At 41.1% G+C, this 72,089-nt stretch overlaps 1 protein-coding gene and 1 long non-coding RNA gene across 2 annotated transcripts; both read left to right on the top strand.

The window, feature by feature from the left end:
- The first annotated feature begins 51,612 nt into the window (after positions 1 to 51,612).
- On the top strand, positions 51,613 to 52,212 carry LOC135494032 (putative nuclease HARBI1). Its single transcript, XM_064781783.1, has one exon. It carries the CDS (start codon positions 51,613 to 51,615, stop codon positions 52,210 to 52,212), a length of 600 nt encoding a protein of 199 aa, XP_064637853.1.
- Positions 52,213 to 53,710: 1,498 nt separating this feature from the next.
- On the top strand, positions 53,711 to 55,556 carry LOC135493692 (uncharacterized). Its single transcript, XR_010448273.1, has 4 exons — positions 53,711 to 53,926; positions 54,278 to 54,353; positions 54,561 to 54,631; positions 54,852 to 55,556. It is a non-coding gene; the product is annotated as an uncharacterized LOC135493692 (long non-coding RNA).
- The last annotated feature ends 16,533 nt before the right edge of the window (positions 55,557 to 72,089 follow it).

Raw genomic sequence — 72,089 nt, 5'->3', positions numbered from 1 at the left:
CTCTGTGAAAGTGCGTTTAATTGTTGCGAGAATACTATTCGCTCGCTTTATGATGGTATTGATATGGGTATCAAAAGAAAGTTTGGGATCGAGGGTTACACAGAGGTCCTTTTCAGTGTACACCCGCTCAATCAGATGGAGCCCCCCTGCTTCATTTCTTAGCGTATAATGATGGTCAATTTTGAATCTGCCAAATCTCATGTGCTTGCACTTGGCAAGGTTGAAACCCATTTGCCATATTACCGACCAATCGTCTATGTTGGAGAGGCCTTGCTGGAGTTGTAGGCAGTCCTGGGTGGAGTTGATCGTTTCGAAGGTTTTTGCGTCATCCGCAAAGAGTTTGGTAGGCGATGTGGTTGAGTCAGTAAGGTCATCAACAAAAATTATAAAAAGTAGAGGTCCCAGGACACTACCCTGTGGGACACCGCTCTTTACGTGTCTAGTATGGGATAGGCTGTTATTTATTTGGACATTTTGTGTTCGGTCAGCCAAGAAGTTTTCTATCCAGCTTAGCCAAGGGTCGGTAATGCCATAACCCTTTAGTTTAGAAATTAGTCTTGCATGCGGGACGGAGTCAAAAGCTTTAGAGTAGTCGAGAAAGATGACGTCTATGCTGTCGCCGCAGTCTAATGCTTGTAGCCAAGCATCAACTGATTCAAGAAGAATTGTGACACAACTCTTTTTATCCATGAAGCCATGTTGGTCTTCGAACATGAGGTTGTTCATTTTGAGGTGGTCCCAAACTGAGTCTTTTACAATCTGTTCAAGAAGTTTGCAGCAGATGCTTGTCAGACTTATAGGTCTGTAGTTAGAAGGGAGATGTTTATCACCTTTTTTGTGGATTGGGATAACAGTAGCCATTTTCCAATCGTCGGGCACTGTTGACGAGGACAGGCATTTATTGAATAGAATAGTGAGGGGGGTGGTCAATTCTTCCTGGAGTTCATGCAGCATGTGAGGGTGTAGTCCATCAGGGCCTTGACTTTTGTTAGGTTTTAGCTGGCTTAGTTTCTTTTTAACCTTGCCAAATGCTTTGTTATTCATCCATAGGGGTTTCACCTTCTTTGAGTTACCAATGAAAACCCGGTTCGTAGGGACGTATTTGTTCCTGAGGGCCAGTAAAGTTGATTTGATTTTTTCCCATGCATCGTTTGCACCCATGTGCAAGATCTCCTCACTTAAAGTACCATTTCTTAGTTCGTCTTTAATGGCTTTATAGTCCGCTTTCTGGTATTGATACTTAATTTTGCCAATAGGCTCAAACTTGTGGTGCGGGCAGACGACAGTGAAAGTCAGTACATCGTGGTCGCTTTTTCCCAGGCCTGACCTATGGGAAACTGAGCCGTCGATAACTTGGTCTGAGGAGATGACTAGGTCATCAAGGGTGGACTTTTGACCATCACGGTGCCTGGTGGGAGCGGACGTGTGTTGAGAGGCCAGGGAGTCCTTGAACGTGTCTAGGAATATAGATGCCGCGTGCTCAGACGCTAAGGTAGGTAAAAACCACGCGGCATCTATATTCCTAGACACGTTCAAGGACTCCCTGGCCTCTCAACACACGTCCGCTCCCACCAGGCACCGTGATGGTCAAAAGTCCACCCTTGATGACCTAGTCATCTCCTCAGACCAAGTTATCGACGGCTCAGTTTCCCATAGGTCAGGCCTGGGAAAAAGCGACCACGATGTACTGACTTTCACTGTCGTCTGCCCGCACCACAAGTTTGAGCCTATTGGCAAAATTAAGTATCAATACCAGAAAGCGGACTATAAAGCCATTAAAGACGAACTAAGAAATGGTACTTTAAGTGAGGAGATCTTGCACATGGGTGCAAACGATGCATGGGAAAAAATCAAATCAACTTTACTGGCCCTCAGGAACAAATACGTCCCTACGAACCGGGTTTTCATTGGTAACTCAAAGAAGGTGAAACCCCTATGGATGAATAACAAAGCATTTGGCAAGGTCCGTGCTAAACATAAATCCTACAGACGATACCTTGAAACCCGTGAGGGCCACGACTACCAGGAATACATTGCGGCGAGAAACTTAGCCAAAAAAGAAGTACGAAGAGCAACAAGACAGTTCGAGCAAAAAATCGCAAAAGAGTCCAAATGCAATCCAAGGGCCTTCTGGGCATACTACAAAAGTAAAACTAAATCACCACAAGGTATCCCTGATCTACGAGATGAAACCGGTAAAACTTTCACCTCAGATATAGACCGCGCTAACTTATTGAACGACTATTTTGCTAGCGTCTTCACTGACGAATCCAAAACAAATATGCCAAACCCACCGGAAAAAAAGATAAATGTACCTATCGCCAAACCCAACATCTCAGAGGATACAGTTAAAAAGAAACTAAGCCAGCTAAAACCTAACAAAAGTCAAGGCCCTGATGGACTACACCCTCACATGCTGCATGAACTCCAGGAAGAATTGACCACCCCCCCTCACTATTCTATTCAATAAATGCCTGTCCTCGTCAACAGTGCCCGACGATTGGAAAATGGCTACTGTTATCCCAATCCACAAAAAAGGTGATAAACATCTCCCGTCTAACTACAGACCTATAAGTCTGACAAGCATCTGCTGCAAACTTCTTGAACAGATTGTAAAAGACTCAGTTTGGGACCACCTCAAAATGAACAACCTCATGTCCGAAGACCAACATGGCTTCATGGATAAAAAGAGTTGTGTCACAATTCTTCTTGAATCAGTTGATGCTTGGCTACAAGCATTAGACTGCGGCGATGAGGATGAGGTACTTATGTATAAAAGTCAGGGTATGATAGCTCTATCCGGTGATTTCAATAGTCGAATCGGTGGAGAACTCGACTTTATTCAGAAAGATTCCATCCACCATTTGCCAATTGGTGACCATTTGAATTATGTATGTGATGATGACAGTATCCCAATGAGGCTTCATCGTGATAATGTTCTCAACAGACATGGTAAATCCCTGATTGATATTGCTGTTGGAAACAAACTTAGATTTTTGAATGGTAGAGACATTGGTGATTATTTTGGTAACTTCACATATTTTAAAGTATGCCAGGATAAAGTGTTTAAAAGTGCAATAGACCACACACTTGTCTCTGAAGAGCTGTTTGCATCTGTAAACCATTTTTGTGTACATCCTTTTGATCTTGCTCTGTCCGATCATTGTCAGATCTCTTTTGACATCAATGTACCGATAGATTTATTAACAAAGGATAGGATTGATGAGTCACTGTGTGATTTGACTCCATTACCAAAAAAGTATTTATGGAATGATGATGGTAAACTGAAATTTGCTAAGGAATTGGAATCTAAGGCAATTAATGCACAGTTACGGTACTTTCAAAGCATACAATACAGTAACGAACAATCTGGTATAGACGCAGCCATTCGTGATGTGAACCGTATTTTTACTGAAGCTGCTGAGGTCAGTCTAAAAATATCCATAGGCTCTAAACCTCATCAGAGGACAAATCCCAAGAAGTCGCACAAACGTTGGTATAACGAAAACTGCAAATATCTGCGGTCTAATATCCGAAGTCTATCAAAGACTCTCGCCCGCGAGCCCAATAATACTTATCTCGTAAGTCGCCTTCGAGCTATGTGCAACTAATATATAACAAAGCGATCAAAAGAGCCAAAAGAGAAAATAAGGATTTTCTTGTTAACAAACTATGTGAGTCCGAGAAAAAAGACCCAAAGATGTTCTGGGAAACTATAAAACAATTAAATTAAAGTGCTCAGACGCCGGCCCAAAATAATGTCAATCCATCGGTTTTTTTAAAGCATTTTGAGGATCTTGCTCTTCCTTCAGACTTTAAAGGTAGTAGTAGTCCTACATGTGATTCTGTACAGGGATCCAATCCTCAGGCTCAATTACATAATTGTTCCATCTCTGATTCAGAAGTCGCAGAACTCAACAAACCATTCACTATTGGTGAAATTAAAAAATCCATTAAAAAGCTCAAAAATGGTAAGGCAGTTGGTTTTGATTCAATTTCTAATGAAATGATTAAAACTGGCTCAGATCACCTTTTGCCTCTCCTCACCAAAGTTTTCAATCTAATTTTAGGTAGTTCACTTTCTCCATCTCAATGGAGATATGGTTATATTGTCCCTCTTTTTAAAAAAAAGGTGACCCCATTGACCCTAATAATTATCGTGGAATTACTATTTCCAGCTGTTTATGTAAACTGTTCTCATCTGTACTAAATGCCAGGCTTGTATCATATATGGATCGGAATAATGTTATCAGTAATTGTCAGAATGGCTTTAAGAAAAGTGCCAGAACTAGTGACAACATTTTTTTCATCAAAACCATTGTTAACAAGTACTTCAGCAAAGGTAAAAAAATATATTGTTGTTTTGTCGACCTTAAAAAGGCATTCGACAGTGTTTGGCATAGTGGTTTATTCTCTGAAATGATGAACGTCAATATTTCTGGCAACTTCCTTAATTATATAAAAAACTTTTATGGTTCTATGTCAAGTTGTATCAAATTCCCTCAAGGGATGTCACGGTTTTTAGCTCACCTCTTAGCAGAGGTGAGCTTATCCCATACCGTGGCGTCCGTCGTCGTCGTCGTCGTCGTCGTCGTCGTCGTCGTCGTCGTCGTCGTCGTCGTCGTCGTCCGTCGTCCGTTAGCAGGGCACGTTTCGTAACTGTAAGAGTTATTGAGTTGAAACTTGGTACACATGTACCCTTATGTAATGACACCTTGGAGACCAAGTTTCAGTCCGATTCGTTTCATGGTTTGGCCACCAGGGGGCCAAATGTTAAAAGTGAAAATATGCAATATCTCCCTTAATAGTAGTCGGGAAATTTTGAAAAAAATATGGTAGGTACTTCTAGCAAAGGTGCATCATATATCCTCCGGGTTTTTGATTTAACCTCCTTTTCAAGGTCACAGAGGTCAAATGGTGTAAATTGGCCGTTAGGATGTAACGATGGCACGTTTCTAAACTGCAATGACTATTGATACCAAATTTGGTACACATTTACCCCTTAGTCAGGTGATCTCAGGGACCGAAGTTTGGTCCAATATGATTCACCACTTGACCACCAGGGGGCAAAATCCAAAAACCTTAAAAATGTGATTATTCCTTAACTTCTTGCCCGATTGCCACCAATTTGATATCATGGGTACATCTAACCACCATACAGTATATGTCACACAGGTTTTTAATTTGACCTTCTTGTCAAGGTCACAGAGGTCAAATGATGTAAATTCGCCGTCAGGACGTAACTATGGCACGTTTCTTAACTGCTATGACTATTGATCACAAATTAAGTACACATGTACCCCTTGGTCAAGTGATCTCAGGTACCGAAGTTTGGTGCGTTTTTTTTTTGGCATTGGCCTCCAGGGAGGGGGCCAAATCCTAAATTCATCAAAATGCCATTATTCCTAGTAATGACTTGCCCGATTGGCATCAATTTTATATCATAGGTACATCTAATTCTAACAACCATTCAATGTATCACCCGGGTCTTCTTTGATTTGACCTACTTTTCAAGGTCACAGAGGTCGAATGTACTGTAAATTGGCCATTTTGGGGAAATTGTAATTGCTTGGACCTACATCAAACCTAACACTACATGACACAATACCATGCTCTTTATCCATCTTTCCTCCACATGAGGTGAGCACAATGGCCCTGGCCATTTCATTTAAAGTCAAAGTTGGTACTCGCCAGGGGGATGTTCTTAGTCCCACACTATTTAATCTTTTTATCAATGATATTGTAAATGTACTGGATCAGACTAATCCATCGCCAGCATTATTAGATACAACCAAATTGTCGTCTTTACTGTATGCAGATGATTTGGTTCTCTTCTCCCTAACCTCAACAGGTCTTCAGACATGTCTCAACGGCTTGTCACAATATTGTAATACATGGAGACTTCAAATCAATTTGGACAAGTCAAAGATTTTGGTTTTCGAAAAGAAACTCTCAGATCAGGTACCTTTTACACTGGACAATGTTATACTTGATAGGGTGTATGACTTCACATATCTTGGAACATTCATTGACTACAAGGGCTCTTTTAAGTCTGGAGTTGAAGTGCTTACCAAAAAAGGCTCCAAAGCATTTTATGTTCTGATGAAAACAATTAACTCCAATCGAATAGAACCTCGTACTGCTATTCGTTTGTTTAATAGCTTTATCAGGCCAATTCTCATGTATAACTGTGAAATTTGGAGTTTCGCTTTTCTCAAGTCACTACTTATTAACGACAGCAATAAATTTGTCAAACAACTGGATCGTTTTCCATTTGAGCAATTATTGTCTAAATTTTGTAAATGGATCTTGGGTGTTAATAGATTTACATCTAACTGCGGAGTGAAGGCAGAACTAGGACAATATCCTTTCCTTGTATTTATGTTCAAACATACTTTTGATTACCTATCTCATGTTAAAAACTCCAGTAATACAATCCTTAATGAAGCTTATGAAGTTGACAAAAAGCTCACTTCGTCCTGTAGTATCAACAAATCTGTATCAGCAACTATTGATGTGTTAAACACTAAATTTCAGAAAAATCTCGATCTCTCGTCTAGTAGTACTAATGTATCAAATTCACTCGAATTATTGTATCATTCTCATTTCTTCTCTGTATTACAAAATGACAAAAGGTCAAATTCTAGTCAAAAAAACAAACTCAGAACCTACAGAACTTTTAAAACTGAGTACCAACTTGAGCCCTACCTTAATGTTCTAAAAAACAGGGGGTTGTTTTCAAAAATGGCTAAGTTTCGCCTTAGCAATCACAACCTACTCATCGAAAAAGGTAGACATTTTGGTACTCAGTTAGAAAAGCGTCTCTGTCCTTTTGGGCATAACGTTGTCGAGGACAGTTCCACTTTTTTGCACGATGTCCCTCTAACAATAAATTAAGAGACGAGTATCTCACAAATATAAATTTTTATAAATGTAGTCAATTATTTTCAAATCTGGATTTTATTTCTATTATGAGTAGTACTGACAACAAGATTATTTTAGATACCGCTATTTTTATCTCGAAAGCCTTTGAAGAAAGACAAACAGCTCTTCAGGGGCACTAATTAATAAGTCATTGTGGTCTTATTTTAATTACCATATACATGTAACTTTCTTTTAAAAATATTTTTGTATGTGTTGTATTTGTATATATATGTACTGCCATACTGTCTTATCCTTTGATAGTTGTGCAATAAATTGAATTGAATTGAATTGAATTGATTAAATTATGATTGAATGGATGGTGCACTTGCGTTGTCATAGAAACGACCTCAATGGCCTCAATGACAAAGGTTCAAGAATAACAAGAAAAGGCGGGAGATCACTAAGTGCAAAGTTGGTAAATACACATTAGAGAGGTTACGCAAATTTGTAAGATGTAGACCAGATAACTATTATACAACAATAGCTTCGAATTTTTGTGAAAATAAGTATCTGAACTTGGCTTTCAAATAGTCTAGAGAGTTACCTTTGTGGTGATACATATAGTATGTGATAAATATTTGTGGAATTTGTGAAATTCGGCTTTCAAACGTGCCGATGATGCAAGCGATCTCACGTGAATTTTGTAAGTCCTGATTTGTCGACCGGGTGTCAAGAATCACTCGCCTTAATTCAGTTCAAAGATCGAAAATAATATCTGAACTTAGTTTCAAATAGCCTACGCAATTATCATTTCGGTGATATATAATGCATGCATGTAATAAATGATTAATCTGCCTAAAACGCGCAATTAAAACGGCGAAAGATCGTGATAAACACTCTGGTGGTGGTCGCACTAAATAACGACCGGTAGGGCCCGAAGTCTGGCGGTGAAAAAAAGGTAGCGCCCGGAGGTTGAAACGGGATTTTTATGCACTTTTAACTGTATATTTATGTTGTTTAGATGTATTTCTAACAGTTCTGTAACTTTGATGACCAAGCTTGCACCCAAAGTTGGTAAAATGATGCTTGTTTATGGACTGCGCGAGCGACCGGAGAATTCGCCGTCGGCCATTTTGGCTACGGTCCCTGAGTTGTTGTGGTTGGCAATTTTGCAACAAATTTCGCCATTTACGTTTGTTTTCTCCCTGTCTGGTCATTGGCCGTGAAAAAAATTATTTTGAAAGTCACATTATGACATCGTAGTATGAATTCCACTGCAGTTTCGTTAGGCAGCAATGCTCATGTCCTGTACTGTCTGTACACTGCGCTGTGCATGGTTGTACTGTTGGCTGTAAAAAAAGACAAAAACGATAGCCTAACCCTATAGGATAGCAGGCTAAGAGGATAACTCAACAGGCCCTCATGATTCAATTGATGGACACCTTATTTGATAGTACCTCATCATTAAGTCCACTAGATCCTGTTCTGTCACATGTCGTAGACGATAGACAATTTTCAAAATGTAGTACACCACTCGCTCATCTTTAAGCCCAGCTCTCGGCTCACATCATGTGGGCACGGTTGGCTGTTGAGTGTTATGGTTCAGTCTGTGAGACTAATTTAAAGAGGTTACACTTTTATTTTGAATTGGAAAACAGCCCACAGGACTGACTTTTCACTGAGTAATAAGTGTGCCCTTCGAAGGTTAAGTCTCTTTCTGGATTTGCTTCCATGGATGCCTTGTTCAGGATATCATCTGACCGATGCCTGGTCAAGCACAGACTGTATTCGGTGGTGTACATTTCCCCGTCTATGTCACCCTTTTTTATTCAGTCAGTGTTAATTTCTCTCTTTTTTTAGCTCAGCTGACTTTGTCAGCTGAGCTAATTGGGCATTTTGTGATCATACAACCGAGGTACTTCAAATCTAGTCTTGCTTATAAACACCGCAGAAAATGTTGCTTACGGAAAAAAATTTGGGCAATTCGACTCAAATTCAGCTCCCCAGGGGGCAAAATGCGTAAATGAAAAAACTATTTTTTGACGCTCTATTCCAGCAGATAAAAAGCTTGAAATAAAGTTGAAAAAGGTCTTCATGATACAGAAGTTTTGATATAAAATAGATTAGTGTCGATTTGTATCACCAGTTGGCGGTAGTGAGCAAAACTGTTGTTTGACCCCAGATGATTCCGCTTTAAATTTCCCGCCGAGGTTACCTGGAGTACTATCATCAAGAAAATGGCGGTGACCTTTTTAGCTCACCTCTTAGCAGAGGTGAGCTTATCCCATACCGTGGCGTCCGTCGTCCGTCGTCGTCGTCGTCGTCGTCGTCGTCGTCGTCGTCGTCGTCGTCGTCGTCCGTCGTCGTCCGTCGTCCGTTAGCAGGGCACGTTTCGTAACTGTTAGAGCTATTGAGTTGAAACTTGGTACACATGTACCCTTATGTAATGACACCTTGGAGACTAAGTTTCGGTCCGATTCGTTTCATGGTTTGGCCACCAGGGGGCCAAACGTTAAAAGTGAAAATATGCAATATCTCCCTTAATAGTAGTCGGGAAATTTTGAAAAAAATATGGTAGGTACTTCTAGCAAAGGTGCATCATATATCCTCCGGGTTTTTGATTTGACCTCCTTTTCAAGGTCACAGAGGTCAAATGGTGTAAATTGGCCGTTAGGATGTAACGATGGCACGTTTCTAAACTACAATGACTATTGATACCAAATTTGGTACACATTTACCCCTTAGTCAGGTGATTTCAGGGACCGAAGTTTGGTCCAATATGATTCATTACTTGACCACCAGGGGGCAAAATCCAAAAACCTTAAAAATGCGATTATTCCTTAACTTCTTGCCCGATTGCCACCAATTTGATATCATGGGTACATCTAACCACCATACAGTATATGTCACACAGGTTTGTAATTTGACCTTCTTGTCAAGGTCACAGAGGTCAAATGGCGTAAATTCGCCGTCAGGCCGTAACTATGGCACGTTTCTTAACAGCAATGACTATTGATCACAAATTAAGTACACATGTACCCCTTGGTCAGGTGATCTTAGGTACCGAAGTTTGGTGCAATCTGATTTGCCGTTTGGCCTCCAGGGAGGGGGCCAAATCCTAAATTCTTCAAAATGCCATTATTCCTAGCAATGACTTGCCCGATTCGCACCAATTTTATATCATAGGTACATCTAATTCTAACAACCATTCAATGTGTCACCCGGGTCTTCTTTGATTTGACCTACTTTTCAAGGTCACAGAGGTCGAATGTACTGTAAATTGGCCATTTTGGGGAAATTGTAATTGCTTGGACCTACATCAAACCTAACACTACATGACACAATACCATGCTCTTTATCCATCTTTCCTCCACATGAGGTGAGCACAATGGCCCTGGCCATTTCATTATTTCTACCGGAGCGATGATTTTGTAAGTTACAAATTTTCTTTTTTAAGCCTTTACGGAAATGTATTTTGGTACGAAACTTCGCACGTTTATAGAAAAGATCAACGAGAATGTGTTCAAATGCCCTCATAACGATGAGTTCAACGGAATTTGGTCAAAACAACCTTCGAATGGAGTCAACTTTCTTTGCAAAATTGAAGCGACGACCTCATTATTTATCGTAATTTATGCAGATCTGAGTCCAGCTGATGGTTGATGTTCTGATTTGTGTTCAAACTATTGGAAACTTCGGAAATTAGTTCTATTAGTTCTACTATTCTGCAGGAGTATATTATAGCCATTGATGTTGACAGCTAAAAGCACGAAAACTTTGTTATGACTGGGAGCTGGAGTCAGTATTGTTTTCGCTCAGGTTTCTCGTCCAATCACGTGACCTCTCCAACACTCGATAATGCACTCTTTTCGTCCACGTTTTAGGCCAATCTTCGGCCTGAACATGAAATCTAATAAGCGCAGTACTTAAATCAGATGTTTCTCTCGCCTTGAAAACATTCCTGAGTAAAATCCATTGAGATTAGCCGAGTTAATCTACTTTTTCCATGCTTAAAATCTCTGCCGCTGAATTCTATAAATAGAAACTACTAACATCGCGGCAGTGTGGTTCCCATTGTGCGCCCTCCCACTACACACCATGTCAGGAAGTTTTACGGAGAGAGAGGGCGTGCGGTAAGAAGAATGGCCAAAATGACGTCACGTTTTCCTGGCAATGCCTCTTGCCAGACCAGTCAAGCATTGGGAAAGCATCTTTAATTCAGACAACGTTAGAACCAGTAAAACGAATATGTTAATTTGCAGAATTAAAAGCAGATTTCACCACTAACCAGTCAAATCGGAATACGACGGCGCAAAATGTTCTCGCTTTCCTCCTGCTAAAAAAACCTTGTTCCCGCACTCCTATTTTAATTTATGCCAAGGAATATGATATGATCTGTTTTCACTTGTTTGTAATTAAATGGTATTCATATAATGAGATCAATAGTAGTGTCCGTGTCAGATCCCATCGTTCAACTAGTCTTCTCTCTCCAGGTGCCTCACAGACACGGACCTTCACAGGTCCCCATACTCAAGACCAACTCTTACGATATCGCCCTCAAAACAATCCTGGAGTCATGAATTCACAGGTGCTCCTGTGTATGTGAAATCTCAGTTCTAGTTTATTTATCAAACTTTATCGAGTGTTCTCGAATCGAATGGATGTGTCGATCGTCGGGGCGGATTGATATGTGGTTAGGTTGTGCGTCCAAGGCGATTAGGTCATTCACTCAGTTAGTTTGAGAAAGATCATGATGATGAAGATGCGTGTTGTGTTATCATAACCGGAAAATAAGTTGAAGTTATTATTAGTACATGTACTACGATTCTTACATGAGTAAAAAGTAGACGTTTTAAGCAACACAATAATGTTACTCCCATAAAAAAACTGTCAATTCTCCTTACCACTCACAGAAGCCAAGCCATTGGCATTGCTGTTAAGTTATGCAGGGGCTTAATCAATTACCTGCACTCCCTGTGGGGTGAATAACATTACCTTTTGAACAGCTGGCTGTGGGGGGATGATTGGAACAGCCGGTATACCTGCTGACCTGCTGAACCCAGGTTAATGTTATTTTCAATCCACGATTGCAGGTCACCTGATTTTCGAGATTTCGCGGGAAATGAAATTGTAAACAAACGCATGTGTGCAGTTCAAATGTAAACAAAAATGTATTTTTGGTACTTTTGGTTGCTGGACTTGGGTTTTCCCCCAGTTAGGAGCTGGGGTCAAATTGGTGGTCTATTGTGCTGTTTTAGTCAGAGGTAGCCCTTGATTATGAAGGGATTTTCAACTTAAGGTGACCATGGTCTTTTTATGTGCTCAGCTCACCACAGCTTTCAATACTTGATGTATCTGAAGAGGCGCGCGGAACCTGACATGGCCTTACCAAGGAGCTGCTCACGGTGCTGAACTTCTAACAGCCTGTCGACTAAGTGCCTTTTTGGCCGAGACATTGCTGCATGTAGGAGGAGCACGCATTTTAAATTTATAGCAGTGATAGTACAGTTGGTTGGAGCCACTTGGAAGTCGACATGTGAAGGCCTATCTGGGTTCTCCTTCTTCTTCGTATAAAAAGGGGCATATTGCTGACTAAGGAACAAGGCATATTGACATTTCCTCATCATCTCTATGGGACCAATTGATACTTTTATATGCACGCATACATCATGCCATTTCAGGGTCCGAGTCTGTGGACAATGGGTTTGATTAATTTGTCTCTTCGATATTGCTCCTTTATTGCATAAGATTTTCATCGCAATTTAATCTATTCAAGATATAGCCAATTTGAACCTGTCTGCGCCAAGGATAGATTGGTTCCAGATCGACTCACTAGGGATACGCAGTAGAGCACAATGTCATGAAAAACGACCCTTTGTATTGTAAATTCCAATCACCTGCAGGACAGGTCAATTTCTCTCAATAAAATTAATTTTGTTGACTCCTGTAATCTCTACCGTATTAAAAAAAAAGACAGTGGTGTTAGTCCCAAAATGGTAATTTCTATTTATCTTGACCTCTGTTTGATCAGGATACCTCTCAATTACAAACAGCATTTTGTATCCTTGTGCTGTACAACCCAGCCAGGACATACCACAATTGTCCATGGAGAAGTCTCATCCTCTCTGACACTTCTTTTCTGTAAAGCTACCGATACAACATACTGAACTAGGGATATCTTCGGTTGCCTCCTGTAATATTTACATACCATGGCTGATTAGTTCAATCATATTTCATCCAGCTGGCAGCTCAGCATTGGAAATTTTAGTGGTATAACGTGTTCTCTTGACCTTCAAACAGTAGTATAAAGCCGATATTTACTACTTTATACCCTCAGTCCTATGTTATTAGGTCATCCAGCTGAGCGCCAGGCCCTCGGGCCTCTTGTTTTTTACAGATTTACTGTTGTTGGTTATTGCAAGAGGAGTCGTTGGCACATTTCAAGTCCAGGAAAGCACTTGCTGTTCCCACATTCAGAGTAAGGTGTGCTTACTCGTTTTACTGCTTTCCATTCCCGGAGAGCGTTATTAAATATCTGCCGCAAGGCAACAAATACTGATCTGCCGCAAGGCGCTTCAAATATCTGCCGAAAGGCATCAAATATCTGTCGCACCAATAAAGTTCATTTTGTTAACCAACTCTTTATTTTATTTTCTTCACATACAAAAAAGACCGTCCCAAACATTTGGCTGCATCCACTTCATCAATGTCCAGACAACAGTCGGTTCATTTGACCATTGTAAAGCACCAGGCCCCACCTCACAAAATACTGTGACAATATTAGGAATTGCTTACTACATTTGTATATCTGTAATTATTATTTCTGTGTTTCTCTCTAGCCCTGGTGAACCCAGACACCCAGGATCGTTAAACCGTTATGAGTTTCAACACCTGCTTTCTTAATTGCCCCTTTTCATTGTTTTATAATCTCTATCTTTTAAGCTGTTTGACCCCTTTTATGATCTTCCTGATTAGCAGCTGGTTACTAGGCTCCTGCCCTTGGCCCTGTCTGATAATCTTGTATTGATGCTGCTGTGTACTGATTGGTTGTTTTCTTAATTACTGAGTGCTAGTTGGCTCAGAGCCTGATATTTGGGCTAGGCTATTTACCCATGAGGGGTGTGTAAAATTAGGTATAAATAATGATGTTCAGATGTTTTTAGTAAGTCCTGGCAGATCCAGAAAGCCAGCCTTCACGCTCTGTAGCTAAACAAGACATCTCTCTTGAAAAGCGCCAGAGCATTTTGATTGACTTCACCCTCTGTAGCCAAACAAGACATCTCTCTTGAAAAGCGCCAGAGTATTTTAATTGACTTCACCCTTGACCTTACAGCATGGTAAGATTCTTTTATATGATCTCTTGTTGATATTTTATTGTGCGCCATATTTTTGTAATATTTTAGTGTCGGTTGTAAATATGAGGTTAGAGGGACGTGGATAATAAATAATGTAAATATATATCTTAGTTGGTTTAGTCTTTGGGTTCGAGTTCAGAGTTGCGAAGTTTATACGGTGACAAATATTATAAGCCCTTTTACCGCTACATTTTTGGTGACAGCTGTGGGATCGACAAGTACTCCTTATTTATAAGGACAAACCTCAATCCAGTGATACGAGCTCTGCCACAATATCTAGAATTTTATTTACAAACTCATTTTATATATTTTCAAGATGGTTAGACGTAGGAAGACCCCGAAAGTTCAAAAGTCGGGCAAATCCCAAAATACTGAACAATCAGATGATGGAATAGAAAACGAAATTCCTGAAAAATTAGAATATAGCAACTCTGACTCGGAATCCAAGGCTAACACTCCAGAAAACAATGATAATGATCACTCTGGTAATGAAGATAATAATCATGATGGGGATGATGAATCTTCAGATAATGAAGGTGATGCCATTAGGGCTGACCCTGATTTAGTAGGTCGTGAAGGTGATGCCATTAGGGCTGACCCTGAGTTAGTGGATATTAGGGGCGATGCCGCTAGGGCTGACCCTGATGTACTAGATAATGCAAGCATTCATGATGGTGATATGGCGGACCCAGGGATAAACTATGACAAACCGATGATTAAATACCTCGTAACCCTCACTAGTGCACTCGAATCAGTGAAACAGGAAATGCTAAATCAGACAAAAATACTCTCTGACTTAGTCAATCAAAAAAACCACCAACAAGATGCTACAGTGGGTAGACTAATTTCTGCAGTCGCTCGAAACCACAGCGCTGTTATTCAAGGGCAAAGCGAAAACAAGCAAGCGCAGGCTGAACAGCTACATATAATGCAGCAAAACCTTGAAAATCACACCGTGTTGATCAATGAACTGCGCTCGAAAACTTTCGACCCCGCAAAAGAGATTCGGGCTGAACATAGTAAACTTCTGACTGAGATATCCACTACGCAAGCGCAGAACAATGTCCAACTAATCAATAGTATGGAAAAGGCTCTTTTCCAGAATACCGAGACGATGGGTGCAGTTATATCTAAGGCTTGCACTGATATGATAAAAAATTCGAGGAACGTAGCCTCTGAAACGATGCCAGGTGAAAATGCAGACCCTGTAATTACAACTCTGCCGAACTCACCAAAGCGGGTCAAAAACTGTACTAAGCCGCCGATATCTAGTACCCCTAGATCAAACCTTAAACTAAAAGAGAAGACCGTAGACCCCGAATCTGACCTGTCAGGCTCTGACAGTAATGACGACGGAAAGTCTTCTGCTTGCCAATCAACAGTCAGCTCCAACCGCTCAAACAAGTTTAAGGCTTCTAAGCGCCCGAAATTATCTGCTTTTACTGGTTCAGAACCTTGGGAAATCTGGTACAATAGATTTTCAGATGTAGCTACTCGCTACGGTTGGGATGAGGATGAGAAGTTAGATGAACTTTTACCTCGACTTGAGGGAAAAGCTGGCGAATTTGTCTATGGACAACTACCCAGTAAAGTCAGGGGCAAATATACTAAACTTATCGCCGAATTGAACAGTAGGTTCAGAAAGATTGAGTCTACTAAGACCTACGCGAAGAAATTTTCTAACCGTAGACAGAGAGTAGAAGAAACTCCCGAAACATATTGCGCTGAACTAAAACGTCTATACAATAAGGCATACCCGAACAGGACCCAAGTGATCCGAGAAGAAGATCTTGTTCGAAAATTTTTCGATGGTCTGCACGACCAAGATACAAAGATTCAGATTGAATTCTTTAAATCACCCGAGACAGTTGACGAGGCCCTTAGTCTGGTAGTCAATTACAATGAGACGCGCCAACGGTTTTCATCTACTGCTACCAGTAGAAGTTCAAAACAACATCCCCGAGTTGACGGTAACGTTGTAGTTATATCCGACTCTGATGACAGTGACAGTACCCCTGATCCAGACGCAGCAAGGATCACCAGGGCGAGCCCACAAAATCAGAAGAAGTCAGATTCCGCAAAACATGTAAAACCTGCCAATATTAGTAGCTCGGATACTGATGGAAAGTCAGGCCTTACCTCAGTACTAACAGAGCTAGTCCAGCAAACGATTGAGTTTGAATTTGAGAAATATTCAAAGGGCCAGAGATCTAACTCAGATCAGCAACATCATCATAACCGGCAAGGTAATCATGATGGGGGCACTCACCAAAATAGAAGGAATACTCAGTACCCGCCGCAACTGTGTTGGACATGCAAAATGCCTGGTCACGTAGCTGCGAACTGCCAATCATATGATGACACTATCGCCAACCTTGGGAATCAACCCAACAGAGCGCGACAGTCTCAGAACTCCCATAATCAACATTATCTAGACAGACCTAGACCGCAATCACAAAACCGTAATGGGCCAACAGGCAATGCACGCTACCACAACCAGCAGGGAAAGTGGTAAAGGCTAATTCTGCGGGCGAAGAGTTAGCCAATTCTGGTGAAAGTACTGATTTAACAACTAATGAGATGAGAAAAAGTGCCAATGACAATGTTATAAGTGACGAATTAGATTTGCAGAAAGCAAGGCGTGAGAAACCGAGGTGTAGTGGTGTTTATATTGAAGGCTCTGTTCAAGGTGTTGCTGTGTTACTCACCGTTGATACAGGAGCGACTAGGACGTTTATGTCGAAGAGAGTGTATGAGAAAATTCCTCGTGAAGTGAAGCCTGAGCTTATAGCAAATCCTGAATCACGACCTATGACGGGCGCAGATGGGACTTTAATCTCCCGTTTTGGTAAAGCAGTATTTAAACTAGGGTTAGGCCCCCTACAAGTTGAGAGAACAATCATTGTCGCTGACATTGAAGATGAAATTTTAATCGGAGCAGACATTCTGATCCGAGATCCAGCCGGCCCGGCCGACTTGTTGTTGAGTCAAAATAAGATGGTGTTTCATGGAAAGAAGATTCCATTGATTAGGATAGGTACTCCCTATCAAGCCCGGAGAGTAATGGTAGCAGACCATTTTGTTGTACCAGCATTGAGTGAGAAAATGGTTGATTGTTTTGTTGAGTCAGATGGAAAACAAAGTACTAAAGATGACTCATGCTTATTGATTGAAAATAGTAAAACGTTTACTGAGAAAACAGGCATGCTCATAGCTCCCTGTCTTGTAAATGCCGCTGAGAGTACCACTATTAGGATAAGAGTATTAAATCCTTTCAAGGATGATAAATCCATTAAGCAAGACACGGCAGTTGGTATAGTTGAGAAAGTTGCGCCACCTGAACAATGTGTCGCGGTAGAAGAAAATCCTAAACTATCCGAGAATTTTGAAAGTGTCCGAAGACTATGCCTCCAACAACCTAAAGACTGCAAATCTTATGAAAATAAGAAAAATGCACGATCTAGGCCAAAGAAACGAGACAAGTACAACTCTGTACAGTCTAAAAGAACCAGCTCAAAGTCACCCGAAATAACGCATGGTGAGCTTCCCCATCACCTAATTGACCTCTATGAAAGGTCAAGTAAATCCAGGTCCCATTCAGAGAAACTCGAAATCCTGAAACTCTTGATTGAATTTCAAGATGTATTCTCAAAAGACGAAGATGATATAGGGCGTACCTCACTCATTGAACATAAGATTGAAACTGGCGATGCCAGGCCTGTTAAGCAACATCCTCGTCGCGCCGCACTGGCATTTCAAGATGAAGAGAAAGACTGTATAAAGAAATTGCTGAGACAAGGAACCATACGTCCATCAACTTCGCCTTGGACTTCAAACTCAATGGAATTAACAATTTTGTTATATATGAAAGTGCTGAGATATTTAGTTTTCCAGTTGTGCTGGTCATTAAGACTTTTGGACATGTATTCGATTAATTGTGCTTAGAGCAGTTCATCTCATGTGATTAACCGGATACCTCGTTATCTTTCTTAATTCATTTTCATTTCATTTAATTCGATTTAATTTGATGTATACTTATTTCATTCTTGTCACTCATTTATTATGTATCTGTTTCCTTAAGTTCCATTATTGATGAGGACATCAATTTTCGTTTGTGGGGGCAATGTGACGATATTTAGAGTTCTTGCATTTACTTGTATTAACTGAATATTTTTCGTCGTCAAAGTTTTGCATATATCTATATTTGTACAGTATTTGTAAATTTTACAATTCCTATATTTCACTTGGATTTTATATGTTGATGGGGACATCAATTTTTCGTTTGTGGGGGCAATGTGACAATATTAGGAATTGCTTACTACATTTGTATATCTGTAATTATTATTTCTGTGTTTCTCTCTAGCCCTGGTGAACCCAGACACCCAGGATCGTTAAACCGTTATGAGTTTCAACACCTGCTTTCTTAATTGCCCCTTTTCATTGTTTTATAATCTTTATCTTTTAAGCTGTTTGACCCCTTTTATGATCTTCCTGATTAGCAGCTGGTTACTAGGCTCCTGCCCTTGGCCCTGTCTGATAATCTTGTATTGATGCTGCTGTGTACTGATTGGTTGTTTTCTTAATTACTGAGTGCTAGTTGGCTCAGAGCCTGATATTTGGGCTAGGCTATTTACCCATGAGGGGTGTGTAAAATTAGGTATAAATAATGATGTTCAGATGTTTTTAGTAAGTCCTGGCAGATCCAGAAAGCCAGCCTTCACGCTCTGTAGCTAAACAAGACATCTCTCTTGAAAAGCGCCAGAGCATTTTGCAACGGCAATAGAAATGACTTTACGTCATATAGCAGGGTGACGTCAACTCAGTACTTCAGCATGCACTGATATAGCAAGAAGGTCTTCGCACCAGCACTTCTGCCTGCTAGACGTTATAGCTTCACGTTGCCTCATAATAACGGTACCGACACACACTTGGCCCTTGCCTTCACCTATCCATTTCAGCTGAGCGCCAGGCCCTTGGGCCTCTTGTTGCCAGAAAGCATTGCGAGACGTCGCATCTAACATTTCCAAAAGGACTCCAATCTCTATTGCACTTTGGTGCTGAAATGCCGGGAAAAATTGTCTCTAGTGTTCTAATTTTTAAAATATTTCTGGGGGAGTTTTGTCCAAATTGTTGAGATATCTTGGAAATCAGAGCGAATTTCAAGATTTCTTAACAACTTGGACAAAACTATAGTTCTTAGAGTGCTGTAACTTGCGACCTACGACCACCAAACTCTCAACCTGCAACTTGCGACTTTCTACCAACTGTTTTTTTTTTTCTACAAACACAACCTGCAACTTGCGACCTACGACCACCATTGTTAAACCTTTTCCCCAAACTCTCCACATGCAACTTGAGACCTACTACCAACTGTTGCCTTTTGCTTAGAGTCGCTTAGTCAACCACTCTCTTGCCATGTCTTGCAGTGGCTCGTACTGATCTCCGGGACTACTTTATCATACTCCTTCGCGCACCTTACTTCCGGTCGGGGATTCCAAAGTCGTTCCCGACTAAGTTATATTGGTCTACTGCCCAAATCTGAAGTATCAAAATGAATCACAAACTAGAACTAGCTCTATTTAGCAAAAGCTGCGTGAAAAATTCGGGTGAGCGACACACTGCACCCTAGCGGCCAATAATTAAACTACTCCCAGCCGTCTGCTCCGGTCTCGTTAAGGAGTTTTTCCCAAATGTACGCGATGATGACGTGCCCCATTAACAGGACGTAACATCTATTTTAAAATGCGTTTCCAAAGTGAATGCATGAGGACAACCCATTTGTGTCGTATAACACTGGAAACGCCCGATTCCCGTGAATAAGGACAATCACAATGTATTACATTACAAAACAAAAATGTGTCGGAAGGAACTATGGATTGTCCCAACATGGGGGGTTGGGGGGGGGGGGGGATTTGGGGGATTTCCCCTCCATTGTACTGGGTAAAAACGTTACGCTATCGTAGGGGGGTTCGGGGGTGCTCCCCCGACCTAAAGGGGGGCTCACCAAGTCCTTGACTTTACATATTAGCATTCGCTGAAGACGTGCCGGTGCGGCCATTAGATCTTTCTTTGATATCATCTCTAAGAGACAAGACCACTAATGAATATTCATAGGTTGGAGGGTCGAGGCCTATCTATTAGACGAGTGCATGTTTTTTACTCTCAAGTACATATTTGGAGAGGTATTGGAAAAATATTTGTTGTGGCGAGTCTACAGATATAAAGAAATTATTTGATGAAAAAATTAATTTGCTAATGCTAATTGGGTAATAGGGGGCGTGTTTTGAGTTTTTCCTGCCAGTTGGCTGAAAAGAGTGGAAATATCAAAGTCTGTCTAATTTGTCGATTATAAAAAAATTTCCGTGGTCAATCACCAATTTAAATCGCACCAGTTTAATCGCAACCCGTATATCATCCGAATTTCAGTTTCACTAGTTGACGCATTCTTTGATGCGTCGCGGTCAAACATTGACAATTTAACTGCTAAAAGGCTTAAAAAATCAATTGTGGTCTTGTCTCCTAAAGGTCGGTGATCGGATTCGATTAGAAATGATTTTCCATACACGTATGTATGAAAGCGTTCAGCCCCAAAAATGCACGCTAAAAGTTCACGTTCAATATTCGCATACCTGCTCTCGGCGGGAGAGAGGCTTTTCGATGCGTACGCAGTGGAAGTTGATAAAGCTTAAAAATCAGTGAAACCTTGGAACCAGTGATAAACCTTTGAATAGTCAGAACTAAACCGTGGAATCACTGTGCAAGTACCGCGTGAAATCGGTTGCGTTCCTTCCACGATTTATACCCTTCCAACTGCCAATCTCGTCCCAGCTGACTTTATTGATAGCAATTTGCCAGTAGTTCCAGCAACCACCTTTTTGTGGAGGATGACGTCATCATGGAATGCATTTGAAATGCGTTGTCGTTAAAAAATAAACTTATATTCATGACGGGCTGCAATTGCAAATATCTAATGATTTCTTTTCAATGAAAGCAAAAGAAAGGTTTTGTGATTGTTTTGTATTCCATATACTAAAATAAAACGTTTTTATTAGAAGAATCATTTTGTATATATAATGCTCTGATTAAGCTTGGTAGATAGGACAAACATGCACACGGGAATCACTAAAAAATGTGTCCACTTAGAACTGGTGACATCACGAAAAGATATCTTCATCCCTCGATGTGTACATGAAGATGTACGAAATCGCTCACAGCGAAGGAATTTGTTCACATTTTTCATCTCCAAACCCGGCTAAAACCTTCGGTAATAAACCATCATCTACGGTTCTTGTCATGTTTAAGATGATGTACGGATAAGTGCCAGCCGGTACTGCATGATGTAGTCAATCTTCTCTGTATCACCCTGTATGATCACACCGCTCCGTATCTCAAATAGGCCTCGTGTGGTGGCGTAGTAAGCGGAGCGCTGATTGGTCCATATTATGGGTGTGTGGTGGGCGTGTCGTGACGTGCATGCCCATATTTGGGAGATCAGTAATGTACACTGGAGGCGAGGTATGACTGGGTTGTTCTAAAATATAGATTGTTGAATCGGATATGCGACTGATTTCTAAACTACCGTCAAATTCCGATCTGATCATGTAAAAATAATCTCCAAATATTGATTCGTAACCACCTTAGGTTCCAATGGCATTATTTCATGTTTTTATGCATTTTTAGGTTCCAATGGCATTATTTCATGTTTTTATGCATTTTTAGGACTGATTCCAAGGTTTATCACTGGTTCCAAGGTTTCACTGATTCCAAGCTTTATCAACTACCGTCTCCATCACCGTACACGGTAATGTCATCATGGATGGAGGCGACACCTTCGAGCCCGTCAATCATGGTAGAACAATAACAGGCCTAGTGATAAAGATTTGAACTAGTAAAATGGCTTGGAACAGTGAAAAACATTTAAAAAACTGTGTAAGATGGTAACTTTCAACCCATTCTTAAGTAGATTTGATACATAATTTGATACTTAAGAATGACTGATCTTTATTTAGGGTACCCTAATAGATATATTGGTAGAGGTTTTATTGATGTACTCAATTATGCTAATTAAATTGCTCATTAGCACTAACTAAGGGCGTTCTTAAGTTGATTAAGTACAGGAGTTGGAACTTAAGAATGTTGGATATTGATTCCTACCAACAATATGAACATTTTAGCATTGGTTTCATTCTTGTACTCGACTATGCTAATTAAACATGAGATTGGGGATACTTTGAGTGGTCCCCCCCCCCCCAGGATTGGTACAGGAGATGGAACTTAAGAATGACTGTTTGAGGGTCCCACAACCTCCCCCTTCATATCTCCAGCCTCAAACCTTTTGTACTCGCAATGCTAAACAAATCGCTATGGGCTCCCAGTTTAGTACGAATGACTCCCTACTTCATGTAACCTCTGACACTGAATTCCTTACCACCAAATATCTATACGGTGAGCACAATGGCCCCTGTCCATTTCATTGAGTTATAGCTCTGATCAAGGGAAGATTGTCATCCTTTGCCTTACAGAGTAAGTTGTGAAAGTTATCAAATTCGGTATTGATATCATAGTTGGTAGGCTCCTGAATTAGCCCTTATTCCCTTGTTATTTGTGATTTGAAGTTTCCAGTTGCCACTTCAGTATACTTCTGGTATTCAATTATTTGTTAATGTTTTTGTTGTACATGATTCAGCAGTTATACAAGCAGAGCAGTCTTGTGATGTCAAAGACTTGGTGGGTCAAGAAGTATGAGTTGCGTTAAACTTTAACAATGCCATTTATCACACTTATGTTGTCTGTGCAATGTATTATGTTCAACAATGCCATTTATTTTATTTTATATTTCTGTACAAAGTATATGTGGTACAAGAATGCTACGTTCAAAGGAGGAGTTTACGCATAGAATTTTGGACAACACACAAATGCATGCCAGCAATAATATTAGGTCATGAACAATGTTGGTACTGAAGTTTTAAACCTGATGCTAGGGAGGTAAAGAACTCGAACGATAAACGACAAAGGTAACAACAATGATGTCATTACATTTATCATGAAGAAATATCGTTGGTTGGGTTAAGAAGCATACATTGAATTTCCGGTAAATGTAAAATGTTCATTTGGCTGACACTGATCCGAGTCAGGAAAGGCCAGGACTAGGCCTTTTAACTGACTTATGTAATTTGTTATGTAATGTGACTTGTAATGCCAATAGAATCCTGCATGAACATTTCTTGGCCTTCCAAGGCCTGTTGTTCACGGCTATTCAATGAATTACCTCATCAAATTTAGACGTGTAGATGTGCGTGACACTTTTCGAGCAGCAGCAAATCCTGCTCTGGAGAGACACAAAACTTCGGCGGCATGTTCCACTTGAGTGACTGAACAGAAGTTTTATTATCCATACAAATAGATTTACCCTTCAAAGGCCGCTACCACCCAATCACATGTAATAACAGTTTTTCAGAACTCTGTTGACAAAACACCACCATATATATTTCCCTAAAATCACCTGTATGTAAATCTATATTTGTTTATTCACCATTAGTAAAACACTTTGTATTGTATCAAGGAAAGGACATTTATAAGTTTCTTTGAAACTTATGTCTAATCCTTATTGTTTTGAATAGAAATATGTTTAAAATAAACTTAACAGAAGTGAATGATCAATCGGCCCGGGTCGACAGGGTTTCACCTGGGCTACGATTGTCTTACATGGAGTTATAAGGATTGCAGCATCTATGTGTGTGAAAGCACTATTCATAACCTTCATAAAGGTCTGCACTGCGCTCACAAGAGGTGCATTATAGGCCTGTAATGACCTTCTGAACCAAACGACATTTATTCATCATTGAAACGGTAGACGATTTGGAGGATGACGTCATTGTCGCTACTGTTGTCGTTTATCGTTACCTTCCTATTATGTCAACTGCTATCCATGCAGGAAATGTCTACAAAAACTATATAAATCTGTCAAAGGAGACATGTCTCAAGATAATGCCATGTCGGCACCAGAACAGATCACCTGGTATACTAAATTCTGCACAATTGTTTCTCATATAGACTTACTAGTTTTACATTGGATTCACCTATGTCACTTGTCACATGGCACATGTCACTTGTCAGAAGCATGCGTTCCTAGACTGGTGCTTGAAAATATGTCACGACATGAAATAAAGATGAAAAGAGACAAGAGAGGATACGATTTTCGATCCGAGAACGAAAACAAGGTGGTATTTTGACGATATGTACCATATTGCCTGTTGTCAAAAAATGAAATGAGGCAGTGTGTTTATAAAGCCTGGTATGCCTTAAAATAATAAAACAAAAAACAATCAGTTTGACTTGATGCCGTCAACCAGAGAAAAAACCCATCTTGTCCTCGTTCTCAGATCAAAATCTTAACCTCTCCATTGTGTATCCCATGTGGCCAGCTCTTTGAAAACTAGTGAATATGTGACCTCTATGTAAACTCAGTATATAGGAGCTGTGAAGGCTGCATGTAGTGCTGGGTTTACATGCAAAGTATTTTTCCCGGCTTCGAAATTGGGCTCATAGATTAAACATTGAAGCCGGTAGGGACAAAAGACCCCCATACCGGGGGAATCCAGAACTTGCAGTATTTGTAATGATGGTTCTGTTGAGGATGAATGCCATTTTCTACTTGACTGTAAACTTACCTCTGAACTGAGGTCTTCTCTTTTCAGCAAACTTGATTATACATTAATTAATATTTGACCGCCATTGAACTTTTCATCTTTATTATGTCCTATAACCAAGGTGATACTGAGGTAATTGGTGTCATTCTTGACTCTGTCAATAAGGCATTCGATAGAAGATTCAATTACTAATTCTAGTCATTTACTTACTGTTTGGCCTTTTGTATTCGTCATGTATATATCTATGTCCTGTCTATATATTTCGATGTATGTTACGGCTCTGTTATAGACAGCATATGTGACTTGTGTCAATTGGTTTAATAAAGGCTCTGGTAATTCCTGGTAATTCTTGGTAATTCATACATGTACGATGCACGTTGTCACTTTTCATCTCTCATAGCATCTTTGGCTTTCATGATAGCATGATGTGAAATGAAATGAGGGTGAAAATGTAAACCCAGCTTTTAATAAGAAGGTAATGGTTCTTTTCAGGGCATTTGATAAAAGTTCCTGTATCTTTTATATGAATTGGTGATTAAAATTGTGTCATTAAATAATATTCTTGTTTACGTGTTACTTACTTGATCCATTCAAAACTTCACTCTCACCATGACTGCCATCTTGGGAGACAAGAGACTTGGGTATGCAGCCCAATTGGCCTTTCTGCGACACTCTCTAGTGATAGACTGTTCACTACTGTGTTGCACTTTGGGGTTTCTTCACTTAAATTCCAAGGCTTAATGAGTCTCACTCCGACCCCCCGTAAATTAAGAACCATATCATAAGTTATATATAGCTCGATCAGTCGTCAGGGAAACATGTGACTGGAGGCAATGGTGGAGGTGCAGCAATCGACCAATCTTATTGAGCCTATAATCTCACTAGGTGGGCAAGTGACTGGAGACTTATAGTGGATGGTATGATAGACAATATAATGCCCCGGCACGGCTATCCAAGGTGCACATTGTGTCAGAAACTGTTGCTCACAAGACAATCTCTGTCGTCCAATGAATCCTCATAGAGTAGCTGAAATCAACCTGCCTTACCTCATTTCCGGTGCTGACAATTATCCCAACTTCATTTACAGTCACACTGCCCGCAATCAGGCCTCTTTCATGCAACGATGCTATGACTTTTGCCACATCCTTTAGCACGCTGAGGATGTCCCGCAGCGGCAGTGAGGCCGTTTCGGTCTTCATGGCGTGGGCGAGGTTCAGCATGTTGGACTCCTCTACCACGCAAGGCAGAAGATGATTGCCCTCTTGGTAACAGTTGACTATCTTAAGGGCACCGTTCTCATCATCTTTGTCAACTGAATGTCAAGAAACAACAATAGCTCCAAATGGCTTGAAACACGATATTAGTCGGTTATTCTAGTAGAACACGACAGTTTCAAACATTTTTGGATCTTTGGTCATTTGGAAATATCTTGGTAGGGCTGGTCAAAGATACGGGTCTTAATCTTTTCAGGAGCAAGTACAGTACCTCTCTAATCAGGCCACCTCTCTATGAAGAACAGCACCGGTCAGTTCCAAGGGTGTCATTTATAGAGGTTATACTGTATATATATTGTATGTGTTTATTGTGGACGAGAAAGCCCTTGGCGTCTGACACAATGGCACAGATAGTCGACGACGACGACGAAGGACGACGGACACTGTGATACTGTATAGCCAAAAATATGCGGAATAATAACCCAATTTCTCCAACTCTCCTTTAACCTGTTGATCTTTCATTCCCATATTCCCCCTTATAAGATCAGCAGCGTAATTGGTGTATGGACACGTGTCTTGATTGGAACCAGAAGTCTCCCCAAGATACTGATGGAGTGACAGAAGGTGTGCTGACGATGTAGTTTTCAAGCGTCTGCTATTAGTATTATTATGAGGGTCAAGGTCATATTATAATCGAGCGCCCTGATTGGTTGGTTTTCTGACTTCGAGACGCTCGGAGTTGGATCATTGCTACACACAGAGAAGTCTTGGAGGAGAGAGGATCGCCTTTTTTTCGGGATAAAAAAACGCCCTAATTCGAGAACGTCATGCCAGGAAAATAGAAGAACGAAGCCTGCTGTTTCCACAGACGGACGACCTAGAGAAGAAAGGAGTGAGCAGCTTGTATCCATCGTAAAAATTGAACTTTTGAATCCAGTCAAAACATTCAAAGTTTAAAGGCGTGGCCGCCATTTTTGAAAACTCCGTCTTATCGTAAACTTTTGAAAATAGCTAAATAAGATCATAATTACTTGGCAGGGGATCCCCTTAAAACCTTAAAAACCTCTCTTCCGAACTTTGGCCAATTTTAACTGAATTTATGTGTTGACGTCCATGTTTTTAGGACTTTAGTTAGACAATCATGTTGACTTGTTTAGTCTTTTAACATATTATTACATGGCGGATGTACACTGTATAGTACACCGTCTTCAGTTACATACTGTTTGTTTCGGAATTAGCCGGCAGCACAGTATTTAGTGCATTTCACTCTGTGCATTTGCTGCACCTGTGTCTCACAGCTGGTTGACCAGTCTCACCGATCGTCGAGCTGCCCAGCTGTATGGGGATTGCGTTTCATCTAGAATTGCCATGCATTTACAGATGTTTAGATAGATGTCGCCATTATAGATGATACCTGTTGCAGTCTAGTCGTTTAGCCGGACGCCGTTCGTACCCCGTTGTTGCCATAGTGATGTCAAGTCGTTGAGCCAGATGTCACTTGTAAATCCCCGTTATTACCGTCAAACTAACGTAGATGTCGCCTGCTGTGGAAGTTGCCGCGGTAGATGTCGCCTGCTGTTGGAGGTCGCTGCCATATATGTTGCTGATCTGATGTGACGGGTGAGAAGCCAGACGTGGTCAGCCGAGTAAACGTTGTGAGTTCACTATCATTCCAGTTTGAACCTTTAGTTAGTTGGTCATACTGGCATATATATTTTAAGCATTTACTGCTGTGAACGCTTGTTAGTCAATAGTAAATATCAATGTAGTGCTAAATAGTTGAAAGCACTCTTAAGTCATTATATTTAAACGACCTATAAGGTCATACCAAACGAAGACTTTATAACATTGAACTGCCCCTTTCGAGGAGAACCGATGTCGACAATAGGATCTTCGAGGACCGCCTGCTGAATCTTCATGCCAGGGATCCAGATTCCAGTTTTCAAGAATACGTTAGCCTGCTGGTAAGATAAACCTATTTAGAGTAGATATAGATACATACAGTCCGCAATGGTCAAAACAGAAGGCGACGTGGGATGCCGAGCGCGCTGCGCGGATATTGTATCCGCGCTGGAGCTACAATAGAGATCTTTAAATTTATTTGAAAGACTCTGCTCAAACTAAGTTTAAGGTTATTTATTTCCTCCAAATAAGTGAGTTTTGTGTACATCATTGACCTTTTTGTACAGCGCTAGCATTGTATACCTCTGTTTGTAAACAAACCTTTGCCTTCAATGGAAGATTCTCCAGGAGACCACGTTTACCTTCCCAACATGTCTATGGACACATGTGTCTGCCAGTGCCACTGTCTGTTGTTAGAAAAAGGGTGGAAACAGTTGACCCATTCGTCTCTTAGTAATATTCTAATCATGCCAGAAAGCTGTTGATTAAGGGCAAAATTCGGATGTCTTACCATGCCAAAGTCGGTTTGGAGGAAAAGATTTGAAAATCGGTTTTTTTTTTCGTTGCATTTCCAGGTCGCCATATTCGTCCCTCGCTCAAAGCCATTTCACCTTGACATGTGTAGGCCTAATTTATAAGATAACTTGGTGAAGGCGGATCCATTAATTTTCCGACACGAGGCAGTCACAACGGCCTTTCTCTTGTGTGACATTTTTCATCAATGATAGGTATGTTTAATAAAACATCCCATCACACATGTTTGACTAATTCGACAAACTTTTTAAGGTCAGAAAGAGCTGCTAGTACACAGCGTAAATCATACTGAACTTCAGCAGTATTGCCTCCGTGGCCTCCCCCAGCTGAGCAATGTCAATACATTGAGGGTCAAGATGAGCGTAAACGGGCTGTCATTCTATTCCCCCTGGGCCCGGTTGTTCGAAACAAATTTTGTCACTTACGCTGGAGTTATCTTAAATTGGCGTTATCTCCGTCAGTTAAGCCATTAGACTTAACACTACGTTAAGGCCTGCGTTAGTGACAAAACAAGAATCGATTCGAAGTTGCAAGTGACGCCGTCGCGACGTCGGTTTAACGAGATCAATGGAGAGTAATGACCCCCCAGGGTACATGGTGTATTCCTGTTTCGCCTATTCCTGTTTCGCCTATTCCTGTTCCGCCTATTCCTGTTTCGCCTATTCCTGTTTCGCCTATTCAAATGTATTGCTAACCTCCCCACAGACGTAGGAATATGAACCGTCCCTTACTGACCGACCAAACCCGAGGAGAGCCACATATGTACGCATTGAAACAATACGTCAATGGAGAGAGGGACATAATGAGTTACGTTGATGCCATCAGTTACCTTGTCTGACATAATATCATGATATGTATTTTCCACCTTGTTTGACTTTGTATGTGCTGTACCTACATGTATATTATGACATGGGTTTTACAGCTGATTTTGATCAAATAATTATGAGAATGTACAATATTATGTATTTTTATCAAAAACTCATGAATTCAGTTTTCATAAAATAAACGACTGCTTTACTCTACTTAATCTATTAGTTTTTACTGTGTGTCAGTATGGTCCTATGGTCCTATGGTCAAATAAGTCCCGGACTGTCCCCGCTTTCAAGGTGACTCTTTCAAAACGGTCATGGCATAACAAAGTTGATGGCATTTGATTAGTCAAATTGTCATCACATCGTTAACATCATCCAATTGTCCCCTCACATTTTCCCCATAAAATGGACATGCATCCCTAAGGTTCCCCGTGGGAGAGTCGATTTATTGTAGGGGTACTGGAAAGTAGGCGAAACAGGAATAGGCGAAACAGGAATTTTGTAGGCGAAACAGGAATAGGCGAAACAGGCATAAACCGCTACACCATGGACCCAAGGCTTTTACAGCTTTCTCTATTTTTAATGCAGATTGGACGAAAGAAACACTTGTTTTAATTTTCCTCATTAACCGTATTAGGTCTCACTAGTCAGTGCGGAGGCCACGCCTACCTGCCTCCATAAATGACGCGACGTCATTTCATGCATACCCCTGTTCCAGCGGCTGTAGACTTGGCAGTATCTTACTCTCGAAAAAAACATATACATTTCTGAATAGCTTGTGACTCCTAGAACTCGGCATTTGGCCAAGTTTCAAATTCATCTAGACATACGGTCATGCATTGACTGATGCGGCACAATGCATGCGACACCCTGTATGTCAACGCAAATTTGAAAAAATTCACCTGTATGCCTTATATCTTCAAGATCAACAAGATCTACTCATCACCTTTAGAAAACCAACTGACAACTATTTCAATATTTTATATAAAAATAGGCTGTCGTTGTGGCTTTTGTTTGAGTTTTTTACCTTTACCTTACATTTGCAATCTCACAGGAACCAGTCTATGTCAACTTCCTCTTGAGCTATAAATAGCATGCAGGGCCTGCTCACCGCGTAAGCGTACATAAGAAGCTGTGATTTTCCTCAAATAATCGTCAGAGCTACCCCTTCACAAAATACCTCGGACATTTACATTTGAACAAGAAGCAATAGGGATAGAGTAGACCATCGGTATCCATGGTAATCGCCCGAGATTGAAGAACTGGGGGGGGGGGGGGGGGGTAGGTAATATCCGGGCCTGATCAATACTGGTTAGTGAGATCTTAACTATGGAGCGCATTATTATGTAAATTAGTTACATAACTGAAATAATCGAACCCACATGCACAACTTCAACATATCACCTATCATCCTTGAGAGTTTCAGTGCTCTCCGCCAAGCGGTTACGGAAGTGTTGTGCTGACATTTTTTGTTAAAATTTGGCCAAAATTAGCCATAAAACAATAGATCTCATGCAAATTACGTAATCAGTGATAAAAAGGACAAAGCCTTTTTCGTTCATATCCCCCAACTGATATGTGTGTGAAATTTCATTGAAAATCTCCTAACGATTTGAGCTCCAGAGGTGATAATAATAAGAACACGATTTTTTCAAACTTTTCAAACTAACTACCAATGCGACCCAATTGCTCAAATGGGAGAGGAGTAGCAGAAGGATCCTGCGTTCGGAAGCCTTATCAACCATCCTTCCTGCAGCGGATTTAGTTATGATATATTACTTTGTCACGTAAACTTGGCCCACCAGATCAAAATGGGCAGCTGCGAAAACTGAAGAGGCTGAAGTTTTCTTAGAGTGGATCCTGTAACAGAAAGCAGCATAGGGATAATCCTGGTGTCATTCTTGCGAACGCATCCGCAGTGACGGTCTCTGAAAAGGAATGGCGTAAATATTATCATCTGAACTTAATTATAATTATGGGCCCCAGACCAACAGTCTGGGGACCATATTGAGATTGCTGGAAGTTCTACATTCTTCTATCTATCTATCTATCTGTTCACCCACAAACATTATTGTGAGTGTTCTCTAAAACACCTAAATAAACCAAAAATCTTTCTTCCGTATACCACCAAACATAACCCCAACCATTCAACGTCACCAAAGACTTTTCGAAATTTGGATAATTTTGATGACTTTGAAGCGTTTTTATGCGCCGATTTTTCTGATTTGCGGCACGATTCTGTCAATCACACGTATATTAGCATAAGCTCCGCCCCGTAATGGTGACGTCATATCCTCATGCATCATGGCGGCGGTGTCTCTTTGCCGAACTGGCGAGCTGTCGAGTATTTTGAGCAAAGAACGACGGTTGAATGTAGGAATAAAATAAAGGAATAGCCTTAAATGCTTATCGATGATCCATCCTGCCCATCTGAAAAGGTTAGGGTGTTGTTTAAATGTTATTGATCGTGTGATTTTGAGAAAGCGCGAGCGTGTTTGTCCGGAAATAGATCATCCGCGAAACGGAATAGACTTCAATCCTCCATACGTGTACTGTGTGGGCCCGTGGGGGCTATCAAATTTGCTGACAAGCAAATTTCAAATTTCTAGTAATCTCTTGTATCTTAATTATTCATATTCTGGCTAAACTTTAGAATCCCCGATCGGAAATGACGTAGTTTGATCGCATTCAACTATAAATCCATTGAACAGTGGTGCTTGGTTAGTCAACCGATGACCTTTTTTTGGGGTGTGATCGGGGATTGTAAACTCGTTCCCATATTCTATCAAAAGTATAAAAAAGGATTTAATTGAATTGTCATCTCAAAACAAAACGTAGTACAGTAGACCTCACCTTAGTCGAACCTATTGGGACCATAGATTTTTCTTCGACTTACACAAAGTCTACTTAGGTGATGATTATTCAAAAGAAAAGCATGAAATTTGCTTCAACTTAATCAGATCTCGGCATATGCAAGTTCAACTTTGGCAAGGTTGACTGTATCTTCAATTTTCATGACACGGCATACCTTTTCAAATGACAACTCAATTATTCCTAAATGGACCAAAGCAGCTGTGCCTGCCATGAAAACCACCACCACTAGCCAATTCTGAGGAAAACCAGATGCTGCTACTATGTTAGTCCTATGGACAACTCCAAAATACAGAAGTACTTGATTTAATCCCACAAAGCAACTACCTTCTTTGCTCTTCTACCCAGGTGCCTCCCTACCTCACAACTTCCATTGTACATCTTCACACCTCCCTCAACCCTAATTAGTGGGGACCATTCAATTTGCTGCCAAGCAAATTCATAGTTCTAGTTATTTTTATCATTGCTATTATCAAGACCATTTTTATGGCGCGTTCGTTTCCTCTATTATCAAACTTTCCATGAAGGTCAAGAGACTACATAACCACGTCACCTTATATTCAGAGTCCAGAAAGTATCTGGTAGCATGGGCGGATTTTCTTCAATCATGGAATGGAGTTGCCATCTTCATGGATTTACATTTGACTCAAGCAGCCGATTTTGAGTTGCTCTTGGCACAATTTGTTTTGGTGACTATTTTCAAGGGCTTTGGTTCTCGGGATCCTGGTCGCATGATTGTCTGCTCCGACTCAATCATGAGTTGTCCATGGCGTATCTTGAACTTTTTCAGATTATTGTCGCTGCCCTGTTATGGGGATAGTAAATGGTCGAAAAATCTTTTTCCACTGCGATAACATGGCAACAGTCCATATTCTGAAGAAAGGTCGCTCAAAAAGTCTTAAAATCATGGACCTCATGTGAACAATTGCAATGACCGCCGCCAAAATGGGCTTCGCTATTTTCTCAAAACATTATCCCGGGGCAAATAATGAAATTGCTGACGCTCTCTCACGCTTTCAATTTCAGCGGTGGGAAGATGTACAGTGGTCAAATCCCGAGGAATGTTTTTGCATTAATACCAAAGCTAAAAAAAGGACCCATTTCGTCATAAATATGGTGTGTACGGAATTCTGCCCATGATTTCCCTGACGTGCCACGAATCTCCCTAGCTGGCCTTATCTTCCAGCACCACAACCATGGTCACCACTGAACGGCTGGGCGCGCCACGCAGAGTCTGATTCGGCGTCCCGGGTTAGGAAATTACTGCCAAAATAGTAATGTTTTGTTAATAAATCTTTTCAATCATACATATATCCGTCTTCGTGTTGCTGCTGTAAATTGAAATAAATTCAGGACTTGATGCCTTTGGGGAGAACTTCTTACTTAGATCTATAAGGTAGGCTACTTTAAAAGCACTCTGAAACCTGAAATACATGTACATATATACGTCACATACGTCAAAGCATACGTAATATAAAGCAAGAACCATGATTTATTATACTGTAGGTAGGCCTTATGAGACTGTATCTCCTTATACCTGTTTGGTGTACTAAAATTGAACCTCCTTTCCAAGATGATACATGTCAATAGCATGCATTAGATGTTATTCGTTTCTGCACCAGTCTGCTTAGGCTATATGATCTTTTGGTGGCATGATGATTATAAAGGTGGCATTGTAAGTCAGTATCAAGTAGAGACTTTGAGCACCGTCGGATCTCCTGCCCATATAACGTATCTGCGAGTGACGTCATAAGTTTGTGTAGACAAGTGCCACCGCGTAAGTACTTGTATACGAAAATACATACGAACTGTATTCCATGCGGGAAACAGTACGTACTCATGATATTGAACAATTTAACTTGCATTTGCTGCTAAATTGAGACTTCTATCATCTTCCATCTCTATAATATCATGGTTTGAGAAATATTGTAGATCACGTTGATGTGGGTTTTTTGGAGAAATTAGGGGCGTCCTCATTGCCACGTATCTCTTCAGCTGTTCACAAATTGCACACGGATAAAATCGGTGCTGAAGCTAATTTTATATCCTACTTACGTGTCACTTAACCGCAGGCGTCATACATATTTTCCATGCTGATACTTGATACGTTTTGACGGAGCTGAAAGTCATTGGTACTAGTGTTTTGTAAAATGTATAGCGCCCACTCCAAGTGTCCTGCACACGGGCGCTTTCAAAAAAGAGCAGCGTCTTCAGTCCTGTCTTAAAACTGGTCCCAGAACCATTCTCTCCCACTAAAGAGTCGATCGCGAGCAAGTTGCTCATTTTGCTCGTTTGACGTGCATTGCGCCTTTTGAGAGTTTCAGTACGCTTCCTTTTTTGCTGATGGTAGAGGAATCTATACAACTGTCCGCTGTGTCTGTCGTCCGTCGTCGTCGTCGTCCGTTGTCGTCTGTATCCTGTTTCAAAAACAGTGGCACGTTTCTTAAACGCTAGAGCTATGGACTTGAAACTTTGCACACAGGACCCACCATGTCAGGTGACCTCTGACAATGCATTAGTAAAGATGCTGAATGCTTATGAAAAAATCACAAGTTTGTCAAGCCACCAGAGTGGAATGCAATTGACCCAGTCTATATCATAATACTATAAGGCGGCTCGATAAAGTGCCATTTGGGGGTAGTGTTTCGTCTCGAAATTTTGCACGTTTGCAGGTGATATGTTATCCTGATGCAACGTTATGTTTATTTTCGGAAATTTACTTCAGCAGAGCAGTAATGAGGGATTTTTAATCGGACACTGTCAATTCTCCTTACCACTCACAGAAGCCAGGTCATTGCTGTTTAATTATGCAGGGGCTTAATCAATTACCTGCACTCCCTGTGGGGTGGCTAACATTACCTGTTGAACAGCTGGCTGTAGGGGGATGATTGGAACAGCCTGTACCTGTTGACCTGCTGAACTAAGGTTAATGTTATTTTCAATCCACGATTGCAGGTCACCTGATGTTCGAGATTTCGCGGGGAAAGAAATTGTAAACAAACGTATGTGTGCAGTTCAAATGTAAACAAAAATGTATTTTTGGTACTTTCGGTTGCTGGACTTGGGTTTTCCCGCAGTAAGGAGCTGGGGTCAAATTGGTGGTCTATTGTTTATGGGTGCTGTGTTAGCCAGAGCTAGCCCTTGATAATGAAGGTTACCATGGTCTTTTTATGTGCTCACCACGGTTTATCGCCATTTCGCCTACAATCATTTCGCCTACAGCCATTTCGCCTACCAAAAAATGCCATTTCGCCTACAGCCATTTCGCCTACCGTCATTTCGCCTACAGCCATTTCGCCTACTTGCCATTTCGCCTACCTGCCATTTCGCCTATCCGCTATTTCGCTTACTCGCCATTTTGCCTACTGCCATTTCGCCAACATACAGAAAATGCCATTTCACATAATTCTGAATATATTTGTTTTAAATCTTCCATATTGATACCAGTATCAGTAAAAAATATAAGTTATCAGGCCTTATACCTACTGTTGCAGAGGATTTGCAAATCCACCACATTTATTTGGTATCTGTCAAAAATATATGTTTGGCCCCATGTGGGCCTACTGTAGCAGAGGATTGTATCCCATTTCCCTTTTAGAGTCCCAATCATCATACACTAATTTGTTGTTGTTCAAGCTCTAATTTGGTTACTGGATTAATTACTTGATTAATTGGATCACTATAAAGTGTGTCACACAACAAAAGCAAACTAACTAATTTTCTGCTAATGTATAGTGACCGTACTCCTATCTGCCAGCTAAAAATTTGCCTCAAACCACCTCTGTTCAATACAAATATCCAGAAAGTCCTACTTTCCTTCCAATTCATAAAAAAACAAAAATAGCAGTAAAAGTATGCGAAATGGCTAGTAGGCGAAAAGACAAGTAGGCAAAATGGCTGGTAGGTGAATTGACAAGTAGGCGAAATGGCTAGTAGGCGAAATGGCTAGTAGGCGAAATGGCGAAATGGTTATAGGCGAAAAGGCTGTAGGCGAAATGGTCATAGGCGAAATGATTGTAGGCGAAATGGCTGTAGGCGAAATGATTGTAGGCAAAATGGCGATACACCGCTCACCACAGCTTTCAATACTTTTTGAAGAGGCGCGCTGAACCTGAAATGGCCTTATCAAGGTGCTGCTCACGGTGCTGAACTTCTAGCTTGTCTGTCGAGTAAGTGCCTTGCCCGAGACCTGGCTACATGTAGGAGGAGCACGCATTTTAAAGTTATAGTAGTGATAGTGCAATTGGTTCGAGCCATTTGGAGGCCGACATGTGAAGGCCTATCAGGGTACTCCTTCTTCTCCGTATAAAAAGGGGCATTGCTGACTAAGGAACGAGGCATTGCCTCATCATCTCTATATCAGACCAACTGATATACTTTTATATGCACGCATACAGCACGCCACAGCTAGGTCCGAGTCTGTGGACAAATGGTTGGTTTAATTTGTCTCTTCGATATCGCTCCTTTGATATTGCATTAGATTTTCATTGCAATTCAATCTATTCAAGGTATAGCCCATTTGAACCTGCATGCCTGCGCCACGGGTACAATGCTTGTAGTTTTTATTGCCTTATTGTGTTTCCTGCTTTTCGACATTTTTCCAACTGTCGCTGTGGTCCCAAACTGCAAGGATGTGTATCTTCAGGGACTCTAACCGACTGCTCTCCCCAGCAGCTACGGCGGTTGGCTCAACATCCATTTGTCCGTTTCATACACGTTCAAAGAAGGTCATGTTATCGGATGGCAACTGTACAACAGATTCAACAGCGAAACGTACTATGTGGATATATTCAGACCCGTCCCTGGGGTTGCAATGACGTTCGACCTGGTCCACTCAACAGAGGTTACAGACTCTACGATCGGAAATAAGACATTTTTTTCGAAACCTTTCAAGGCAACTATCTACATGTTTCTGAATACTTAGTAATCTGCCTGTAGCATTGACAGCAAAACTTGTTTTCCACTGCAGCAGGAATTACTGTCACTTACGAATTCGATGTCGAGCTATTGCTTGATCGGTCCGGAGTCAAGTACGATTGTCTATTGAAACTAATTACAATGTACTTTGACTGAATATAGATAAGTCTCTCGCATGGCTTAAGCCAAAAAACATACGCCTGCTTCTTATGTGTCCTCCTGCCACGACCAATCGTGGTTTCGTGTAATTGGTCTCTCTAGCCATAAATTTTCCTTTGTTTTTAAAACACCCTTTGTAGGTTACCCGCACTCATACTAAAACAATAGTAAAAGGCTTGTCATTGGTCATCAACAGGTAGAGTATAGAGTTGAAGGAACAACATCAGAAGATGCAGGGCTAGAGCCAGAATCCAATCGCATGACAGTGTGAGCGAATCAACAATATCAATGTAAACTTTCCTAGCGATCAAGTCGCCCTGTGCGCCGTGTGTGTTGGGCGACGGGTTCTTACCTCTATACTCGTGTTTGTACTGCGTGAAGTTTTTATGTCTTTACAGGTCCAAGCTGGTGATGTCACTGGTTATCACAGTGATAAAACGTTGTCTTACGGTTTGGCAACTCAGCTTGGCCTCTCCGCGTACGATTGGCGGGCGATTTATGACAAAGCGAAGTTCAGTAGCCATTTTCTCTCAGCAAAAAGGATATATATTAAAGGTCGTGTTGAAGGCAGGAAGGTAGCCCTGAGGGCGATTGTAGTTAGAGATGTTCAAAAGGCATGAAAGGTTAGGACTTATAAGCGCCAACGGCAACACTGTCGCCTATTGAACAACGTAGCCCATGCCAATACATGTGGTGATACAATAGACCTGTTTAGTGCAGGAAAATTGCGCTAAAAACTACGAAAACGGAGATGCGGTTGAACGTGTATAGTCCTGCAGCTTCGGGAGATATTTGTTGGTTCAAATGAGCAACGCGACATACCAGATTCAGCCAAGTTTACAGTACTAATATGGAGTATATACTGGTAAATCTAAGCAAAGTTTAGTAGTTTGTAAACTGCACGACTTATTTTACTTTCAGTTCTCGATTGCCAACAATACTTCTTGAAACGTTTCAACCCAACTACCACTGCGACCCGACTCATGCAATCGGTGACGTGCAGCAGAAAGATGGCGTGTTTGCAAGCCTGTATCAACCATTCCACGTTCAACGGATTTAGTTATGATACCTCCACAAGGCTTTGTCACTTATACTTGGCCATCAAGACCATGACCACACAACCTGCCCTTGCAAAACCAATTTACGCGTCTAGGCAATGAAATAAACATACTCCGCGTAGTACATGTAATAGTAGCGTGACAAGGCGGTTCTACTATATTGTGTTGTGTTTGAGGAGAATGTGAAATAGTAATTGTAAACCGTCAAGGAATTCTCACGCCTCTTCGTTTTTGTGATACGCGAAGATTTCAGGAAAATAGAATTTTCACGATTTGTGTTTCTTTGGTGGATTACGAAACCCCCAGATCGTTATTTTCAGTAAATATACTTGTATTAATAAAACTGAAGAAGATGTGCGTACACACCCTATGAATATCATCTCATATATCGTGTGTAAACCGGGTTCTCCCGTTAGAAAGAAATATGTGTTACGCATAGATGTTGTATTGGAAATTATTCAGTTGGAACATCCTTATAGCAAGAACGTGTCGGAAAGGTTAGCATCATAACGCCCACTAAATTCTTATTGCAGGTATGTGTAATGAAACATACCATTATACATGTTTTACTGAATTGTGAAGCATCGGTTTGTTGTACTTTCCATAGTGACGCTCGGTTTGTTGTCCATTCCATGGTAACGCTAGATTTGTTGTCCTTTCCATGGTAACGCTCGGTTTGTTGTCCTTTCCATAGTGACGCAACGGAGTGTTGTCGTTTTTATCGTGACTCTTCGTGTTAAGTTCAAACGGAACACCGTTAATATGTTGAATGAGCAAGTCAATTGTCGAACATCTCCAAAGACATATATCTCCGTCCTATCATGACGAACACACGATCATGTAAAAGTGAAATTAAGATATCGAGCCAATACAATGAATCTAGTGGTGCGACATCGAGTCTAGTCGATAATCTGACGTGAAATTACTCGTCCAAAGCAAGTCTCAAACAGCTTTTAAGGGTTGACCATGGGTAAATGTAAAGAATTGCAAAGTGCTGCTTGCTTTCTACCACTTTAAATTTTAGCAAGAGTATTTCTCCTTAAAAACTTGGAGTACACATAATGAGACTACGGGAAGTGCGTTATTTGCTTATTACAGAATGGACTCGAACCCTTGAAATGTACATTCACCATAATTTGAAGAAGTTCTCATTGCTCATAGAATTTCAATTTCTGACAAAATCCTTCAACATGTACTCAAACTTCTGCAGCAATTAACACACCTTGAAAACAAGAGAAAAGGGCATAAAGAGGTATCGAGTTCAGTCTACACTACAGAAAGAGCGCACTCCCCGTAGTTTCATTATGTTTACTCCAAGTTTTGAAGGAGAAATACTGTGGCTGAAATATGAAATGGAAGAAAACAAGCGGCCATTAGCAATTTTTTGGCAATGGTCAACCCTTAAAACGACGCACTCAATGGGTATATCCTGTCACAGTGAACAAAAACTGATCCCATAACACCGGCAATTCTAATTTTTGTTCGTGGTGTGGTTACGTAAGAGTTGCTTGCATAGGTTGCCGAAATCCTTGATATTTTCGTTCAAATCTTGCGGAATCAACGTTTGTTTCACGCCTGAACATGGGAATGCTGATTTTACATTGCTTGTCGTCGTTACTTTCTGAAATAAGATAATATGGCCTAGTTTGATCACTGTCCAGCTCACTTTGGCCACCTGCTTTCAATGGATTGTTGGTATACAACCCTAGTTCATGAGTAATTTTCCATACACACCACTAGCCTTACGTATCCAACATTTCGACTTGGGGAAATAACTGATCGCGGCGTATCGCAGTTCAAGGAAACACTCGATTTTAGGATACCAGCACCCTTGTGCCACTGCATCATAGGTCTCATGAAATGCGACAAAATTTAATGTACCAGAGAACCTCATGAAATACGTCACTTAAAGGGAGACTATAGGCAGAAACTAGGAGGTAAATTTAAAGTCTAAAAAGACTCAGATTGTGTTTGATTCAGCGGTAGGTATAAAGTTTCGATAGTGAGACTAAAAAGGCCTTCGTGTACCGTAACTTATTCTGACCTACTTTGCTTTTGCCGATAGTAACCCGTTAAGAAGTCAAGTGATGGCCAGTCCAGTGGGTCACAGCACGGCTATCCAAAGAGACAGATGAGCACATTGTGTCAGAAACTGTTGCTCACAAGGACAATGTCTGTAGTCAAATGAATCCTCGTAGTGTAGCTGAAATCAACCTGTCCTACCTCATTTCCGGTGCTTACAATTATCCCACTTCATTTACAGTTACACTGCCCGCAATCAGGCCTGTTTCATGCAACGATGCCATGGATTTGGCCACATCCTTTAGCACGCTGAGCATGTCCCGCAGCGGCAGTGAGGGCGTTTTGGTCTTCAATGCGTGGGACTCAATGACTCCTCTACCACGCAAGGCAGGAGATGACTGCCCTCTTGGTAACGTTTGACTATCTAAAGGGTACCGTCCTCGTCATTTTCGTCAACTGAAAGTCAAAAGAAACAAGAATAGCTCCAAATGGCATTGAAACCACGATATTTGTCGGTTATTTTAGTAGTACACAACAGTTTCAAATTCTTTTGGATCTTTGGAAAACATGAAGGTAAAATTGTGCCCTGGCCCAAGGAATCGTGACCAAAAAAATATGCTGAATAACAACACAATTTCTCCAACTCTCCTATACCCTGCTGGTCTATCTTTCCCATTTCCCCCCTGATGAGATCAGCAGCGTAATTGGTTTAGGTTTGATTGGTTTGATGGAATGACAACCTAAGGCTGCTGGAGGGAAACGACGATGAGGACGCGGGTTGCCGAGCGCGCTGCGCGGATATTGTATCCCGCGATGCAGAGAGCGCTGGAGCTGCAAGAGAGGTGCTGCAGCACAGACGACTTAGGACCGTAATGCTACAGTTGACATAGAAATATCAACTCGTAGTAGGAAGTGAGTGAGATCAGCGCTAGCCTCATCTCTGGGCTAGATCCGGTCTTACCCTTCCGACATTCCCAGCATCATTAGGGGGACGTCGAAGGTAAGGATCAGCCGCCAACCAATATCTGATATAAGAACCTATTTTTAAAAACCTTTTTACTTACTGGTAGACACATTCGTCCTAGTGCTTCCAGAATAGTCCAACTGTGCTTCTTTCTTTCCACATATCAGTCTAAAAGAAAAACCTTTAATCAACCGATGGTCATTTCACTCGGAAATAGGGCTGGTCAAAGATACGAGTCTGAATCTTTTGAGGAGCAAGTACAGTACCTCTCTAATTAGGACACCTCTCTATGAAGAACAGCACTTGTCAGTTCCAAGGGTATTATTGATAGAGATTACACTGTATATATATATATTTTAGTTGTCTATTGTGGATGAGGAAGCCCTTAACGTCTTACACAACGGCACATGTCCAGCGCTAGCCACATCGCTGGGCTTGATCTGCTCTTACCCTTCCAACATTTCCAGCATCATTAGGGGGACGTCGAAGGGGAGGATCAGCCGCCAACCAATATATGATAGAAGAACTTAATCTAAAAAACATTTTAACTTACTGGTAGACGCATTCGTCGTAGTGCTTCCAGGGTAGTCCAACTGTGCTTCTTTCTTTCCACATATCAGTCTAAAAGAAAAACGTTTACTCTGCTGATAGTCATTTCGCTCGGAAATGTCTTGGTAGGGCTGGCCAAAGATACGAGTCTGAATCTTTTGAGGAGCAAGTACAGTACCTCTCAGGACTCCTCTCTATGAAGAACAGTACATGTACTTGTCAGTCGCAAGGGTGTCATTGATAGAGGTTATACTGTATATATATTGTAGTTGTCTATTGCGGATGAGGAAGCCCTTAGCGTCTGACACAATGGCACAGATAGTCGACGACGACGACGACGAATGACGACGAACACTGTGTTATCGTATAGCGAAAGATAAGGGGAATAACAACCCGATTTCTCCAACTCTCCTATACCCTGTTGATCTATCTTTCCCATATTCCCCTTATAAGATCAGCAGCGTAATTGGTGTGTGGACACGTGTCGTGATCGAATGGAACCAGAAGGCTACCCAAGATACTGATGGAGTGACGGAAGGCGACGTGGGATGCCGAGCGCGCTGCGCGGATATTGTATCCGCGCTGGAGCTGCAAGAGAGGTGCTGCACACAGACGACTCAGGACCGTAATGTTCCTAGGAAAATGGTTAAAACATGTTTTCATCACTCAAACCAGAGTCTTTCAAAATAATTTATTTGAAAAACTCTGCTCAAACTAAGTTAGGTTATTTATTTCCTCCAAATGTTTTGTGTACATCATTGACATTTCTGTACAGCGCTATCATTGTATACATCTGTTTGTAAACACACCCTTACCATAAATGAAGGATTCTCCAGGGGACCACGTTTACCTTCCCAACATGTCTATTGACACGTGTGTCTTCCAGTGCCACTGTCTTTTGCGAGAAAATGGGTTGGAAACTGTTGGGACGAAAGTCGTAGTCGGGCCGAAGACGCCCCGCCGATTGAATGCGGCCCGTTCGGAAGCAGTTGAGAATGGTTGAGAAACAACAGCGAAAAGCGGGGGGGGGAAATACAAATAATGGCGGTTTGAGACAAATTATAGTTCGTGATTAGTGTTTTCAAACCCAATTTTTATGCTTCATAGTTCGAATCACCATTTGAAGTGCGATGGATTTGGAAGAGGAATCGTTTTAGAATTTGTGTGGCCAGTTGGCAATTTCGATGAACATGTTGTTAACTCGTTTTGGTCGATTATTCTTTGACATTGCGACCGCGGGAATCGTTATTGACAATAGCCAGGATTAGCAGCCGCCCGACTCTGACTCCGAGTACGAGTACGAGTCAGAGTCGGATCCGCGCGCGAATGTTCAGTTTGATCGATTAGCAACGTCACGACTCCCGGTCAGAGTTGATCTCAGTTCCAGGTGTTTTACGTTAGATGGCGCTGCAAAACGTAAACATAGCAGACGACGGAAACAATCAGCTGATCGGCAGTGATTTTCCTTTGATCGTGAATTAAACCAGTTATAGAGAAATGGCAGATAGGCCTACATCTTGGACTTGGGAGCAAAAAATAACCCAAGGGCAATTGCATGCTTCCTCACTTGTAATAACCATTGATAACTACTACCATGCACATGATGCATCGCATGTACACATGATGTACACGCATCGCATGCGCATCGATGTGCAAAAAAATCGCGAGAATGCCACCCAACAAAGATGCCCATACAGAGCACCTTTTTTCCACCAGAACTACATTGCTGGGCATTGACATATCCTTGAAAGCATTTACATTTAAAAACGATCAGGAAATACTCCGAATCTACGATGATAACAGAGAAATTTGCACTGGGAGCGCACTTACGAATAGAGGACGTCCAACTCGGAATTTACGAGCGAGTACGAGTGACCACTTGGGAAACCCCCGCACTGTTGATGACGTAAAGCGCAAAAAGAGAATCACCTCGTTCTCGGAGTCGGAGGCGGGCGTCTGCTAATCCTGTCTATTGACGTATTATAGCCGTGCGACTCGCGTACTTCATGTATTTGAATTGGCAAGGAGCCAACCACCGTCTTATGTTCCGTAAACTTGTGAGAAATTATAGTTATACGTTCAATCCGTTCAATTCGAACAATTAATGACTTGATTTATTGATTTATTGTGTGCACACGATCCGCGAACAGTTAAATTGCGTCCGCCCTTTTATTTTGGAATTTTGATAACTAATTCGGCTTCTTTGCCGATTTTCATTCGTTCATTTATTCGGGTTGGATTTTTTCTCGATTCTAAAGTATATATCAATGCAAATTATTATAAACTGCCATAAAGGGATGGCATCCCTAGAATAAACGGAAACCGCTCCAAGGACACAGAGTGGATCGAACTCTACTAGGAGTGAATGAATAACAACAGATTTTTTCTCCCTCGGTAAGTCTATGTTGTTTGACATTTTGTCTTGATTTAGTTTTCGTCCTAGTGACACAGTGGCGCCATAACACATGGTCTCTCCGACCGGATTTGATAGGAAATAGCATAATCGACGGAGATTTCGAGAAATGAACATATTATTAGTATGTGGACATTCATTTATTAATCGCTACAGAAATTACCTGAATCTCCAAAACCAGTCATATAATAGGACATCGTCATCGACTAGTTATGAAAATTGTCTTGGGATTCAAGGACATTCTGTATATGTACATGGGCAAGGTGGCTTGCAGGCAGACCGTACAGGACTGAATTATATTGAAGGACACGTAAATCGACTTCAACCCCAGATCCTAGTGTTAGAATTGGGAACAAATTATTTGACCAATAACATTTTACCAGATGATCTTGCAAGAACAGTCATCAACTTTAGCGGTTATCTTTTAAGCCACACATCTGTTCGTTGTATTGTACTCTGCCAAATAGTTAGCCGCAGACGTACAAGGGCATGCCCCAGAGAGGAATTTGATATTCATAGATTAAGGTATAATCAAATCATTCAGCGGGAAGCTAGGAGGAACTCCCATATTTATACCTACAAACACGATAGGACAATTTTAGTCAGCTTACATGATAGATTATCTCGAGATGATATTCATATCACATCTCCCAGAGGACTGGAGCTTTATCACTTCAGTATTAGAAAAGCCATTTTGATTGGACTTCGTAGGTTCTCGGAGTTACGTCATTAAAGTAAATGAAAGTTGGACAAATTAGTGACGTCATCCATGACCATACAGTTCAAGTTTGATTTCATGATATATCGCTGGTCTTTTTAAAATTAGTCATAGTTTCATGTTGGTTTCACGACATCGGTAAATATAGGAATAGTCTAGTTCGTGGTTGGATTGTAAACTAGCCCGAACTCTATTGGAAAATTTAGGAATAGTCAAGTTCGCCTGACCAATTTTGAAACTCATGATTGAATTCTCGAGAAAAGACAGGATGCATAAGTTAAACAAAGAAATGGATATGCCTAGGCGGTCCAATCGTCCAATTAAGCTACCCGGCCATCTTAGAGACTTTGTTTTACAAAAATTCAGTGATGACGCCGAATCACAAACCTCCAGTCGTTCCTCAAAATTAGAACGTTTAAGAACAGAACGGGACTTCATTAGCCAGGATGTTACGGCTTATTGTAAAAAAGTTCAAGACCTCATCACGAAAAATGGAAGTAAATCTACCTTAAAAAGGTTAGATCAGAGACTAGAAAAATCATTCAAGGACCTCAAAGAAGTCACCAACAGAATTCTTGAAGCCGGTGAAGAGGATCTGCCTCTTGATGCATATGAATGCGCAAGTTTCCTCAACAGGACAAAGCAAGTAGTTGAAGATTATCAGGATCTGATTGCAGAGACACTGGAAATCAGAAGCGGAGAAGCTCCCTCAGTTGCCAGTGAAAGGAGTTCGGCGAGTCAACGTCCTAGTAGTGTTCAGGAAACACAAGTCAAGTCTTCAACTCCCCATGTTCGAATTGAGGAGAATATTGACACTCAGCAAAATTCAGTCTCCCACACATCGGTGGGAAACCAGGAAGGTGTCATGAAAGAAGCATTTGACCAGGAAAACTTCGAAGATCATTTGCAGGGAGCTGGCAAGGATGAAACACTCAGCGAAGGTTCCATTAAATCGAAGGAGGCCCAGATCAAATATAAAGTCGCATCGCTACGAGTATTTCAGGAAAAACAGCGATTTGAGAGGGAACGTAGGTTGCGAGATGCTAAAGAACAGTTGTTACTTCAAAAACAAAAGGACGAAGCTCAAAGAGCCAGATTGGAAGCTGAGTTATGGACACAGGAGGAATTACTTAAAGGTATAACGGCTTTTGATTTCTCTAAACCATTCTTTTTATACAATGGCAAGTTTACTAACTAAATAAGGTATACACTGATATCCCAACATGATTGATTTAGCAGGTTCAGCATAATCAGCTTTTGTAAATTGTAAATCCCGCCACCTGCGAAAACGAAAATCACTCGTCGGCCAGACAGGAAGTGACGTCATCTCAGGCATCTCAGGAATATCAGAACCAAACAAAACATGGCGAATGCATACAGCGAAAGCGATTCTTCATCAATTTGTAGCGATTGCAGTACTTCATCGTCTGCTCTCAGCCAATTTCTTGCTGCCGATTACGATAGTGGTGATGCTGATGAGTTATTCGACGATGTTGGGGATCCAGAGCCAGTTCCTGGACCGATAGAACCCTACATGTTTGAACCCGTACCTGTCCTGAACAAGATGAAGTACAGCATCAGCATGAGCATGTACAGGCGCAGGCAGCTGTACTGTAGTAGCAGAAGAAGAACAGCGGCCAACGAGGCGAGATAATCTTGACTGGTATGGAATATTACAGTTTTATTGTTTTATCTAGACACCCGTGCCCAGCATGTTGGAGACGGAGGCCATTATTTTCAAGCACTGTCACCCACTGAACACTATAAATGAAGAGCCTACCTACCTACCAGTACCATCGCCAACTATCTATAGCCTACCGGTACCGTATACCATATTCACAAAGGCCTCATGACTTTCCGCAGTGCATGAGCTATTGTCCGTTTGCGGGTGTCCTTTTGTTCAATCCCAACTCACAAAAGATTTGTGTACTCTTATTAACGTTGCGTGGACTTACTTCGTGAATAAAGTCGACCAAGTACTACTACCATGACACTGCTTATTAATCTCATGACTACAATGTCACTGTAACTGATATGATAAATACAGGCCTATATTACTATCATTTCAGGTGTCACTGCGACAACTGTCAGATCCAGCAAAAAGAGGATGAATGTACGTGCTGCCACGAGATCCAAAGGGTCCAAGACAAGATGGCAGAGATAGAGGCCGAGGGGACGACATGTATCATCCAACACCCAGTTTGCCTGGACCATCATGTCCTGCAGGTGGCCTGGCTTCAATACAGACAGCAGCATGGTCGGGCAGCATATGATGGGCCGTATGAGAAGAGGATGCGGCACATAAGCTACAGACAGTTAGCGAGGTGGTGTTGGGGGTTTCTGGGGCGGGATGTCCGTGTGGTTTTGCGATCATGTGCGGTGAGTCGGATAAGGGCACAGTTCATGCCCCCCCGGACTCGAGGAGGATGCTGAATTCAGAGGTTTTCATCAAGGGGACTCTGACTAGACACTGACTACAAGTACAATGACATTGACGAACAAGAAATATTGTGTTCAGTTGCATGTATTTGTTCATCTGTACAAAATTTTAAAGTTTCAAATTTTAAATACATTGCTCATATAAAATGCCAATACTGGTGATGTTATGTTTGTTAAACAGGACCCGTACAAAATCAATGATGACTAGGCCCAAGGCCAAGGATGCAATTTGTGATAGCTTCAACTTGATGGTCGTCAAACCGAATTGGCTCCCACCACATACAGTTTACACTGGAATCTAGAAGTCCAACACAAGTCACTTCCCCACATGCTCCACGTAGCGTTTTCCACTCTGGTATTTGTTGATGGCTTCCTGCTTATCCGGATGTTCGAAGGCACTGGAAAGTGGGGGTGGGGTTCTTCATTCTGACAGATTTCTCCAGCTCGGATGATTCTGCACACCTCTTTCTGAAGTTCAGTCACATAGTCTGAAAAAAGACAGTTGTTGTGGTGATGAACAGCAATTAGTCAGCGGTGACCTAGGTAAAGGGGCTGGTCAATATTTCAAATTACATGTGTTCATTTGAAAACTGCCAGCACATTCTAATTACAGGATGTTTTGAAGCGTTTCCCCATTCACTTGAAAGACTGGCTAGGGACACTTTTCATGGACCACCCTGTAGTATTACTTTGGAAATGGTACTCATCCGCAGGGGAACATCGTAGATTCCTTCACCTGGCCTATTTTTTTAGAACAAAATAATACAGACTTACTGAATGTGCACTTGGTCAGAACACGTTTCACTGAAAAGCATCCCTTCTCGAATTTGGGGAATGAAATGTTGAATTGTTCTGCCCCATTCTCGAGTTTGGCTTGGTCCCTGCCACTGTTCTCATTGAAGTGGAGTCCAGCTAACTAGCCTACAAGTAGAAACATATTAACATGTGAATGTGAGCGGTCAGTTTGGCATAATTATGTATGCTTATGCTTATGTAGTCTTTAAAAAACTACATTGATGGGTACAATAGTTGAGTGCCAAGTGGAAATGTCATAACCATTGAATGAAGTCATACGACACATCACACAAGACTGAGTGATAGACCATGCCTGCCTGCGTGCAAGGCCCTATGCATATGCTAAATATGTCAATGTCAGGCCTGGCTTATATGTAGGCTATAACCATGCACATGCCCACATCACCTGAGTATTCAACACAATAAATGGTAGGTGATAAAGTATGGAATTAGTGAAACCTTGGAAACACTGATAAACCTTGGAAACACTCCTTAAAATGCATAAAAACATGAAATAATGCCATTCGAACCTAACGTGGTTACGAATCAACATTTGGAGCTTATTCTTACATGATCAGATCGGAATTTTATGGTAATTTAGAAATCTGTCGCATATCCGATATAGTCTATATTTTAGAACAACCCAGTTGTACCTCGCCTCCAGTGTACAGTACTGATCTCCCAAATATGGGAAGACACGCCCACCACACACCCATAATATGGACCAATAGCGCTCCGCTTATAAATACGCCACCACCACGCGGGGCCTATTTGAACTACGGATCGGTCTGTTCATACAGGGTGATACAGAGAAAATTGGGGGCCTGTCATGCATTATGCATGGATAAGGTTGACGACTATGTCTAGGCCTAATTGTCTATGATTGACTGATATTTTATAACAAACGATGAATAAAAGAAGCCTAGTCATGTATGTTTATTACCGAAGTTTGCGGATGAAAATTTCCTTCGCCGTGAGCGATTTCTTACATCTTCCAGTACGCATCGAGGGATGCAGAGATCTTTGTGACGTCACCAGTTCTAAGCGGTTTTTTTATTCACGTGTGTGTTTGTCCTATGATCTCGTGCATCTAGTACCGAGCATAATACTTTATCGTCTATGGAATACAAAACAATCATAAAAACTAATTTTTGCTTCCATTGAAGAGAAATAAAATATTTTAACGACCACAGCGCATTGCCAATTGATGACGTCATCCTCTACATTAAAAATGTTGGCTTCTGAACTAACTGGCAAATTGCTATCAATAAAGTCAGCTGGGACGAGACTGTCAGTTGGGAGGGTATAAATCGTGGAACGAACGCACCCGATTTCCCGCGCTATTTGCACAGTGATTCCATGGTTTACATTGAATATTCCAAGGTTTATCAGTGTTTCCAAGGTTTCACTAATTCCATACTTTATCAACTACCATAACATTTCGATAACTACAGAATAGCCGGGACAGTAGTATGATTATGTACACTCTGTCCCTCTGTACATTATGTACACATTCCTATCATTTAGCACAGAGTGTCCCGGGTATTCTGCAGTTGCTCCTGAGCAAACAATAATCATGGTACTTCAAAACAATCGTCAGTGAAGTGTTTTGAACACACTACGGCCGAAGTGTTGGTCGGTTTCGGATCCACGAAGTCCACTCTCGTTGTTTGTACAAACTTCACCCACTGACGTCGAATTGCTGTTTTTTTCGGGAATGAATGCTTCGAAAGAGCACTCGATGCATCGGCCGTGTCACTACAGCCGAACAAAACACATCTATTCACCATATCAATTGATATTTCGCATGATATCTCAAGAAACTATTCACATGCAAATGCACTGCACCGACCGCCATGATATTCCTGAGAGCGCTCGGTCTTCCTTTGTTGTCGTCATCGCCGAAGATTCCCGAAGATTTTCGTTTTTATTGGATGGGCGTGGTTTGGGAATAAAAGTTGAAAGAAAACGAACCACATTGCTTGAAATCGATTTTTTTTAAATTAATTGTTGTCTTAATGCATACTTAGATCTTCTAAACCAACATGTTGGTGCCACTCAGTTATACCTTTAATGAAAGTAAAGTCGATTTGGAGCCACTTGGTTACTCCTGTACCACAACATTACCACCGGAAAGATTGGCTCAGAAAATAGAAAATAGAAAACCGCCGCCGGAGATAAAAAGAAAACCTGTCCAGTGGAAAATGCCACCTTCTGTAGGATTGTCAATGATCAAACCTGAGGCTTTCACACCTGTTGATACATCGCCAAAAAAAGAAGGGTCTACGGATCTTAGGATATTTTTTCAGGGAATGGCGAAACCGTCTCTACCAAAATTTGGAGGTGAAAGGGGACGTTATCAGGACTGGCGAGAACAATTCGATATATTCGTCGATCAGACTGATGTACCAGTTAAATACAAGGTGATAATGCTCAAAAACTGTTTAACAGGAACCCCCCTAGAATTGGTTCAGAGATTGGGCTACACAGACATTCAGTACCAAATGGCCCTTGAAAAACTGGAAATACGTTATGGCGGCAAAAAACGCTTGCTACAGCAATACATTGACCTAGTCTTAGCTACTTCACCCCTGAAAGAGGAAGATCTGACAGAACTCGCAGACTTTTCAAATAAACTGTGCGACTTAGTTGCAAATCTGCAGGAGGCTAACCAAGATCATGAACTTATAGGCACCTCCGCGCTGTACACAATAGTGCTCCAAAAGATACCTGATCGGATGCTTTTACAGTACCAAGACACACTACTTTCATCGAGTGTTGATGGACTCAGTACATTCACCAGGTGGCTAAGTCGCCAGATAGCGATACGACTGGAAATGGCCGAGTTGAAGGGGCCTATAAAGAAGCAAGGAGGATCATCGACGTCGACGTCCAAAAAGAACCCTAGGGACTTCAAGAAATTTCAGAAAAGCCAAGTACATTCAAGCTCAGCACCGGATACATCGAACAGCACTACACAGCAAACTGGTGCAGCGAAAACTGATACTGGAACTCAGAAACAAATATCAGTTCAACAGAAGAAATCTTCCTCAACCTCAAGTTGTCCTTTGTGTGAGGATACACATTCTGTCAGCAACTGCAGGAGGTGGTACAAACTTTCGGTACCCGAAAGATGGAAGGTTGCTAAAGAGAAGGGCTGGGTTGTTCAAAGCCCCGCTAACTCTTAGCGACTGGCTAGGTACAGGATAAACCCCTGCTAACTTTAGCGAGTCGCTAATTGGGTTGTTCAAATTTTTTTTTTGCTTAGCGGGTCATTATCTCCCTGCTAAATCTGGTCATATTTAGCGGGCCCAGGGGGCACCGATATCTCCTTGCTAAGCCACCGCTAGCATTTGTCGTCTGCTCTATCATCCAAGATGGCTGCGCACAGGATGCTGCTCCTGGACTTTCCAGCCCAAAATCGCAGATTTCAGCGTAATTTCCGCCACAGACCATTGCCGTTGGAGGAATTTAGTGAGATAAAATTGCAGAAAAAGTACAGATTCAATTCTGAAGGCATACATTTCATCTGTGACTTGGTGAGGGATGATTTGATGAGGGACACGGACAGAAATCACAGCCTGAATGTGGAAACACAGGTGTTGGTCGCCCTCAAATTCTTTGCATCCGGATCTTTTCTGGACGATGTTGGTGACATTTTTGGCATAGATAAGGGGACTGTATCGAGAATCATCCATACGGTGGCTGCATCCCTGGTGGAACAAAAAGACAGGTTCATCAGGTGGCCTGATGCAGGGGAGCGAAGACACATCAGGCAAACATTTATGGAGAAATACAGATTTCCAAACGTCATTGGATGTGTGGATGGGACCCACATCAAAATCCAAGTCCCCTATCCACCAAGAGAAGTTGCTGAGGCCATGGCTCACCCAATGCTGTATGAGGCTGCCTTTTTCTGCAGGAAGCATTTCTACTCAATAAATGTACAGGGCATTTGCAATCATGAAGGTGAGTAGCATCCTATAGCTACCCCCCCCCCCCCCCCCCCGAGAGAGAGAGAGAGAGAAATGTTTTCTAAGCCACTGTCTTTAGACTGGCCTGTTGTAGTGCTATATTATTATTCACAATGTGATCTTATTTCTGTTCCTGAAAAGTTTTTTTCAGTGTATTTTCTCCTTGAAATCGATCACTTCAGGTACTATTACTGTGCATACCTAGCTAAATTAGTGTCTAGTTTCGTCTCTGATGACATTTATTTCGTAAAAATCGCTGTTTTTTTCTAAAAATGTGTTTTTGTGGTCATTTTGGCTGTTTATTTCGAGGGTACGGTAGGAGGTCATCGTTCACTCGATAACTCTTTTTAAAATGAAATAAACGCGTTTTAAGATACATGATATGAATTGATATTAATATTCGTTAAGTGGGATTGTCGGTGGACGTTCATTGTTGAACAGTTGTGCTGGAATTACGAAAATATATCGATATCGTTGAGAGTTCATTCATTAGGGGCCTGCTCTCAATTTTCCTTACAACGCCTCTAGCACTGGGCAATTGCCACCATCTTGAAAAGCAGTGCCGCGGATGGCTATCGCATCGCCACTACGCATGAGAACACGATGGCTGCCCTGCGCTGCATTGATAGTTCGTAATAAATTCACATAAAAACACACCAGAAGATCTCCGATTTTATTTACAAAGATCATATTTTGTTATTTATTGATAAAACAAGCCATTTTACCACAGCAGGTGACACATATTAGGCCTGAATAAGACTTTAGAATTTGAAGTGGTGGTGACGATGCCGATATCCAAGATGGCGGAATTATACCAGTGGTCAAATCTCATCTATTTTGGGTAATTGCATCATTATTTCTTTTTGTGATTGGTGATTTGTAAAATTGAGAATGATTGAAAAATCAGTATTTTTTCACCTAAAGGCATGAGTGAACATTTGATAATCAGTATTTTTTCACCTAAAGGCATGAGTGAACATTTGATAAGTTTATTGTGATTTAATTGGTAATTTGGTCGACATTTTGACAATTATATTTAGCAATATTTCGATAAATGCGGACCTGCTTCTTCCTCTTTTCGTAATCCGTTCGAAGGGGTGACGGTGTTTCGATAACTCAGGTCAGTTTCACGGCAAAAATAAGTGGTAGTTTTGAAATTCGAATGTGATGTACACTACAATGCACGTGATTGATGGTTGAACATTCACTCTCGTTGACAGTGTATTATTGAAATACTTATTTGATTGTGATGATGGTGTATTGTACTATAACTATAGGCCTTGCATGCTCCCAACGTGTGGCATATTTCACATTGATACTACCAGTAGGCCTATCAATTACAAAAAAATAGATAGTGAGTAAAAATAGGCCTACAATCAATGCTACATGTCATGAGGGTGGGAACGGGGAAGGGACGGGGGGTAACTGTCTCGACGTCCCGTTAGGAAAAAAGGCTTATCCCGTTTCTCAATAAGCAATTTTAGCCGAATAGTGACGCAAAACACGGCTTGTCTCGAATCCCGCTAAAATAAGGGTGTCTATCCCGAATCCCGACAGTTATTTTCGGCCCATCCCAGTGTCCCGAAAATACCCGTTCTCCCCCTCATACATAGTAGACCATATTGTCACATTGATGTTTTCTTTCATTTATACAGTTAGACTTCCGAGATCTACATTTTCGACAAAGGCCTGGTGTAATATTACGTACTTGATGAAGGTAATATTAATTTCTTCAAATTTGAAGCATGACGTTAATGGGGTACCAGCACAACTTCATTGACTGCTACGTGGCGCTGGTGGTAACTAAGGTATTGCATCGCTCATATCACTTGAAAAAAACATTTACCCTAGTTACGACCAAAGCTGTTTAGCAGAGGGCGATACCTCATCAGGAGCGCCACAATCATATCATTGGTGTGAAAGCATTTGTATGAAGTTTTTCAGTTCTCAATGTGTTCAAAACCTTAATTGTGAAATTGTGCACTTCGAATTCAAATTCACGTCACTACGTTAGTTTGACATCCATTGATGTCACGGTAATTTCACTGTTATGCTGTGCTGCTTTCAGGTTTAATGACACGAATGAGTACAAGTACATTACATTTTTCGACGAAGGCCTTCTGTAATTTCATACGCTTCTTACGGTTAGTATTGATTCATAATTTCTAGTAAAAAAGTTAATTTTGAAAGTGAAAAATATGTTACAATACAATAGACCTGCAAATACCATATACGCAAGTTTTGAACAAATATCACACATATTCCCCAGTTGACTTGTGATGATATTGATAATGGTGGTGGTGGTGTTATCATGTACATGGCTTCTAACGTAGTAAATGTTTTCTTTTCAGCAACATTCAATAGATTTATTTACTGTATTATCATTTCGACCAAGGCGAATTCGACACTTCAATTACACAAGGTTAGTAACTTTTGTTCACAAAATCCAAATGGAGGCAAATACAGAACAATCAAACTTAGTCATTCCAGTCAGTTACTGAAGCACAGTGAAAACTGTCGGGAGCAGTGCAACTGATGGCATGTCAAACTTCCAGTGACTGTCCCTGTCCATATATTTCAAGACAGAACAAATCTTGTAATCATTTTGTTTATGCAATGTACGTTATTATGTATCATTTCAGCACAATCAAACTTAGTCATTCCAGTCAGTTACTGAAGCACAGCGAAAACTGTCTGAATTAGTGCTGCTGATGGCATGTAATTACTCTACTACCACTACCAGTGACAGTCAATGTCCATATATTTTCAAGTGTGCGAAATTAGTACTCGTCTACTTCTTAGTGTTATTTGAATGCAATGTATGTTATAAAAATATTTTTTTAACACTATATCAACATTCTCATTCCTGTCAGTTTCTGAAAATCAGCTAAAGCAATCGCTACCAATGCAGCTGATAACAGCAATTCTTTTTGTTCCCAATGCCCATCCATGACAATATATTTCACGCATGTGACAGTCATGTAATCATCCTGTTTTTTGTGTTTCTATTCATGCAATAAATAAATTCAGTTTTTTCAAATCATTGGTGCTACAAAACTATTCTCATTATAGATTATTCATATTTTATAAAATGCTGTCATGTCAAATTTTGTGTCCTATAAATCATTATGAAGTCGGCATTTTATATACAACTTTTGTACTCCTCCTAAATAAACATACAAATCTTGTTTTATGTAAACTTTGTATATGTGACCCGTTACAGCAAAACCAGGCACATGTCGCTCTGAGCTTGGCAGGTTGAGACGGACTGTTTGTTCATTTATCTATTGTCTGCCTTTTGTAAAATATGAGCACATCAATTTCTTCCATTATCTCCTGGTGTCATTTAGGCTCATGTTCTGTGCGACATGTACCTGGTTTTGCTGTGACGGGTCACATATTCTATAGATATATACAACACTCTAATGTCACAATGCCTCTCTCACTCGCTTTTATATAGCAAGATGTATGAATAAACATGACACACCAACTATGTACAAAATTGCTAACAAACTGCACAATTTGTCAGTACACCACATGAAATACAGAGATATGTCTTAATTCTAATCTTTCATTAGCGACACCATTTCTTACCCGAGTGCCTCCTTCATTCATACATCTTGTACTTTGACATTTAACTCAAGATACCCATCTTTGAATATTTTTAGTATACCAAGTACCGGTACTACAATGTCAATGTATTGAAGTCATGTTCTTGTAGTGTTATTGGCTTTCAATTATCTTGTCAAAATACCACTTGGTTCTCGCAAAATCTCAATAAAAACAAATGCTATTGCATGTATTGCATATTCTAACAGCTATCCACTGTATCGATTTATCCATCATCTGTACTATTTGTCACAAAAATGTTATATTATGTAAATCATATTTCATTACATAATGCACACTGCCAATTACTGCTGAACCATTCATATGTCATTTAAATAAATAATTTTTAACTTTTTAAAACCGTCTTATAGTACTGTTCTTGTCACTTAGCTGAACTAATTGCTCTATAGCATGAAATTTCCAGAAATGCCCCAGGGACTGAAAAGTGCTGTTTTAACAGAGAGGTGTCCTAATCTGAGAAGTCGAGTTGAATGGAAACAACCAATTTGGAACCAAAAACTACTGTCCTTATTAAAGAGGTTGTCCTCAATAGAAAGGTGTCCACAAAAAGTAGGTCCACTGTATATGAAAGTACAAACCCTGGTACATGTAGTGACATCATCTACTCCTCGATGTGGACACCTGCAAATGCAGCGACAATGGGTGATATGAATAAAGACTAGCAAATGATTTTATCTAAAACTCCATGTACATTTACACTAGGCCTTTCTGTACAAAATTGAAGTAAAAGCATTTGCTAGTCTTTATTCATATCACCCAATGTCACATCAGTTATTTAATTCATCGTCCTTTGTGCAGATGGCACCACCCATCAAGCATGTTGGTGACGAATAGTGTCGCAGCATTTCGTCACCGAGCTTACACGAAAATGCACTGTCATTCATTCAGCCATAAGTGTAAGACTGTAGGGTTGTTTCCAACCAAAACATGTTCGAAATGTGTCAAGCATTCGGAACACCCAAAGACTGATTAGAGAAGTCAAAATTGAATGGAAACAACCAATTTGGGACCAAAACTAGTGTCCTTATTGGAAAGGTTGTCTTTAATAGAGAGGTGTCTACTAACGGAGGTTCCACTGTATATAATGTAGGAACCCTGGTTGTGACATTGTCCATTCCTCCAGCTGCACACCACCAAATCCACAACAATGTCACACCAGTTATTTAGTTCATCATGCTTTGCGCTAGATGGCACCAACTGTCAGGCATCTATATATTATTACTGGAGACGTCTGAAGAGTAATTTGCTCTATCTCCTCTGAAACCACTGAATGAATTGGCCATGTTGAGGGTTATTTAGGGGTATTTGGACGTCCTGAAGACGATCCGCTATATTCCGAAACCAAATTTTCATCGGAATATGCTGTTTTTCGTGATTTTTGCTCTATGAATGGGCCACCTCCATCATCAGCAAGTGCTGCTGTCTATGAGGAAAATATGTAAGTTACTTGACCTGCCAGGCAGCCTCAGAGCTGTTTTCAGCAGTTAGGGCACTCATACCCAGGATTAGACTTGCGCCGTCCGACGCCAACTTGCCGTTCACCCTACAACGAATACAGTTCCCAGTGCGCGTTGCCAACTCAATTACAATCAGCAAGGCCCAATGAAAAACATTCAATAGACTAGGCATATACCTGCCCGCCCCGGTCTTCTCACATGGCCAACTCTATGTCGCCTTCTCCGGTGCTAGGACGTTCTCCGGTGCTAGGACGTTCATCAAAGTCGACAACAACAGCAACCAAGGACTACGATAGGACAAAACCATAACACGGAACGTTGTCTTCAAAGAAATACTGTAGATCAATCTATGACATTTTCCGCACACCATCACATTCCCGGCAAGATACTGGTACGCAAAAAACGCTCCTAACAACTTCACCACAAATGAAACTGACACTTTATTTTATATAAACTCCCTCAACCACCGTGCAGAGCATGGGTTTAAGCTAGTGTTGATGAATATAGAAGATAAGTGTCCCTGCATTTGGTCTCAAACCCAGGTTGTGACGTTGTCCTCAGGCAGTCATCTGCAGCCATTAGGGTATTCATTCTTTTGCTGGCTGCTTCATTCTCTGCTAGTTGAAAATGGGTCATCCTAAACATCATCCACAAGGATTTTAGTCATTAATTGCAATAAATTGTTATGATCATAAATTCACAAACATCATAGACTACCTGTGATAGATGCCGATTGTTTCAAATAGTTGCCACATTTCGAACTTTTCATAGCTGGCATAACGCTGCAGTCCTACACTTACATGAATGCATGAAACTCTCCATCAAATCGTGTGCCGTAAACTGCCATAGCCAATACAATCGCCAGCCCCCCACGACAATTTTACTTCCTTTTGCTTACCAGATAAGAAAGACTGTATAGCCGATTACTATATATATTAGAACCTTGTAGGTCAACACTGCTGAATACTACATACCTATTTATGATCACCAATCTTCTCCCACTCTTTCTTCTTACCGAATGTGTCCACACTGCACTTATGGTCATTGTACTTTCATCTTATGTAAAATGTAACTTTTTACACGGTTTCAATAAACGATTTGTAATTTGTATTGTAAATTATAAATTTCACTAATAATTTGACGCCGCCAATTCCACTGGTCTTCGAAATACGTAAGCTACACTGTTGACGACTATGACACTCCTCACAAACCACATTGTGAATCAGACGCCGATAGGCTTGTCATGGATTATCATCATATCTGCTGTCGGCAGTGTTTGTTTCTCTGTAGTGTGTGTCGGCCAGCACACAGTACACTGTAGTGTACCGATCGGGTAGTTGTAAAACAAGAAACACAGAAACGAAACAGAAACACAGAAACGCAGAAACGAAACGCAGAAACGAAAATCAAACGGGTTTTCATAAAAGTTGGAATCAAGCGGCACGCCGATACTTTCCTTGCCCAATCCGTTGTTATTGTCGTTTAAAAGTAAAATCTGAGGTTGGTGGGTTGCGGTCAGCCGGAATGCAATAGAGTTGTTGAGGGGATACATGGAGCAACTTGGGGGGGGGGGGGGAGGGAGGGGGCGGCACGATATGGGTGAAGTCTTTTGAGGTGGTGGTGTAGTACCTTGGTAGGTTCGATTCGATTCCTACAGCATGTTATTTTAAATGAAGGTGCAGTGCAACATCTTGCCTTGTAGTGTTCAATTTACATGAAGTACCAGGATCATCCTACAAATCCCGTCTGATGCAGCACTAAATGCAAGGTACGGTACCAGAACATGGGTGAATCATTTCGACGTTATGTGAGACGTGAGAGACCAATTTTGGCGACTAGAATAGAGTAAAGTGGGGGGGGGGGGGGGGGCGGGCACTAGACTTGGACTTGGAGTAACTCAATCTTGCCTGCCCAGCTGCTGCCTTTAAATAGTCCCTTTAAATATATGTTTATGTTAATGAGGTTGCAGTAGGGAAGTTCAACCTAGTGTCGTGCACAGGGCATGGAATGTACAAAAGAACAGGACTCGCTATTCGAAGGACTATTTTCTATTTACGCCGTGTAGTACATACATGTAGTGTATTGGCACGATCAAGGCCGGATGCTGCCAATCTGCGCACACGTTGATGAGGCTAAAAGGGGTATTGGGAAATGAGCATTCCTCCTTCCATTCCGACTGAATACCAGTTTTAGTTACACCCGCGTTCGCGGCCACAACCATGGCAACAAGATGGAGTCTGCTGACCAGAATTCACCACAAGACTGGTTTCTGCGTTTCGTTTCAGTGTTTCTGTGTTTCTGTTTCGTTTCTGTGTTTCTTGTTTTACAACTACCCGTACCGATCAACTGCGTTGCTGATCAGTGACTGACTGAGTAAATCTTCAGCCAAAAACACAACACTCACTGATTTCAAATTAATGACAGGTTAGGTCTGGGTTTAGTATGTAACCTACCCCTCACCAAACTCAATAGGGGTGTACCTAATGAATAAACTGATGAATTTCAACTGGAAAAGTGGTACTTCATAAAAAGTTCATAAAGTTGTTTACAGTACAAAATGATGACATCATCAATTCTGCCAGCATGACCTATATTTCATATGGGTTGCCTTTATTGAAATAATTTCAAATATGATATACAGAGTGTCACATAGTAACATGCACCCTGTGGCCTTTTTTCAATTAATGTTATTTGTGCTGGATAAATAACATAATTGAAACTTTTTGCTGCTAATCTGACAATATGTTTTCAATCTATCTTTTCAGAAAAGCTCACCAACATAGTAGCGCGCTGGCCTGGGGCAACCCATGACAGCCATATCTTCAGAGAGAGTGAGATTGCCCAGCACCTAGAGAGGAATCCACGTGAAGGCTATCTGCTGGGGGACAGTGGGTACCCATGTAAACCATATTTGCTGACACCATATCTCAACCCAGGGACCCCAAGTCAGAGGCGGTACAATAGGGCCCAAATCAGGGGCCGAAATATAATCGAACGGACCTTTGGGATTATGAAACGCAGATTCCATGTATTAAAAGGGGGGATACGCATGCAGCCAGACCGGGTGTGTAACATAATAGTTGCTTGTGGGGTACTTCACAATATTTGTGTAGACAGGCGGCTGCACATACTAGAGGACAGTAGTGATAGTGACAGCAGCAGTAGCAATGACAGTAGTAGTGATGAGGAGGAGGTCTATCAAGGACATCAGAATGGACGAGCCACTAGGGAATATGTGTCAAACACATTCTTTTGAGCAATGGGATATGGATATTATCGCATAAATTGATGGATCAACATTTAATTGTATTTACAATTTGCTTAAAACTCTAGTCAATTAATAAAATATTTATCAACCAATTTTAACTCTTTCAATAACAGTTCATTGTTCATTGTTCACTTGCATGCTGTCCTTCCCCCGAATCTTCTCAAGCTCTGCCAACAAAAGTAATTCCTTGATTTTCGCGTTCTTAAGCTCCTGTACGAGAAAGGCATGCTGCACCGGGCAATAGCATTTACACCCCATGTCACTTTCAGAGTTTTTGGCATTGCTGGTCTTCTTAGCTGACTTCTTTGATTTCTTCGACTTCAGCTTTGACCCTCTGCCCTCAATGTACGCTGCCATATCCCTTGCTGACATTTCCCAGGCATCATCTTCACGATCTTTCAGCTCAGATTGCTGGAAGTCGACATGAAACTTGTCAGTTGTCACAGGGGAGAATTGGGCATTTAATTCGGCGCACTTCCTCTCCAGCTCATCTAATTTGTCGCCTACTTCCCACACGGGAACATAATCTGAAAATAAAAAATAAAGAATTGTGTGAATTTTAAAGCTGATTCATGCATGGTAATTAAGAGGTCTCTCCCAGGACATGCCCCCGCCAATAACTGAATGTTATCAGGTCCCCTCCCATGATCCGGAGGGGACCTGATACCATTCATTTGCGATTTCTTTTTTTAAAGATTTCTGATAGTAGGCATATTCTGAAAAAATGGTGAGATCTTCTTTTATCATTTTTTTTACTTTGAAGGCATCCCATATGCATGAAATAAAAGCGGATCTCGCCCAGTTGCAACATGGCTGAGTGTGTGCCCAAAACTGGTCGCATAAAAGTGATATTTCTGCTCAAATGGTGTTGGTCATGGATCATGACTTAGTGGATATTCTTAGGCAGAGTCAGGTGATCATAGTGATGTTGATACTTGATTGTCAGGCAATTAGTATACCGCGCCTCGAGCTCATGGGTGCCATTCTGGAACTTAGGGTTGCAGTAAGAGTACAGGAACTCTTGGGAATCTCCAGACTTCGTTTCTGGACCGACAGTACCGATGTTATCCACTGGCTACATGGACAATCTCGCAGGTATAAACCTTTTGTTTCGCATCGTATCGCAGAAATGCAGGAAAAAACCAGCCCGTCTCAATGGTTTCATGTGCCTGGAGTACAAAATCCTGCAGATCTGGCTACTAGAGGAGAAAAAGTGGAAAACTTGGTCAATGAGGAATTCTGGACAAATGGACCAACCTTTCTTCATCAAGGAGAAGAATGTTGGCCGAAACAAAAGATTCAACCGATAGAGACTTTGTCAGATTCAGCTTCACAGGAAGTTACAAAATCGCAGACCCACAGCTGTAGTAGACCAGAAACATCCTATCGTACTTGATTATGAACCTGTGATTGATAGTACTTCGCTTCTCTAGGTGGACTCGACTCGTAAGATCGACAGCTTGGGTGTTACGGTTCGTACAGCTGTTAAAATCACCCCGAGAATCCAGGAACCCTTCTCCTACTTTGACTGTTGCTGAAATTGAGGAGGCTGAGAAATATTGGATAAGGAAGATTCAACATGAGAAATACGGAGATGTTATAGAAAAACTCCGAGGAAACCAATCGATCAATTGTCGGCAGTTGAAATCCTTGAATCCATACCTGGATAAGGAGGGCCTGCTTAGGATTGGCGGAAGATTGCAGGATTCGGATTTGCCCTACTGTACGCGACATCCGCTCATTGTTCCACCTAGGAATCACATCACCAGTCTGATCATTCTTTGTACACACGCAGATATAGGAAAGCACACGAAAGGCGTCAACGCTGTACTAGCAGAGCTACGACAAAAGTACTGGATTATCTTCGGTCGAGAAGAAGTCAAGAGAGTTGACAGTTCTTGTGTGGAGTGTATAAAACAGAAGAAACGTGGAACTGAACAAATTATAGCACCTTTACCACCACATCGGGTGACGATTCCTGTCAGAGCCTTCGCAAGATCTGGAGTGGACTACGGTGGGCCTTACATTGTAAAGATAACACGGAACACTACCTCAAAACGGTGGTTGTGCCTATTCACTTGCACTACCTCGAGAGCCGTGCATTTGGAAATTGCATACTCCCTCGACACTCCAAGTTTTCTCAATGCTTTCTCCAGAATGGTCTCGAGGCGAGGAAAGCCCGAGCTCATCGTATCTTACAACGGTACAAACTTCGTCGGTGCCGAGAAAGAACTTCGCGAACTTCTCCAAAAATTAGACCGGGAGCAAATAGTCATGGCAACGACTCCGCCAACAAAGGTATAACTTTGCGCTTCAACCCCCCTTGGGGTTCGCAGAGGCCTGTTTGAAGCGTTAATAAAATCTGCCAAGCGAGCGCTGAAGGCAATACTTGGGGAAGCGAGAATCAACGACGAGGAATTACAAACTGCAGTCGTAGAAGTTGAGGGCCTGTTAAACTCACGCCCATTGACTTACAGCAGTGATGACCCGAAGGACGAATCCGTCCTTACACCGAATCATTTCCTGATTGGACAGTCCGGAGGTCAGTTAGCTCCTAGAATCTTGGAAGAAGAAGCATGTAGCCCAAGACATCGTTGGCGCTATGTTCAGAGTTTGGTGTCCCAAATCTGGCGCAGATGGAACAAGGAGTTCTTGTCACTGTTACAGAACCGAGGAAAATGGTTTACCGAACGGGAGGATCTCCAAGTTTCTGATATTGTACTCGTTGCGGATCCTACGAATCCTCGTGGCAGATGGCCTTTGGGAAAAATCGTGGAAACTCTCCCTTGCAGCGATGGCCATGTTCGTAGCGTTAAGGTGCTATCTGGCGGCAAAGTCTTTGTACGACCTATTTCGAAGCTCTGTAAATTGATGGCCACCGAGTTTAGCCACGGAGGGGAGGATGTTGGGACGAAAGTCGTAGTCGGGCCGAAGACGCCCCGCCGATTGAATGCGGCCCGTTCGGAAGCAGTGGAGAATGGTTGAGAAACAACAGCGAAAAGCGGGGGGGAAAATAATGGCGGTTTGAGACAAATTATATTTCGTGATTAGTGTTTTCAAACCCAATTTTTATGCTTCATAGTTCGAATCACCATTTGTAGTGCGATGGATTTGGAAGAGGAATCGTTTTAGAATTTGTGTGGCCAGTTGGCAATTTCGATGAACATGTTGTTAACTCGTTTTGATCGATTATTCTTTGACATTGCGACCGCGGGAATCGTTATTGACATTGACGTATTATAGCCGTGCGACTCGCGTACTTCATGTATTTGAATTGGCAAGGAGCCAACCACCGTCTTATGTTCCGTAAACTTGTGAGAAATTATAGTTATACGTTCAATCCGTTCAATTCGAACAATTAATGACTTGATTTATTGATTTATTGTGTGCACACGATCCGCGAACAGTTAACTTGCGTCCGCCCTTTTATTTTGGAACTTTGATAACTAATTCGCCTTCTGTGCCGATTTTCATTCGTTCATTTATTCGGGTTGGATCTTTTCTCGATTCTAAAGTATATATCAATGCAAATTATTATAAACTGTCATAAAGGGATGGCATCCCTAGAATAAACGGAAACCGCTCCAATGACACAGAGTGGATCGAACTCTACTAGGAGTGAATGAATAACAACAGATTTCTCCCTCGGTAAGTCTATGTTGTTTGACGTTTTTGTCTTGATTTAGTTTTCGTCCTAGTGGCACAGTGGCGCCATAACAGAAACAGTTGACCCATTCGTTTCTTAGTGATATTCTGACCATGCCGGAAGGCTGTAGATCAAGGGCGAAATTCGGATGTCCCACCATGCCAAAGTCGGTTGGACGAAAAGATTTGAAAATCAGTCTTTTTTTTGTTGCATTTCCAGGTAACCATATTCGTCCCTCGCTTAAAGCCATGTCACTTTGACCTGTGTAGGCCTAATTTGTATGATAACTTGGTGAAGGCGGATCAGTTCATATTCCGAAACGAGACAGTCACAACGTCCTTTCTCTTGTGTGACATTTTTATCATAGGTATGTTTAATGAAACATCCCATCATACATGTTTGACTAATTTGACAAACTTTTTAAGGTCAGAAACAGCTGCTAGTACACAGCGTAAATCAAACTGAACTTCCAGCAGTATCGCCTCCGTAGCCTTCCCCAGCTGAGCAATGTAAATACATTGAGAGTCAAGATAACCGTAAACGGGCTGTTATTCTTTCCCCCTTGGCCCAGTGATTCGAAACAAATTTTGTCACTAACACTCGCGTTATCTTAAATTGGCGTTATCTCCATCAGTTAAGCCATTCGACTTAACGCTACGTTAAGTTAACACCAGCGTTAGTGACATAACTTGTTTTGAACAACCGGTCCCTGAGGGCCGTATCTTTATAACCATAATGCTACATGTAGGCTCTTCATTGTCATATACATGTAATGCCATACTGCATTCTAGCTGTTATGATGGTGGGTTTCTAACCAACTCAGTTGAATTCATTGAGGTGTCGATTTGTGAGGATATACATTTTGATATCTCCATAACTACATTGTACATGTATAAATGTCGTTTTCACATTTTAGTGGTAGGGTTGCTGTGTGTTTTTTTATTGCTCAACGATCAAGGGGACTAAAAATAACTTTAGAGTGTCTTTGTCTCAGTTGTGGTGAGAAACAACACGGTCTGATTCTGGAGCCTTCTGATCGCCTGAAGTGAAATAGAAATTTAGAATTCAATAGATAGCTTTGCCGATGATTGATCAATCGTATGGTGAAACCATCAACGACGTTCAATAGAAAAAAATCAGTTTGTACCAGATCTTCCGAAGTGACTAGCTCGAAAATGTTCAGGAACGTCTTTATTCTCCAGCTCTTTGGTATAATTTTCAACTGACGCCGTCGGAATCTAATATCAGAAGGGCTACTTGGGACAGCGAGGTTAGGGAACTGACGTAGTCCCTCTAATACCAATCCACGTCGCCATATCAAAAAATCAATCCTCGTCGTCGTCACCACATGACGATTGTGACGAGTTCGCGCGAGTGGCAGAGTGAATCGGCCAAGGTAGTTCTCCTCAAAATAATCTTACATTTCGATTTTTGTGCGATCTTTTCTCCATAAATAGTTTTCATATAGTTCAATAAGTTGATAAAGAATGTTTGTAGCTGCTTTTTTCAATTCCTGTCGATACCACATGACGGTTGTGAAGAGTTCGCGCGAGTGGCAGAGTGAATCGGCCAAAGTACCTCTCCTCAAAATAATCTTACATTTCGATAGTTGTGTGATCTTTTCTCCATATATAGTTTTCATAGAATCGAGGTCAACAGAAATAGTTTTTGGCGCCAAATACGTCACCAATGGCAGATTTGCACTGGAGTTCGATTCGATTCTCTTCAAGAATCGATTCGAAGTTGCAAGTGACGCCGTCGTGACGTCGTTTTAACGAGGTCGATGGAGAGTGATGACCCCCCCCCTCCGGACTACACCATGGACCCAAGGCTGCACATTTTTATTGCAGATTGGACGAAAGCAACACTTGTTGGGAAGCAATCAAACCTTGACGCAAGGTGTTTAAATTTTCCTCATTAACCGCATTAACTCTAGGCGGCCTATGAGCTAACGAGGTTAAAAACAATGGAGCGCATTATTATGAAAATCAGTTACAATTCAATTCAATTCAATTCAATTTATTGCACAACTATCAAAGGATAAGACAGTATGGCAGTACATATATACAAATACAACACATACAAAAATATTTTTAAAAGAAAGTTACATGTATATGGTAATTAAAATAAGACCACAATGACTTATTAATTAGTGCCCCTGAAGAGCTGTTTGTCTTTCTTCAAAGGCTTTCGAGATAAAAATAGCAGTATCTAAAATAATCTCGTCGTCAGTACTACTCATAATAGAAATAAAATCCAGATTTGAAAATAATTGACTACATTTATAAAAATTTATATTTGTGAGATACTCGTCTCTTAATTTATTGTTAGAGGGACATCGTGCAAAAAAGTGGAACTCGTCCTCGACAACGTTACACCCAAAAGGACAGAGACGCTTTTCTAACTGAGTACCAAAATGTCTACCTTTTTCGATGAGTAGGTTGTGATTGCTAAGGCAAAACTTAGCCATTTTTGAGAACAACCCACTGTTTTTTAGAACATTAAGGTAGGGCTCAAGTTGGTACTCAGTTTTAAACGTTCTGTAGGTTCTGAGTTTGTTTTTTTTACTAGAATTTGACCTTTTGTCATTTTGTAATACAGAGAAGAAATGAGAATGATACAATAATTCGAGTGAATTTGATACATTAGTACTACTAGACGAGAGATCGAGATTTTTCTGAAATTTAGTGTTTAACACATCAATAGTTGCTGATACAGATTTGTTGATACTATAGGACGAAGTGAGCTTTTTGTCAACTTCATAAGCTTCATTAAGGATTGTATTACTGGAGTTTTTAACATGAGATAGGTGATCAAAAGTATGTTTGAACATAAATACAAGGAAAGGATATTGTTCTAGTCCTGCCTTCACTCCGCAGTTTGATGTAAATCTATTAACACCCAAGATCCATTTACAAAATTTAGACAATAATTGCTCAAATGGAAAACGATCCAGTTGTTTGACAAATTTATTGCTGTCGTTAATAAGTAGTGACTTGAGAAAAGCGAAACTCCAAATTTCACAGTTAAACATGAGAATTGGCCTGATAAAGCTATTAAACAAACGAATAGCAGTACGAGGTTCTATTCGATTGGAGTTAATTGTTTTCATCAGAACATAAAAAGCTTTGGAGCCTTTTTTGGTAAGCACTTCAACTCCAGACTTAAAAGAACCCTTAAATAGTCAATGGATGTTCCAAGATATGTGAAGTCATACACCCTATCAAGTATAACATTGTCCAGTGTAAAAGGTACCTGATCTGAGAGTTTCTTTTCGAAAACCAAAATCTTTGACTTGTCCAAATTGATTTGAAGTCTCCATGTATTACAATATTGTGACAAGCCGTTGAGACATGTCTGAAGACCTGTTGAGGTTAGGGAGAAGAGAACCAAATCATCTACATACAGTAAAGACGACAATTTGGTTGTATCTAATAATGCTGGCGATGGATTAGTCTGATCCAGTACATTTACAATATCATTGATAAAGAGATTAAATAGTGTGGGACTAAGAACATCCCCCTGGCGAGTATCAACTTTGACTTTAAAAACCGTGACATCCCTTGAGGGAATTTGATACAACTTGACATAGAACCATAAACGTTTTTTATATAATTAAGGAAGTTGCCAGAAATATTGACGTTCATCATTTTAGAGAATAAACCACTATGCCAAACACTGTCGAATGCCTTTTTAAGGTCGACAAAACAACAATATATGTTTTTACCTTTGCTGAAGTACTTGTTAACAATGGCTTTGATGATAAAAATGTTGTCACTAGTTCTGGCACTTTTCTTAAAGCCATTCTGACAATTACTGATAACATTATTCCGATCCATATATGATACAAGCCTGGCATTTAGTACAGATGAGAACAGTTTACACAAACAGCTGGAAATAGTAAATTCCACGATAATTATTAGGGTCAATGGGATCACCTTTTTTTTTAAAAAGAGGGACAATATAACCATATCTCCATTGAGATGGAGAAAGTGAACTACCTAAAATTAGATTGAAAACTTTGGTGAGGAGAGGCAAAAGGTGATCTGAGCCAGTTTTAATCATTTCATTAGAAATTGAATCAAAACCAACTGCCTTACCATTTTTGAGCTTTTTAATGGATTTTTTAATTTCACCAATAGTGAATGGTTTGTTGAGTTCTGCCACTTCTGAATCAGAGATGGAACAATCATGTAATTGAGCCTGAGGATTGGATCCCTGTACAGAATCACATGTAGGACTACTACTACCTTTAAAGTCTGAAGGAAGAGCAAGATCCTCAAAATGCTTTAAAAAACCGATGGATTGACATTATTTTGGGCCGACGTCTGAGCACAGTCATTTAATTGTTTTATAGTTTCCCAGAACATCTTTGGGTCTTTTTTCTCGAACTCACATAGCTTGTTAACAAGAAAATCCTTATTTTCTCTTTTGGCTCTTTCGATCGCTTTGTTATATTGGTTGCACATAACTCGAAGACGACCTGCGAGATAAGTATTATTGTGCTCGCGGGCGAGAGTCTTTGATAGACTTCGGATATTAGACCGCAGATATTTGCAGTTTTCGTTATACCAACGTTTGTGCGACTTCTTGGGATTTGTCCTCTGATGAGGTTTAGAGCCTATGGATATTTTTAGACTGACCTCAGCAGCTTCAGTAAAAATACGGTTCACATCACGAATGCCTGCGTCTATACCAGATTGTTCGTTAATGTATTGTATACTTTGAAAGTACCGTAACTGTGCATTAATTGCCTTATATTCCAATACCTTAGCAAATCTCAGTTTACCATCATCATTCCATAAATACTTTTTTGGTAATGGAGTCAAATCACACAGTGACTCATCAATCCTATCCTTTGTTGATAAATCTGTCGGTATATTGATGTCAAAAGAAATCAGGCAATGATCGGACAGAGCAAGATCAAAAGGATGTACACTAAAATGATTTACAGACGCAAACAGCTCTTCAGAGACAAGTGTGTGGTCTATTGCGCTTTTAAACACTTTATCCTGGCATACTTTAAAATATGTGAAGTTACCAAAATAATCACCAATGTCTCCACCATTCAAAAATCTAAGTTTGTTTCCAACAGCAATATCAATCAGGGATTTACCATGTCTGTTGAGAACATTATCACGATGAAGCCTCACTGGGATACTGTCATCATCACATACATAATTCAAATGGTCACCAATTGGCAAATGGAGGACGGAATCTTTCTGAATAAAGTCGAGTTCTCCACCGATTCGACTATTGAAATCACCGGATAGAGCTATCATACCCTGACTTTTATACATAAGTACCTCATCCTGGAATAGTTCCCAGGTGTCATTGAAATGAGGTGAACCAGAAGGTGGAATATAAGAAATGCAAAGAAATATTGATTTCTTGAATTTAAAGAAATCAGATTTGAGTTCCAGCCACCATAAGTTTTCGTACTTCCTGCCTAGAATTTTTACACCCTTTTTTTATAGAGTTTTTGATGAAACATAAAATGCCACCCGAGGCACGTCTGGCATGTTTCGATAGGTTCTTATATTTGTTGTAGGTATAATAGTCAGGAAGCTGTATTGAAGAATTCTCTGTTGTCCAAGATTCTAATACACCGAAGATATCACATTGGGCGATTCTATTCAGTAGACTAGAGTCAGAAAGCTTCCATCCGTCAATGCCAGAACCATTTAAATTTAGTGTGCTAACTGTAATACAATTACTCATGTTAAACAAAAGTCTGTGACCATAATGAAATAATAGAGTTCTTTAGAGTTCAGGCCTCATGCTCATCCACGTTGGAAATGAGGAAAGGCAGGCATGCCAGAGTAGGGTCCATATATATGTGGAGGACCAGACTGGGCTTGTGGCAATTGCATTGCATTGTTCATGAAGTTGTTCATGTTCATGTGATCATACACGACAGGCATTGACCACTGAAAAGGTCCATTGCGCTGAAAATTGTTCATGTTTGCGGGGTGATATCCGAAATGTGGCATAGCACGGTATGCTGAGAAGTCTGGTTGACGATCATGCATTGAATTGGCAGACGGAATGGTGACAGGACGGCGCTGTCCGTTGATAGCGTGACTGGTCTGCACTGATTGGCGGGACTTTGAAAAGTCAGGAAGACGGCCATGTGTTGGATGATCAGACGAAGTGGTATTACTGTTATGATCACGCCGTCTGTCAATACTGTGTCTGGTCTGCATTGGCTGGCGGGACGATTTACTCTGTTGAAACTTAGATCGTTCATTTGAAGATGAGTCATCAGAACCATGTGAGCCTCGAGAGCGAGTGTTTTTCTGAGAGAGTGATTCAGTAAGACCGATCAAAGGGCGAACCTGTGCAGCGATCCTACGTACCATCCGAGCAACACTGCCATGTTTCACACTAAGATGTACAGTGTCGTGGTATAGAAGAGCTGCAAAGACACCGATGTCAAGGAAACATGCGCTACCCTTTGTGGGTTCATACTCCTCGCACTGAATTTGAAGCATTGCGTTCACTTGTTTTATCGTGTCGTTGAGTGCCAGATCATCACGTGTTGCTGGCGCACTGACCATACAAATGTTCGCATTTGGATGCTTTTCATGCGCTGTTTTCAGAAGGGTTTGAACTGAAATAATCAAACCCACATGCACAAATTCAATATTTCACCTATCATCCCAAAAGTTTCAGTGCTCTCCGCCAAGCGGTTACGGAGGAGTTTATCGAAAAAAAATTGGCAAAATTTGGCCAAAATTAGCCATAAAACAATAGATCTCATGCAAATTACGTAATCAGTGATAAAAAGGACAAAGCCATTTTCGTTCATATCCCCCAGCTGATATGTGTGAAATTTCATTGAAAATCTCCTAACAATTTGAGCTCCAGAGGTGGTAATGATAATAAGAACAAGATTTTTTCAAACTTTTCAACCTAACTACCAATGCGACCCAATTGCTTAAATGGGAGACGAGCAGCAGAAGGATCCTGCGTTCGCAAGCCCAATCAACCATCCTTCCTGCAACGGATGTAGTTATCATACACTACTTTGTCACGTAAACTTGGCCCAACAGACCAAAATGGTCTGCCAGGTGGGGCAGCCTGATTTGGATCGTGGGATATGTTCGTTTTAAGCCACAAATACCAATCGTAGATATGCCACTATTGCCTGCGGAGAATGCACTGATATATCCGTCTTCGTGTTGCTGGTGTAAATTGAAATACATTCAGGACTTGATTCTTTTGGGGAGAACTTCTTAAGCCTGCACCACACGGTGAAAATTTGCGTGATGCAAGTGACACGCGTGCATGTTGCGACAGCCAAATTCTCACTGTGTGGGGTCGTTTTTTGCTGCGTATCTTCCCTCGCGAGTCGAGACGCAGCCGATCTAGCATGTTTGATATTTTCTCGACACGCGAGGAAGTTAATCACCGTGTGGGGGCTACCTGCAGCAATGTTGCGCGAGTTCGACGAATCACAACAAGCAGATCGGTCACATGATTTATAGGTCAGTCACATGATACCAAAATGGCAGCGCCCGGGAACTGTCAAATCCTATGATCGATACTGCGTCGCATTACTGTATCCTGCCTTTGTATCTGCGGCCCCACCATCTCGAGCAATTCCTGAAATTCCTCGACCCGCACTCTGTGGAACTGGCGATACTTCATGGGGTCCTCCTCCTGCAATTCAGCAATTAGATTTGCATAGGCCCCCTTATCCTCTCTTCTCTGAATCCATGGCCTTGTCCAAAGACTACGGTCCACGCGGCGCCGCCTCCGCCGCCGCCTCCGACGGAGTAACAGCAGGAGAATAAGGGCAATTTGGTCTTCTTGGTCCATAATACTTCTCATAGGATTTGACAGTTCCCGGGCGCTGCCATTTTGGTATCATGTG

This window comes from Lineus longissimus, chromosome 9, assembly GCF_910592395.1.
Source record: "Lineus longissimus chromosome 9, tnLinLong1.2, whole genome shotgun sequence".
Taxonomy (NCBI): Eukaryota; Metazoa; Nemertea; class Pilidiophora; order Heteronemertea; family Lineidae; genus Lineus; species Lineus longissimus.
The sequence above is the reverse complement of the archived record's forward strand: the minus strand, read 5'-3'. Positions and strand labels throughout refer to the sequence as shown.

What these genes read in the sequence shown, in the direction of transcription:
- LOC135494032 (XM_064781783.1), top strand. Translation starts at nt 51,613, where the DNA reads ATGGCTGCGCACAGGATGCTGCTCCTGGACTTTCCAGCCCAAAATCGC.